The following is a 69,561-nucleotide window of genomic DNA, read 5'->3' on the forward strand; positions in this document are numbered from 1 at the left end:
GAGGGAGAGAGGCAGGAAGGAAGGAGGGGAGAGAGAAAGGGAGAAAGGAAAATGAAGAGAGCAAGCAAGCAAGCGAGAAAAAGAAAGCGATCAAGCAAGGGTGACAGGGGAAAAAAGAAAGAGAGAAAGAGAAAGAGAGAGAGAGAGAAAGCGAGACAGAGATACAGAAAGGAAAGAAGCAAAGAAGAAAGAAAGGAGAAAGAGAAAAAGGCAAAGAAAGGGAGAAAGAAAGAGACAAAGAGACAAATAAAGGGGGAAAGAGAAAGAAAGAGAAAGAAAGAAAGAGAGAGAAAGAGAGAAAGATAAACAGAGAAAGAAAGCAATAAGGAGAGAAAGAGAGCAAGAAGGAAAGATAAAGAATGAAAGAGAAAAAAGAGACAGACAGGAAAGAAAGAAGGAAAGAAGGAAGGAAGGAAAGAAGGAAAGAAAGAGAGAAAGAAAGAAAGAGAAAGGAAAAGAAAAAGAAAAAGGAAAGTGAGCTTGCTCTGGCTTGGCAATGCCACCAGTGGCCTCGGTCCGGCTGAGACCAGCGAATGCCCTTGGCTGTGCACTTGTGCACCGCGGCTCTGCGTCCGGAGCGGCGAGCGATCTGTGCGGGGGCTCCGGCCTGGCGAGCGGCGGCAGGGCAGCGGCACAGCCCCGCACCTACGTCCCGCGGCAGGCGACGCCACCGGCCTCGAGCGGGTCAGTCCGTGCCAACCCCACCTGCCCCAACCCACCTCCTGTACCCCAGTAAATACTCTAGAAAAATGAATATACAATTAAAAGCCATTGCCTTTGGAATGTATAGGCTATTTTTAATTTTTAATATAGAAAACCATTCACGGTCATGTACCTACTTTAGCGCTGATCCGCAGGGAGCATTTTGTCTGTTTTCTGTGGCTGTCCTCACGTATTCAGCCTGCACTTCGGGGAAGCGGTTCCCCCAGCACAAGGAGCCGCTTTCTGCTTCGTCCACCTTGCGAACTGGCATTTGCAACCCTGCACTGTATTCATCGGGAGCTGCCCTTTTTTCTAGGTCTTTTCACAAATTGTGAGTGCTTCAAGCAGGAGCTACATTTTCTCTTTTGTGTTAAATACTGGATCTTTTTTTAACTTCTTTCACTACAGTGTTTTATTCATTTTTTTAAAATGAGTATTAGAAGCAACTCAGACACCTTGAATGGAATAATTGCATTTACTAGGGATGTCGGTGGCCCTGTCCACTTCCCGCTAAAAAGAGAGATTTTCCACTGACAGCTGTACGAGCTGCATTAGGCTGCTCTTGCTAATGCTACAGGCTGCAGTATTTCTGAATAGAAGAGACCCTGGAAAAGTAATTTAGAGCAAACAGGACTTTCACACCCAGAGAAGTAAGCTGGTAGAAAAGACCTCACCAATTAGCAAACTCCTCTTTTAAGAGCCTATGGCAAAGTGTCCACATTCCTACAAAGCCGTCTCGGGCCCTCTTTTTTGGAAGGCAAGCCCATGTAGCTTTCTTGCACGGAGGCTGGAGAGAGGCGTAGGTGGTCTGATCAGACGTGAGCCCCCCGTGGCTGTTAATGCATTAATTGTCACAGCACCGTTGCTACCTTATTCACTTAATAATAATTAATAATTCGCTTCCTTAAATAAAAGGAAGAAGAGTGTCCGGCAGAGTGGAGCCCCAAGTCCCACAAGCTGCAGCGGGGTGATTTGGGGGGACCCAAAGCCTCGCGGCCGGAGAGGCTCCGACCATGGACACGAGGGTGTCCCAAAGGAGGGCCGGGCTGGGCTCCCCGAGATGGGTCCGCGCGCCGACCGCGGAGCCCGGGAAGGAGCTCGGCGTCTCACAAGCCTCCGCTTCCTCGGCTGGGAGCGCAAAGAGCAGCTCCGAATTAAAGAGCGGCTGCACATTGCTCACCAAAGGCCCAATCCCGACCTCCCCACGGAGATATCAGAGTCGCTGGGAGTTTTCCGTGAGTAGGAAGTAGAGGAATGAGCTTCAAACGCTTAGGCCCTACTCTGCATGGGTGGTCTATTATGCCTGGATGGATTCCCACTGGCTCTGGCAGCACTCGGAGGTAGGGAAAAGGCTCTTCCGAAATGCACCCCATTGCAGGACTGGGGCTCTGAGCACTTTCTTTGAACGCTTGCTAGGGATTTCGGTGGAAAGGTGAAGCCCAGGCGCATTGCAGCTGTTGCAAAGCATTTAGCCCCATGCATTGGTATTAATCCGAGTCTGAAAAACAGCGAGGGAAAGACTCCCATTCAGGGAAGAGCATCCGGATTTGTGGTGCCTCTTGCCCGGCAGAGCAGCAGCCGCCTCCGACTGCGGGTGCGTGTCGGGGGCATCCGAGCCAGGCAGATTAGGAACCAGATCCATCGGCCGTTTCCCCCCTTCCCCAGCACGCTTTAAAATAACCCTTCCGCGTCGCTGTTCCCATGACCCCGCTATTCCCCTCCACGCGGGAACGTCCGGATTCTCAGCGCCCTCCGGCTCCTCCGGGCGGTTGTTGAACACATTAATTCTATAAATAATAAATCATGCGCATTAATCACTTGCTGGGCTATTAAACGCAAGCGAGAAGTGCTGGGAGATCTGGAACCCCCCGCAAAGGCGGGATATTCACAACCGGCCAATTTTAAACGGAAAAATAATTGATTTGGGAGTTTATTTTGTGAAAAGCATCCCCCCCACACCAGACACGAGACGCGAAGCGAGACCACGGCATTTTGGTAAAATTGGGCTACGCTGCGTTCTCGTTTTTGGGGGCAGAGGCTGGTGATGATTCCCGCTTCGGAAGCAGCGGTCCCTTGGCGTGTTTGGTTTGAGGAGGGAGGGCGATGCCGCTCGAGGTTTCGGGGCCGGCGAGCCCAGGCCGGAGGACACGACACAGGGCCTCGCTGCAAACATTGCCAGCAGCTGCCCACCAAGAGAGACACTCGAGAAAGGGAAAGGCAGCCAAGCAAAGCTCGCTGGGAAAGTCACGGGAGGGTGTTTATTTAAATGAAACGTTTCGCTAAGAGTCATAATTCCGATTGGGGCAGGATTCAACCCCCACACACACGCCCCCCCCCCCCCACGCTTTGACTTTGGCGCTTTTTGCCCCCTGCACGCCGCCGTAGCCGCGCGCCAGGAAGGGGCGGGGCCCGGCGGGGTGGCTCCTCCCCCCCGCCCCCCGGGTTGCGTGCAGCGCCCGCATGGAGGGGGCCGTGCGGGTGCGCGCGGGTGAGCGGCGGGGGCGCGCGGCGGGGGCGTGGCCGTTGGGGGCGCGGCCGTTGGGGGTGGCCGTTGGGCTGAGGCGGGGGGGCGAGGCGTCGCCCGGCGGCCCGTGGCGGCTGCGCTCCCCCCTCCGGCGCCGCGAGCTCTTATCCCACCCCCCCACCCGCAGGTGCCTCCAAATGGGACATCCGGGAGCAGGTGTGGGACTACCTGGAGGCCAGCGGCCTGGCGGCCTTCCCGCGGCCCGTGCACCGCCGCATCCCCAACTTCGAGGTACGGCGACCCGCGGCCGGCCTGTCCCCGCCCGCGGTGGAGCCGCCGAGCACCCGCAGTGCTCCCTGCGCGGTGAGGGAGGGGCGGCGGGGGGGCAGAGACCCTGCAGGCACCGCCCGCCCCCCAGCAGCGGGGGACCCCCTTCCCGGTGAGGCAGGACACGCAGATACCCGCTCCAGGGAGGCGGCAGGCACGCGCTGCGTTTCAGTCACAGCAAAACACCTCGTGAGGGAAGTAAATATATTTATGGATGAGGAAACTGAGGTGTTTGGAATCAAGTCTGCCCGTCCAAGGCCTTCAGCAGGTCTGTTGGGAGGGAGAACTGAGCTCGCCCGTGTTCCAGCACTTGGCCTAGGAGCTATAATGGGCGGCTCAGTTGTGAATGGTGGTGAAATTATTGCTGGGCTGTGCTGGGAGAGCACATCCTCCTGCTCCAGCTGCCTTATGCTCTTAGCTGGTGAGTGGGAGGAAGAAATAGGAAGGCTTTCAAATACTCAGTTCCTCCGGCCAGGGCTTCACTGTCTGCCTGTTTTGATCCAAGTGCACAGCCGTGTATCTGCCATGTGTTGAAGAAGTGATGACCATGATAGCATTGTGGGGATGCGTGCTGGGTGTTTTAGCCCATGAGCAGCATTAGGAGGTTGACTCTGCTTTTGCCCAAGGGGCTGGCAGAAACACTGCCTTGGTATCATGAGGCGAGCAGTGGCCTTGAGGCAGAAAAAGTGCTGAAATAAAGTCTCAGGCTCCTTTCATCTCCCCCCTTAAGCAAAAGGATATCAGAGTTGAAAGTGCTAAGCAGGGGCAATATGTGTTCTCCTAAGCTTTTTCACCTTACTTGGTTAAGTAGTGAATCTTCTGAGATCTGTTTAGTCTCTAGAAAGAGAGAGCTTTGTCCAGAAGGTGGCTCATCTGAAAGAGTCTCTGGCTGTGACTTGTGTTTAGAGGAATCTATCTGCATTCATTGACTAAAAAGAGAAACTGGCCTCCAGCTGGGAGTTAGGTACAAGTGAGGCAGAAGTTAGGCAGTGTGAATGTACTCCCCCCTCCTTTTTCTGAGGCCTGCAAGATATTAGTCAAGCCCAGCAGCAGTTAGTGATATGTGAGAGTTTCCCATAGAAAATATCACGGAATGAGCAATAGGTCCCTCACACTTAACACCTGGAGAAATCAGCCTCTCTGCTTGATGAGAGAGTACAAATTTCCCATCTTTGGTCTAAACTCCTTGCTGATGTGCTGATATCTTATGAAAACAGGGTGCTTCCCATGCTGCAACAAGGCTTCTGGGTTTACAGGAATTCAAAGCTGCCAATACTGTAAAAATAAACCCTGATGCTCCCCAGAAGAATGCTCGCTTTCTAACCCTGGAAGTAAGTGAATGTATTCTCGTCTCTCTTAATTCCTTTCTTCATGCAGGGGTCTCACCAGGCTTGTTGCTCTATTAAAGGGCTCGATGTGTTCAGCAGAGCAAATGAGATTAAAGTGGATCCTGACAAACCCCTAGAAGGTGTTCGGCTAGCTGCGCTGCAGGTAATGAGCACCTTGGCACCCCTGAGGAGGAGCAGAGCAATAGTGCAGTTCACAGCATCTTTTGCTCAACACCTGGCATCTCTCCTATGGGAGTTTTACTAGTGCTAAGCCTCGTGAGACTGCTTATGTAAGGATGTCTTTGCCTTTTTGGCAAATGGTAAAGGTGTACTTAGGGTTTTTGTGAATAGATATGTTCATGTGGAGCAACAGCTGTTTCACTGCCTTTGTGTTCTTGTTCCCTGAAATGTATATGGTAGCCCTGCTTCATACTGTCTTATTTATCACTGAATGAACGTATGACAGACTTAGAGCAGTGAGCGTTCACTAGCTTGTTTTACGAATAACTTGTTTGCGCATCATACTCTTTAGACTAATAGGTATGTCTTGTCATCTGTTTCCTTTAAAACAAAAAACTGTGAAGTTTTACTGTACTGGGAGGATTCATCTACAAGCACTGTACAAACAGCGTTAACTACTCTATAGCAAATAAAGTAGTTGACCACATGGAGACCTATGGGACAATAAACTTTTCTTTTCCTGGTATATTTAGTGTAAGATGAGTCCACTCATTGTAATGTAATAACTTCTTTTCTTATACAGGCAAGGAAGACACTGTTGGTTCCAACACCACGTTTGAGAACTGGGCTGTTTAATAAGATTGTTCCACCTTCAGGTGCAACTAAGGAGATTCTGCGGATATGTGCTACATCTCAAGTAGGAATAAAAAATGGGGGAGGTCTGAATTAGTATGTGGAAGAGTGTTAAATTAGTGTGGTCTAAGTAGAAGTTGAAATATGAAATATCGTTCTACTAGTATGTTATTCCCATTTTGTGTACACATCCACTACAAATAAATTTTTTGTTAGTGCTTAAATCATCACACAATTTATTTTTTCACTATTATTTTATTTATTAGTATGATGGTATCTATATTTAGTGAATGTTTTTTGGAACGTTATGAGCAACTTTTATAGGTGACCTAAATCTCTAAGCTTCTAGTAAATATTACTTCTATTTTCTTCTGCAGTTTTGAGCTGGTGATTTCTAGAAGGAAAAATATTTTAGCATGTATAGTTTTTGCCTGATCTGACAGATAAAATATTAGATGTACCATATAGGATTCTAAAAGAACTGAATCTTTCCTAAGTGTAAAAAAATATTAATTCTGTCATTTGTTTCAGTTGAGGTGCAACAGTGCTGCTTGTGCACCTAACAGTTTTCTTTTGAAATGTGGTATGTTGCTGCCCTCTGGTGTTAAAGTGTCATACTGTAGAGCTGAACCCATTTGGCAAAGAATTCTGCATTATTTTATGTGCATCTTGTATTTGATATAAGAATATAACTGTACAAAATGAATAGGCCACCTATATAGGTTTTATTCTTTACTTTATCTCCAGCTAAAAGCAGTAAGGTTCCTACAGTAATCCTGTATTCAGTAGAGGATTGTAAATGGATGGTAATTGTTAGTGAGTTTCTTTGTTAGAAGTTCTATTAAAGTCATTAAGTAATTAAGCTTTTCAGGGTTGAAGAGCACTTTTGAAAGAGACCTTTGTTTTGACCTGCTTCAGGCCTCATATCTCTTCTGTGATCTTGCCAGCATGTGCCTGTTTTCCCCCCAAGCAGGCATACTAATGAATAAAAGCTATTGGCAATTTGTATTTACAAAGCGCTGTACAAACAATCCTTACCACATTGCTGTGAAGTGGGTAGTGAGTATCATTACTGATAAAGTGAGTCAGCCACAAATTATTGGTCTCTCTGTTTTTGTGCTCTAAACTGAAAATATTTGGCTTTTTGTTGTGAAGATTAGTTTAGGACAACGTTGAGTTGGTGTGAGGATGATTTCCATCACCTGTACACCTGTATTAAGAGTCGTACAATAAATCCCCAAAATTTTTTTTAAGTTCTAAAACCCTGAAGTTTGGAAGCTGAAGTGAAACAGTTTCGTTTCTGCACTTTTCTACAGAATTTGTGTAGAAAGTATTCTTTAAAGAGGAATCTGAAAGGGAAGAAGAGCGGGGGGTTGGGAAAGGAAGATGGGGTTGGGTAAGGTTTTTCTTTCCACTTGTCAGGAACAGTGTGTTTTTCTATTCAATAGTGTATTAGGCGGCTTTGGCAAAGATAGCTTAGCTTGGCAGTGGCACGTCCTGAATGACAGTCACTCCTCAAATTGTTGGGGAACAAGTAGGCAGGTTTGGAAGATGCATTTAAGATGTGTGGAGAAACTGATAGTGTGGTGGATACAACATAAAATGGCAGTTCAGATTGTGTTCCTGGTTGTGCTTCAGCAAAGCATTTTGTGTACTTGTGTAACTTCAGACAAGCAGCTTAACATCTTTGTGCTGTAGTTGTCTGTGACTAAACTGAGCTTCGTGGTTTGTATGTGAGAATTAATTTAAGAATTTGCAGCACTCTCAAGTTCCTCAGGGGGAGGAATCTACCTATTATGACTATCACCAAATTGGTAGCAGTGTTGGGGTAAAAAGTTTTGCTTGCCATCATTTTCAAAAATAGATGCCCAATCTAGGGTTTTGAAATCTGAGCTTACAGCCTTAGCTAATCTTGCTCACAAAAGTGCCCACCTCCCATAGCGCTCTCTGAAGTGTGCCAAAATTTGCATAACTGTAGTAGAAAATGTATTCTGGGATTCCCTAGGGGATAACTTTTCAGAAATGTATGATTTGACTATATGTGGAAGAAACACCTTGAAACTTGGGGAGCTACTTGGATTTATTAGAATATTCTTGATTTCTGCCTCACTGGTTGGAAGATTCAGCACTCTGCAGTCCTAAAATTATGTCTTTATTGCAGGGTGTGAAAGACTACAGTGTGCCTATAGGTCTTGATGGGAAAGCACGAGTGGACTTGGTGGTTGTAGGATCAGTGGCTGTTTCTGAAAAAGGTACGATAAAGTCTTGTAAGCTTTTTAGAAGGAAGGTGCTAAGTTGTGATTCATAAATTTTAGTAGGTTACATGTTCCTTTTGGCAGGCCTGAACATTTCTTTGGAACTGGATTGTTGTCTTGAGTTCAGTCTCTTCTGTGTGATAAGTTATTGATCTCAGTCCAGCCAGGAAGCATCAGTCCCTGCTTCACAACAGTGCCACTGAGATGTGGCGGGCAGACAGCAGTGTGGTTTAGAGCCTGCAGGCCAGTGTTCTGGCCTTCTATATAACTTTTCAGGCAAGCACAGTATGAATAGGGAGGGCTCCTTGTTCAGAGGATCTCCTCTGTTAGAGAAGGGAAGTGTGAAAGGATGGATGTTGAAGCTGCTGATTTGCTACCTTTTTGGGAAAAAATTTGCATTTTCTAGTATTTTGTAGACCAGCTGGTGGTAGGATATTTTTCTGTCAACTTTATCCATTGACTAGAAATAAAATCCTTTTCCTGTGTAACTCAGACTCCTTTTTGCCCATACGAAGTTAATGTATGTTTGATGTGAGTAGATGGTTCTAATTAAGGCTGGTAAATAGGCTTCCATTTTAACCAAATTGGATCAGATTTTGCTTTCCTCACAAATTTGTCCTGAGTTGCAGGCTCCTGGGATCCTTCAGGTGTTCACTGAAACTGATGCTCTTTTTTAATTTCAGTGCTAATCCTAAGGAAAGCTGCATTCAGTGAAGAGAAGCCGATCTGAAATTCTCCTAAGTTACCACTTTGCACTTGGATAATCTGTTGCAGACTGTTTAATTTAGTCATGCTTTTGACAGCAACCATCCTTTCCACTCTGCTGTTCTGTGTTTACTATCACTGTTCGCTTTTGTTTTAGGCTGGAGAATTGGAAAAGGGGAAGGTTATGCAGACATGGAGTATGCAATGATGGTGTCAATGGGTGCAGTCCAGAAGGATACACCTGTAATTACTATTGTGCATGACTGCCAGGTAAGTTAAAACATTCACTCAAGAGTTTTAAAGAGTCAGAATTGTGTGCTACTCAGCGGTCCATCTGAAGAAGAAACTTCGTTGATTTTTGGCATAGGATCTTTACTTCGTGTCCACTGTCTGTGAGAGATTTTGATACATTGCAAGGCACCAGGAATGATGCACAATCTTAGCGAATTTGTTTTTAATTACTTACTATATTTCTTATTCCTTGTAGGTTGTTGACATAGCAGAAGAGCTTCTTGATGACCATGATTTAACAGTAGATTATATACTCACTCCAACAAGAACTATCAAGACTAACTGCCAACGATTGAAACCACAGGGAATAATATGGCATAAGGCAAGTTACTCTGCTAAAGGTGGCTTATTGGTACCAAAGTTCTGTTGATAAGTTCCCAATTTTTTCTTCAATAATTCGCTAGGGAAATTACAAATAAAAATATTTTTCTACTTGAAAAAGGAACAAATATGTTTGGCAGATGAAACTGAAAAACAAGATTTTATATTCAGCTGTTCGTAACTGGTAGTAGTGAAGAGGAGAAGTATGTTTTTTGAAGCTGAGGTTGCTGTATCAAATGGATTATAAGGTGAGAGTCGCAGAAAACATCGTCCGTGGATTTTTAAGATAGACGTAGTTTCTTGTAGTCATTTGCGATATAACAGTCTATGGAAGCTGAGCAGTTGTCTCACCTTATGTCTTATTCCTGAATGCTGATTAAAATTGGTTCTCTTCATTTTTTTGGAGGCAGTGCCATAGAGAGAACTTTATGGCATTAGACAGTGTGGAATGGGGGAATATGTGCTGCTCCATTTCTGTAAGAAAAGCATGACCTGGTAGCTGGTACATTGCTGTAACCAGAGTGAATGTATGGGATTGACTTTCAAATGATGCATTATTTGTGGCTGGAGCTTGTTTTCAGGTGGAGGCATAGTGACTTGGTACATTGATTAATCACTTCATTTTAGTCATTTAATCACTGTTTTATGGGGGGGGGGGTTCAAAGCTTGTCAGAAATCAAAGCAGTTTAACAAATGGCTTCACAAAGGCGCTTAGTAAATGCTTTCATGGAAATTCATGCTGGGAAAACTTCTCCTTTGTCATTAGATTTTCATTCCTAAAAATCATCCAGTTAAGGAGACTGGGTAACAGTTATGAACACTAAATGAGGAATAGTTTACTGTTGTCTTGCAGAAACCACGAGGGAAATATTAGTGAATACTTCTAGGGAAATCAGGAGTTGTTTGGCAAGTGCTTAACAAACAGTAAAAAGAGTTAAATTTGTTAAGGTAATGTATCTACAACAAACAATTCTAGCCAGTACTATTTTTGTTCCGTTGGTGGGAGAGTATTTTACCCTGACTGTGGTTGAGGATTTGAGGTTAAAAATATAAAAATAAAATCTCTGCCTGTACTAGTGCATTTTTTCCATTGGATTATTTTTGAATCTTTTTTTTTTTTTAGACTATTATTGAAAGTAATTGTTTTGAACGCTTACCCCTTGTGCCCCATGCATCTTGCCAACATACTTTTGATCACTCTCAGTCTTAGTGTCAGAATTCAGTCTCAGTGAGTGGCCTTGCTAATGCTTTTTTCCCCTTCTGCATCCCTTTGCTAGCTATGTTTTTCAAGGGTCTGAGGAACACAGTCTCTTGCAGGGTCCTTTAATCTTTGTGTACCTTGTGCCACTCTTGAAAAGTCAGTCAGTCCCCAAGCAATGTATTACATTCACTGTTACCTTTGCATTTCTGTTCTTTTCAGAGAAAAATTCAAGATCAGTGTTATGATATATGCTTCATAAGCTTGTGAAGTATCTGTCACAACTCTTTTATGCTTGTATTTAAAGCTCGAGGAAAAGTTTAGTTGAGTCATATCTTAAGCTTGAGACACTGATTTTTAGACATTTGCATGTCATAATGAAGCTTTTTTTCTGTAGTGATCTCTACATTTGTGGGCGTTGTCTGAAAAATACAGTTCTCACTGAATTTCCTACAGTTCTTAGCAAGACCAGAGCATGTTACATGACTGAGCATTTAAATGTTTGAATGTTGATTAAGCATCTGAAAATTAGAGGATCCAGCTTTTGGCTGTTCTCCAGGGCTTGATGCGATTAGGTAGGAACACTGGAGAACTACTACTCAAAGCAGGGATGATCATTATGTTTCCATTGTTTTGGAGCAAGAACCATCTTGTATAGAAGAAGAAGAAAGAACTTGCATTATTCTTTCACAGGGAACTGAGCAACTTGTTTTGTTTGTGGTTGTGAAAGTAGCTGTGATCAACTACTGCACAGAGTATCTTGAAGGTGGGAGGTCTAGTTAATAGTCAAGGTGTTAAAATGCAGGATTTGATTCTTGCTATTTAAGTGTTTGTCTATAGGCTTTTCATGCCTGTTTCTACATCCCTTTTTCCTTCAAATCCTGGCTTTGCTATTGCATTCCTGTTCCTCTGAGCAAAATTAAATGAACCAAGAGGCAGAGAGTAAATAAGTACCCCACTTCTGAATAGGGTGTTTTGTCAACAGAAAGTATCTTAACTGTGTTGTTAAGGTGTGTGATGTGTAAAATACATTGCAGATAAGTTCATCCGTGAAGAACATGACAGTGGTTTAAGGGCTTAAATTAAAGAAGCTTGCAAACATGGGATTACTGCTAAGCATTGTTCTAAGGGATGTACTTTCTGTGAAACTGTTAGGACAAATAGCCATCTATACGTGTTCTGTTTTCAGCTCACAAGAGATCAAAAGATACTTATGCAGTAAAATAAATGTACATCTTCAGGCTAAATTTCTGTGCTCAAAGAGGCGCTGTATTTTCTTGGAGTATTTTTGTTTGTTATGTAGGAAGGAAGCAGAGAGTCAGATATGGAGATAAGTGTAAATAGGTCTTATTCTGACAGTGACTGATTTACAGCTCTTGGCATAACTGGTATGATTTGCCTTCAGTTGTTTCCTTTCAGGTGCCCCCAGTGCAGAATTTCCAGCTGAGTTGTTTCTTGCTGTCAAAGTAGTATGTTTCTTTCCAAACAGGAAGATGTGAATTGCATGCTGTCATTTTTATCACAAAAAAGGTGATTCCAAGGAAAGCTGACTTCCAAGTAATATAGCTATTTTATCAGAAATACAATATTACTGATGTCAAAAAAGCGTTATCAAAGTGAGTGCTAGACGCTCTAGAAACACTTCTAAATATGAAGGTAGTACTGGTATGTTTGAGGGGAGAAGTTTCCTGCATCTGAGTTCAGGGTTTCAAAAATCAGTAAGTGCTCTTGGAGGAGAGCAAAAGCTGCTAAGAACTGAGCATGCTGGAAAAATTGGCTAATTTATCTGGATGCCAGCGGAGAATTATTTGGCTTTGTCTCTCTTGAAAATCTAACCCATTGTTTCTGGGAACTCTAAATTCATGAAGTGACTTACTTTCTCATTTAGTATTTTGTATGGGTAGCTGTGATCTTTATCTGTGACACTGTCTATTATGTTTGTCACAATTATGAAGTTATTTTGTGCTGTGCTTATTTTAAATTGAAACTATACAGACCAATTAAAATATTTGGGGTCATGAAGAGGGAAATGAGAGTAGCTGATGGAAAAATAACTAGAATCTAGCAAGCATTTCCTTGTGTGTGTGTGTGTGTGTGTGTGTGTGTGTGTGTGTGGTTTTTTTTTTTTCTTTTGAATTATTCTTTTGCTGAGGATTAATAGAAGCAGGAGAAGACTTTTCCCAAAATGAAATGAATCGGGAGGGAATCCCTGGGTGTAATGCTGAAAGAGGTTAGTACCTGATGGTGGAAACAATATCTGACAACCAGCAGCTTTTGATCCAGGTCTGTGCTAGGATATTTGGAAAATAAAATAATGTTTCAGGGCTCAAAAAATTCACACACCCAAGCTGGCAAAACCTCTAGTAGGGACGTGGCTTGGCCATAAGAAAATTACTGTCAGTTTAGCCAAGGCTTTTTTTGGAGGGATGGCATGAGCAGGGAGTGCTTCCATGCATGGTTAAACGTCTGAACACCTTTGCAAATCTGACCCTTGCTACAGAGCCCATGGAGGCAGTTTTTGCTGATGGATTCCAAATGTGGGTTGCATAAGTTGCTTTCTCCTGAGGGACACCAGCAGACTTCATGGGCTGCCAACTCCCAGAAATATGCCCTTGGATTGTGTGCACATATTTGGACATCTTGTGCAAATGAATGATAAAATGTGAGACTGCACTGGCCTGTCCTAGCTGTCTTGGCTTTGTCTGTGCCACCACTTTAAGCGCCTGTGAACTCGGTGCTTGTTGAAACAAGCAGCTGATTAAGGAGACAGCACAAGAAGTGTCTGTTCTGGAGGCCTTTTAAGGACCGTGGGGTCAGATGTCCTCCAGGGTGGGCAAGGATGCGTCGTTCAAACTCTTTCAGCTTACTAACCTCAGGACTTGAAAGGGCTGCTGGATCTGCTCTGCTAGAGATTGTTAGGTCTCATTCTCAACCCTCTGCAGGGCAGCAGTGTCTGTCTCCATCCTGAACCACATTTCCCTGTATTCATTTGGGCACACAGATCAATAGCTTTGTGAAGCAGAATTTCATAGCACATCTAGCGTGCTGTCCATTCTATAGCTGTCCTTCCTGCATCTGCCGTACATCAAAACTGCACCGCCTTTGCTGCCAGGGAAATCAAAGTGGTGTTTGGCTTGGCCTGCACTGTATCAGGGGTCAGCATTACTCATTCTGTCAGAGGACAAACACATCTTTCATTTTCCTCAGAAAAATATTGAAAATGGCTATGTTCACTGTTCTGGAATAACAGAGGTTGAAGAGAGCTCTTGATATTCCAGCAGAGATGCTGCTGAAGTCGATCTGCCTCTACGTGATTTTGGGACCAAATCAGGTGTCATAAGAGTGGATGCTCAGGGTTAAGTGCTGGGAGATTTGTATTGGCAGTCAGCAACCCAGACTTTGTTTTCTTCAGGTTTCTGTCAGAAAGGGGCCACATTTCCCTTCACAGCTCCTTTCCCATAGCTTGGTAATTGTGTGCCAGAAGAATTCATCTACCCTGCTGTCCTCTTTCCCCAAGGCTCTCCCAGCTATGGCAGGGAGTGGGCAGGATTGTAAAGTGATTGATTGCCTTTGGTGGAGTTATTTTTAACCTGAATCACTTCAGTTACTGAGTTTATAGCACAGATCCGCAAGTACTTTTGTATTGGCCAACCCCAGACGGCTGAAATATGGAACTGGACTGGTAATTGATGGTCAAAGCATAACAGGAAACTTCTTTAGCTGGCTTCACTGCCAAAGCCAATCATTTAACTACATCCCAGCACTCAATACAAAGTTTACAAACATCAATAAGTGGTTTGGCCCTAACTTTGGGGGCGGGGGGGGAGCAAGGGGAGAAGCCTCAGCCACTGGGGCTGCCCAGGTCTGCATAATGGGATCCAGAAGACTTGCGGTAGAACCCAAGTCCCCTGGATCCTGGCTTAGCTTTAATCACTAGACAAGGCTAGCGAGGAGTGACCAGCCAGCACAAGACCAAGAAACGTGCAGCTTGTTTGAAAGAGAGGAGGAATATCTTTGGACTCTCTCCACATGGAAATAAACCATTGCAATTCTCTACAGTGCACAAGACAAAAGAAACTTTTTACATGATTGTAATTAGCAACACATTGTACTACCACAGAAGAGTTCTTTTGTTTGGTATTTTGCAACTGAGCAGAGCAAACTTTTTCTCCTCCTGTGCCACCCGCTGCCCCCTTTGCCCTTTTGTCTCCTACCCCCTGCACCCCAAAAAAGGTGGTGAATTGATTTGTTGATTTGGTACTCTGAAATTCCAAACTGTTTCTGCCTGTCCTTGACATAAAAGTTAGGGGGAAAAGATAAAATAGAGAACGGTTTGAAAGCTTTGACCCAGCTGAAAGATTGTCCGAGACCCCAGTGAAAATAGCCATTAAGGCAAATCTTGTCTCTTTTCCTGTCAGAAAGATGCCTGTTGACAGTGTCAGAACTTGTCTTGTGTATATATATATATGTGTGTGTGTGTGTGTGTGTGTGTGTGTGTGTATATAAAATATTTTTACAGAATGTTTTCCATTACCAACAAATCTGAGTGCCAGAACAATTGCCTTTGTTTCTTTGATACTGTACTTACTAGTATCTCTACATAGGGATGAATTTAAGGTAATGATAAGTTCACCTTGTGATCTTGTTTAATGATCAGAACTTCAGCTTTGATAGAAAACTAGTTCATAGGCCTTATGGATACACATATACTATTGTACCTGCATCTTCCTGAGTTTGCAGGGAGTCTGGAACAGTAGCTCCAAGAGCTCTGTTTGTTTTAATGCCAGAAACTGCTGGTCACTTCAGTGAGAGGAGAGGCCATGTTGAAGCTGGCCAGCTGAAATCTCCGTTAGATGCAGAGCATGCTGGCCCCTGGCCTGCCTACATCATCTCCTCAGTTTGGCCTTGAAGGACTGGAGTTTGGCCTCTCAGTACTCATCTCATTGATTCTTGTAATCTACCAAGTGATGAGGGCTTGCCCTTGGTAGCGTTGATCTTTCTAAATAAACACGCAGTCTATTTGTCAGGAACTAAGTTTAATTTTGGGATGAAAGGAACGGTACATACACTTGGTAATAGGCTGAGGTTGTGTTTTGGATCCAGGAGTGATTAGCTGCATGAGAATAGAAAAATGTTTTTCTTGTTTGGTTTAATTAGCATAGAGCTCTACATTTCACATAGAAATTTGACAGAGGACAATAAATGTTCCTAATTGTTGGCCAGTAAAAACAAAGTAAGATGGCTTCGGCCACTGGTTTGATGTTGTATCACCCAGGGAAGGGGAGTTTACTGTCAAATGCAGCAGCCTGAATTCTTGGCTGAGAAAAACAAATCAGTCCAAGAGTCCATAGAGCAATAACTCTTCAAAATTTGAAAATGGCATATACCTTTCAGAACACTGAGGCTCCCAGAGTCCCAGAGGAATTCCTTGCCTCTCTGTACTGGCTGCCAGATCAGGCCAGTGTTGTATAGAAATTCTTCTCAATCATAAAGCTTGCTTGTTTAAAGGGTCTGATCCCAAGCACGTTGACTCTGGATCTGCAGTGTGGCAGAATAGTGGCAGACTCTGCCCATGCTGGTTAGCTCTATTCATTGTTTGATCTTACATTCATAAGGTGGAGCTAGGCCGGACTTGATGTAAGTGTATATTTTTACTTAGTTTCAGCCTGAAATAAAGCTGACTTGTTTGCTCCTCGGGAGAGGAGTCCTGGGAACCTTTAAGAAACTTCTCTTGACTGGCTTTCCTCTTACCTCAATCTAACATTCCCTGCACCCTCTTTTCCATTTTACTCCAGTCACTTTCAGAAGTGGGCTCCTTTCCCTGAAGATCATTAAATTTTAGACACTGTATGTGCAGCTAGATCCAAACTCACCCTGACTGTAATTGTAAAATGAGGAATTCAGGGGGTCTGAGAAGAGAGAGATCTGAGCTGAGAGATCTGCAAACATATTCTAGCCAGTGTATCAGGGTATGCTTGTGCAGTCCAGTACAGCCTGCCGAGAGTTGTGGCTTGTGAGTTTGGGTGCAGTATCCTCTTAGAGTGGCTTGCTCGCACTGAGTGGTCTACTAGCTTGGTCTCTGCTAGCGTGGGCATCTCTTCCCTGTGTTCTGTTTTGCTCCCTAAATTTAAGAATTGGGTCTTGTCTTGATGAATGTTCTGCTTGTCCAGCAGCCAAGTATGGATTATTCCTCCTTCCAGCTGCAGTCTGCAAGCCAAGAGTTAGACCACATTAGCTCGGGAACCGTTGAGTTTCCTGCCAGTCACTGAGTGCAGCCTGGGGCATCTCATGCCTGAGATTGATAGGGTTCAGCTGTTGAGAGGAAGAGCCCTTCCAGAAAAGCTGCTTATGAACCGGGGCTGGTGGAGGGGTAGGGCGTTCGCAGTTTTGAACTATAGTGTCAGGGCACTCTTCTGCTCCGTGATCCTACACAGCAGACTGATGTGGCCTCTGATGAGCAGCTGCGGGTGGTGTATGAGGTCAAATGGCAAGAAGGGAGGCTGCAGTGATGTGCTACAACCAGGGAATGTGCCTCCAGCTGGGCCCACACTCGTAGGAGCCCTGCTAGAAGGCACACTCCCCAGCTGCAGACTAACCCCGTGGTCCCTCCCCATTGTATGACCCAGCCTACGGGATATCCTGTTTTGAGGGAACAGAAACCAAGGAGGTCTGCAGAAAGAAAGTGCCTGATGGTTTGATGAATTGTAGGCATGTAAGATTTTGCCAGAGCAGGAGCGCAGACCCTCAGTCAAAGCAAATATTAGTGGATAACAACAAGAGTGCAAATCTGAATGCACCCTGATAAATAAATGTCAAAATCTAATAGCTCCGAGTTTGGTTTTGATTTTCCTGCTGGATCTACATTGTGCAGTTTGCATAAAGAGTAAATAATGTTTATTTATTGTGCTACAGTGTATATTTAAGGAGCAACTTCAGAATAAGGCCAGCAATTAGTAACATTTTGAATGCTCTGGCACTCGGAATGGCAACTATATAATAAGGTTCCCCTATTTCTGTGGTACAAAGTTGCCCTGTGGGTCTTTTCCTTTTTCTGGAAGGAGAGAAAACTCAAAATTTTTTTTTTATTTTATTTTTTTAGGTCAGCTATGAGATGCTGGGAAAAATCCCCATCCTAAAGAGTCTTCGATACAGGGAGAAGCAGGCAGGCAAAGATGTTACCCTCAAAGATGAACATCCAGACTTGGCAAATGCCGACAAATCAGCAGCGTTAAATGAGAAGGCAATGGCTGAAAACACAAGACTGCAGGCTGCAACAGGCTCGGCTCAAATAGGACAACAATATGTTGAAAGAGATTCTTTAAGTCCCAGATTAGAGGGATCTGGCATGCTTACTACTGTGTATGTGGGGAATATACCTCCTAGTACAAGAGTGAGTGAGCTGAAATATGCTTTAAGGGAATTCCATGCAACTCCTTTACGACTGAATTGGCAAGGAGCACAGCACAGGGCTTTTCTCGATTACAAGGATAAAGCAGCCGCGGAGAGTGCTGTATCCTCTTTGAAAGGCTTGAGCCTCGGGGGCAATACTTTGCGAGTTGAGCTGGCCAAGAATCAGAGAAACAAAGGGCAAGTAGAAATCAATAGTCAGAAATGAATATGAATAGGGGAAAAAAATAGGCAAGTTTTCATTGTTTTGCGAGAAGCCAGCCTAAGTTTTCAAGGATATTAGTACATCCTCTGATTTCTGCAGGCTGAACAATGAAATGCAAAGCCAACTTTTCGAACAAATGAGGCATAGATATAACAGCTGACTTGCCTGCCCGGTTCCTGCAGTTGCGTGTGCAAAGTGTATTTACAAAGATGGATGACAGAGGGGCCACGTCTCTAAACGGTTATCCACAAAGTAACCACACTTTGTGCTTTCGTCTTCCGTTGGCATTGGGTTGCTTTGCCATTCCGTGTGTTCATTTGTTAAGCCTGGATCAAAAACATGCCCTTTGGCAGCTGTGTGCACCACATGTAGTGGCACCTACAGAGTGCATGTACACATTTGTACCTGTGAGTTTAAAAGTCAGCAGCTGAAAATGTGTTTCCAGGATTACAGTTTTGCTTGCTAGGAAATGGGTTTTGCCTTTTAGAAGTTTTCAACATTTTTTCTTAACATAAAAATGAGGTGGGAGATTCCCATTTTTGTGCTCTTGAAGCATTTTGAAACATTGTTTCTACATAGCTCAACCACTGAGTCCTGGTAATAGCTATTAACATCAGGTATAAAAGAGTGTAGCCCTTTCTCAGGATTCTTACCTTAATTCAACCCTCTCTAAACCTGTACATCTTATTTCAGTCTGGGAGATGAAAGCAAATACCAATTTTATTCCCTACCTTTCCCCAAAACACTTTAGGTGCATTTTTCATGGATACACAGAATTATAAGCTAGATACTTTTCCTGATTGTTGTTTTATAATTTGGTGCAACTTCATTGCCTTGGTGAAATTACATTAATATAAAGTTGTTGTAGCAGAGATGAAAAGCAGACAGACCATGGTCAAAACTAGTCAGGTACTGGGTTGTTTGAAAAGTTGCTGCAGAGAGTAGCAAAGCTTATTCTTGTTGTGCCTTTGTGACCACCAGTGTGGTCTTTCTGCACCCACAAAATCAGAGAGTGGTGAGTGTTAGAGAGTAGCACCAGAAAGCTTTCTTTATAGGGAAGCGCTAGCTTGAACAGTAAGACTTGTGCACACATGATTATTCACTTACAGAATAAAGCAGAATCATGATTCATTTTGTATGGCTTTTATTATATTTTTTTTTCTTCAGTTCCCTATTCCTGAAAAACAAGTTGAATTTTGGCTGAACCATCCTTTCTAAACAGAAGCACTTTTGCCATTGATGCTGGGCACATAGTCAAAATAAGCATCTAAATGGATTTTTTTTTTTTTAAAGTATGAGTTGGAAACATTTTTTTTAGTCAGAGGGTACTGTTAAGTATATTTTAAGCACGTTAGTATGCCTCAAGGGTCAGACATTTCGTACAGTATTAAATAAAATGTTCTCAGCATTATCATGTGCTCTGGGCACAGCGGCTCAAGGAAAGCATTGCTTCAACTTCTTGTAAGGTCAACAAAGGAGAGCCTTCTCAAGAAATACTGCTACGTTTTCAAATGCTCTCTTTTCTTCCAGCTCAAAATTATTTCCAGTATCACTTAGTCTGAATTTAAACATAAGCACTGCAGAGTCTTCTGTCTTGTTTCAGCAGCTGTGCACTTCAAGGGTAAGAGTTGGGTTATGTTACCACTTGAACAGACTCATTACATCATAAGCTTAAAAAGTGGAGAAAGGAAAAGAAAAAATAATCAGACATCACCCCTTCTCCCACCAAATGACTGCAAATGAAGTAATGTGATCATCTGATATTCTCTTTGACTCTTATAGTACTGCTTGCTTTGGTGAAGATGCCCAAGTGTGACCTTAGCAGTTAAAAAGTAGTTATTCTGCCAATGAAAACTTCCATCATCTCAAACTTCCCCTGTTGTATTACAGATTGAACCAGCCTGCTCTGGTCAAATTTGCAGGAATTCCTTACACTGCCTTATTTCCTTTCTTAATGCCTGAAGTTTCAATACAGATAAGAATAACTGCTGTTGACCACTGGGGAGAAGAATGGCTGAGGCAGAACTAGTCAGAAGAAATTTATAAGTGAGAAGTGCTTTGCATTTATGTGTTAACATGCATTTGAATGTATTTTAGTATTTTTTTTTCATGTTAATCCTGGTACTGTAGCAAGTCTATTTTTTGATTGCCACAAACCACAACACACTGTTTAAGATCAGCTGACCTCAAAAAGCAATGAAACAGAGGAATTAATTCTGGCCTTCTTTGCCTTCTGCTAATGTAAGGTTATCATGCACCATGACTGTTACATCTCTTTACTTTGCTCTCAGTGTCACATGCAGTAGGTGGCCAATTCTGTTTGGACAAACTTGTCTAGATCTAGCTTCTCTTTGATGCTTTTTCTCTTTGCAGTTCTGGTTCCATGTTCAGCCCATAACATGAGTGGTGCTACATCAGTGTCCAAGTAGATTAATCTCTGCATTTCTCTTCCAGCCTGTCACTTTTTTTCACCTTGTGTGTTGGAAAGCCAGATTTCACAGTAATATCTTGTTACTTCCCAATAGGTAAATAACAGTCCAAATCAAGCTGCTGGAAAGATACTAACTAGACAAAGATATGCAAGTATGGTTAGGTACTTCAAAAAAACAGAAAATAATTCCCACAAACTCAAGTTAACAGACTATTCATTAGCATTTTGCATGGACTGGAAAGATGACGCTGATGCTATGATATTGTCTTTCCAACTTAAGCCAGTCATTTTTGATTCAGGTTATTAATAAATGTAACATCCTTTGGGCCTTGCCATCTTGAAGTCATTAAAGTGTGTTCTTAATTCAAGATAGCAGCTGTTCCAGGTCAGTTTGGCAGCCTGTTGCAAACCCATCTGTGTCAGCAGCTAATCAGTAGCAAGTGAGGCACAGGTACAAGTTTATTTCTGTGATCTCTGCTTCAAGAGCAGCAATCTTCAGGAATTAGTACAGGCAGCTGTTGAAGATAAAGCCTGAAGCTGCAGAAAGTTCTCCAGGGTTCAGAGCCTTTGCATAAAGTTAGGAATGAGAAGTTGTGAAGTTACATGAAGACAAAACAGTAGTCCTTAGAAATCAGAAGGTTAGACAGCCCTGCAATCCTTACTTTGACCTACTCATTTTTGTCAGTCTGCTTTAGTTTCATTAGGTTTTTCTCTTAGCAAATATGACTCAAGAACATACCCTCTCCCTTTTAAAGATGACAAACCATAAAGAATATGCCACATGTGGATTGCTATAGACTCAGAGAGTGAAAACAAGAAGTGATTTTTTTAGGAACCGAAGTATTTTCATCTTGCAACAAAGCCGGTCTATAAGCTTACCTGTGAGGAAGATGGTATACTTCATGCTTTCTGAAATACATCACGTATTAACACATTTAGTGGGATTTGGGCCCTGCACACTTGAAAGTCAATGAGATTTTTGTCTTGGACAGCAAGGGAAGCCGTGGCAAGGGTGAGGCCCTTACTGCTTCTTCTGAAGTTGCTCATCTTTAGCTAAAAGACATTTCAATGCAAGATGCTAAATTGTTATTTAATTAGGTAATGCAAGACTGCCTGAGGCACACTACTACTTGACTTTCTGGCTTTGTTAGCTGTGTGATGTGGATTTTTTTTCTTGTGGCCTGACCAAATTCCTACTTGGGGGAGACAGCAGATTTAAAAAACAAAAAAAGTGAATGGGGCAGTTTGCATCTCTTAAATCTATTGTTTCAGACTCTGCACACTCAGGAAGATGTCAGTTACATACGAGTCAGTTATAGCTTTTCTCTGAATCCGCACAACTGAAATGTAATACTTAGTGAATCCTTAGGCTCTGGTCTCATGATGAAACTCTAGGAACTGAAGCCTGCTGCATTTTACTCTGGCCCTGACTAAGACTACACAATATATTTTACCAACAACCAAACTAGAAAGTTCACACACTGAAGAATTTACAGTCTAAATTAACAGGCTTTATAGATGAGAACCTTTACTGTAGTGATAATTCTTCATTTTGTGCCAGTTGTATTTGTCATTCTGCAGCTAGAGCCTAGGTTGAACTTAGCTAGAGACGCATGGATCCAGTTTGTGCCCCATCTCCAGCAGATACTGGCCATGCTTCACCTGTTTATTGTTGTGACTGAAGCACTAGCCTAGGACTTCAGAGGCCTCAGTGTTTCAAGGCAGCCTTCTACTTGGCTTCCTGTGACCACTTATGCCTAGAGCAATGGGGAGAAAATATCTTTAAGCACTTAGTCCCCAGTCTCTTTCTGTAAGGATAGTGGGACATCCTTGCTTTTCAAGACTCTCATGATAAAAGCATCCAAGATGATGAAGTAGGGCCTAGACACTGCAGAGAAGCTTAAAGCACTTGTGATATGGTAATCTGCATTTAGTAGGAAAGGCAGTGATCCCTAACAGACTTGATTTTAGTTCACTTGCAGCAAGAGAAGAGCCTGTGTTTCACTGCTGTGTGATGAGAAGTTCAGCGGTACAATAGGAAATACTTTTCTGAGCCAATTTTGTTTAGAAGCAATTAAAAATGAGGTCTTTCTATTCTCTGTGCAGCCTGATGTCCTAGCTTGTCATGTGGTTTGATGTATTCTTTCCAGCTCCTTTCATGGCACAAACAAGTTAAGATGTTCTTATTGCATGTCCCTCTTTTTGAGGGTTCAATGGGGAAAGATGCTGAACAGCTCCTGAGGCTGGTCAGCTTGGCTTTGAAGGCAGCTGAGAGGGTACAGAGCGTGGCCACCCCAGGTGTTAGGTTATATATATATATGTGTTTCCTAGAATCATTCTGCCCCTCTGCTCACCCTCTTCTTATCCCCATTTGGGGGAGATGCTAGGAGAAAACATAGTACCAAATGAATCCATTAGGTTTTAGGATGTAGTCACTTTGGAGTGGATTTTCTTTTGTTGAATGGTACTAGCCACAGCGTGGTGTGTGGCACAGAACAGTGAGGCAACATTGTAATCTGCTAACAATAAAAACGAAGTGGCTAACTGCCACTCAGCACTGAAAACTATACAATCATTAGGGTTTTCCTTCAGACAGCTATGTCCATGCATTTCCTGGAATAAGGACAAGGCCACACAGCTTCAATACACCAAAAAAACCCAGCAGCAAGTAAACAAGCCATGTTGCTGGATAGTCTTCTCTGAGTGACAAGAGTCAGAGATTTTTTGTTTCCATGGAGAGGGAGGAAAAAAATCTCAATATTGGGGTGGAAAGATAGTAAAGCCTGATCCTGTTCACAAAGGCAGGTCTCCATCCAGCCCTCCAGTGCTTCCATTCACGTCATTCCCCAATCCCCTCCCAGAAAGCAGTCTTTGAGGGCAGAGGATTTAGCTTATTATCATTGGAGACTAGTAAAATATCTGTGAAAAGGCATGAGTAAGTATTGGCTTAAAGTCCTGTTGTTTTTTTATTTCATCGTCTTCTAGTGCTCCAAAGGGAGAAACAAATGTTTTTAGGAGAGTGTTTCCATTAAAAAAAAAATCTAGCATTGGCACTGCATTTTTCCCTATGACTGCAGCAAGGGCAGAGGAGAGGGAGGAAAGGCATGTGCTGTGAACGCTCTCATCCCAGTTCCCAAGAAGGAACAGCCCCACATAGCAGTTCTGGCTGTGGAGGAAACATCTGCGACTGTGGCCATATTTGTCAGGCAAACATACGCAACAGCCTACTTCGCATAGGGGTATGAATGCTTTTATTTCCTCGTTGCCATCTATAAAATGTAATCTCTCTACAAGAAGAGTGCACCATTTCCCATGTTTTCATGTGCAATGTCCGCAATGTCTGCTATAAACATCATGAAATGTTTGCCGGCCCCGCCACTGACATAGGTATAGAAGTCACTCCTTTTCATCTTTCAAAGCGCTGCAGAAATGTTTAGGGTCATGTATCCTGCCATTGTTCTGGGCTGGGCATCCCACTGAAGTCGCTGGGAGAAATGATCTCAGGATATGGACCTATCTAGTCAATCTTTACAGTGGCCCTGGTGACAACCACAGTTTACAGATGTGGAGATGGCTACTGATAGACTAAATGCACCTGGCAATTTCCAGCGCTTTGCACACCAGCCGGGGAGAAGGGGCTAGAAGTGCCCTTTGGACTTTTCTATGTGACAAGTACCTGGTCTCCCAGCTGGGCATCTCGTTGCTCCTCAGTGGAGTGCGGCAGCGTCGCTGTCATCCCGTGACCCTCTGCCTCCGAATGCCTGCCAAAGGCGGCCAGCCTGACCTGCAGTGGTGGGAGCCACTGTGCCGTACTGTGGCTGGGCAGCGTACGAGCGAATGGACCCTCATGCTCCAGAAGAGCCGTCTGGTCAAGTGACCCAGCTGCAAGTCTCTCCTCAGTCCAAGGAGATAAATCACAGCTCTCTTACCCTGTGAGAAGAGACACAAGATGTGAAACTGGGCTGCTTTTCCAGAGAGATGCCCCCTCCAGAGGCCTAGCAAATCACATAAAAGGGTGTCACAGCCCACCCACCCCATGCAAGAACACATGGGGCTGAACCAGGGTTTTTTTTTTTTTTTTTCATGTAGGAATAAGGTGAACATAGAGGTATTAGATGGGAGGGAAGGGAAGGGAAGGGAAGGGAAGGTAACATCATGAAATGCTCCCTCTACATTTCAAGGCATTAGTGTAGCCATTGCTGTCACTCCCCAGTAATTTTGAGTGGTCTGTTAGAATGAAGCTCATCTTTCAGATAAGATTAATGCTTGTTATTTTTCCAAAGGGAAATCATGTTTTCAAAATGTTTCCAGGCACTTGCACTGCTTAGACTCCAAATTGCGGTGTTTCCATTTCTCTGAAGTAAATGATTACTCTGGTAGTTGATCTGCAGGTCTTTTCTTTACCATCTTTCAGGAACGCGACTGCTGTAGCAATTCCTTCTCCAAGTCAACTCCTGGTACTGTAAGTCACTGCAAAGCTTTCCAGGCTCTGACATATTGCTTTCCCAGGTGTGTTTGCTTATTTTTTCAGTAATTAGCCTGAAGTTGAGCTGAGCCTCAGAGTTGCAGTTTCTGTACCATTCTGGTACTTTCAACTGGTTTAAATAAAGAAATGACTATGTTCAGGCTCATATATTTATGCCAATGTAAGAACTATTGAAGTGAGATGGGACTGCCAGTGTCCCAGCATCTCATTCCAAGATCAAGCAGAGATGACTGGGGTTTTTTGCTGACACCTATGCCTTGACAGTGAATTTCGACCTGTGGCCCTCAGGCTTCTTGGGATCACTCAGAGAATCTGTAAGAAGTGTCCAAGAAGAGGAGGTTCATATTTACCATGCAGCAATCTACCTCAGTGAAATTTCCCAAAGGAGCTGCATTGCCCTTGGAAACATTTAGCTTATTTTAAGATTGGAGTTAATAAAGTTATCAGTATTTTGATAGGTCAGCATGTCCTGTGATAATGGGGAACTGGTCTCAAGAACTTTCTATAAGCCTAAATAACTAGGTCTCCACCGCAGAAGATCAGTAATGATAAACTTTATTCCTTCTGTTATCATTAATATTATGATTTTAATTTCTGATGGAGCAGGATGAATTACTGGCAATAAAAAGTTAATTAAAAAACAACCGAGCTGCATGCCTTTCCTCACTCCTTAAGCCAATCTGATAATTGTTTTTATGAATAACATCAGCTCATCATTTCAGAGCTGCTGTTAGCACTCTAGGCATCTCCCGCTCATCAGGCCTTTCTCTTTCAGCCAGCCAGCTCACATGCTCGCCTGCGTCATGTATTATGTCCCTGAGGATGGCAAAGACTTCTTGTCACAGGTGTGTAAATACTGTTCACAGTCAAATGCAAGCCTGCAAGAGCACCCTAAACACTTTCTCTTCCTGCTGAAATTGTTGTCATGCAGCAGCTAATCTTATAAATGGGCATGGAAAGTGAACAAGTGTTTGGGCATTGTCTCCCAAAAGCATTTCAGGGACAGAGCAACCAAAATATCCTTTCAAAAGCGACAAGAACCGTAGCTTAGATCCCCGAAGGTACATAGGTACAAAGTATATATTTCCCAGGCTTCTTGGATTCCAGGGAGAAGTGAGGAATCTAATTATTTTGATGGATTTGAGCTTTTATCAGCTAGCAGTAGAGACCAAACTCAGAATTTAGGCTTTCCAAATAGCCATTTAAGATTACAGGTGTCTGTTTCCAGCAGTAAGGTCTCCAAGGTAGCTAGTTTTCTGCTAGTCTGGGTAACCACCTCCATCTGAGGGCATCATGTGCTAAGTATCTATTTCATAACCAGATTTTGCAGTATCCCACAATAAGTACCCCCAGATGCCCCACCTGCGCAGTATATGCACAGAGCATAGAACAAGGCTGATCTAGGAGCATCCTATAAGGTAGACCCATCCGGTATTTCAATGCTAGATTTGAAGATGGGCCAAAGGAGCGAAGAGGAAAAAAAAAAAAAAAAAAAAAAAAAAAAAAAAAAAAGCTTTTAAAACCCATCCCAGCATGACAAACACTATCTGCTGGAAAAAACGGCAGGAAACGGCTCAGCTTTAAAAACACGCTGAACTAAATAATAATAATAGTAGCAATAGTAATAGTAGTAGTAATAACAATAATAGTAATAATAAATGGCCTTCGGGGCGGGGAGCGGCCGCGGGCAGCAGGTGGCGCTGCCGCCACGGGAACGGCGCGGCCCGGCCCCGGCCCGGCTCGGGGCTCGCCCGGGTCCCCCCCGCGCCCGGGGCCGGAGCGACCCCCGTCCAGGCCGGGCAGGGAAGGTGCGGGAGGAGCCGCGGGGTCTCCCCCCGCTCAGGCCCCCTGCACCCCACCCGTTCGCAGAGCTTCCCCCCTTCGGAAGCCAGCGCCGGGCTCCAGCGGCGCCAGCTCGAGCTGCTCCCCGTGCGGACCCCCCCCCCCCCCCCGCCGTGCCCCCGTCGATCAAACCCCGTGCGGACACAAGGGCAAGGTGGAGAAGCAGGCGGGAGAGCTGCAGCTGCAGGGTGGCCCTGCGGGGCCGGGAGGAAACGCCGGGAGCCTGGGGACGAGCTAGAGGGAACCGCGGGGGGAGACGGCCAGGCTGCCGAGGTGCCCGGCCGCCAAAGCGTTTTGCTGCAGCTCTGTATCGCTCTGGCAGGCCGAAGGCTGTGCACAGCGCGCCTGGGGGCCTCTGGTGCCCTGAGCATGGCTGCATCCCAAACCGAGTGCAGGCGGGTGCACTAGGCCCTGCGTCTCCCTACAGATTCCTCCGGGTTTTCAATAAGGCTGTTGCTCCGCTAAAATTTCAGCACAAAAGCCCTGTAGAAAACCCACAGACCTCTACAGGGCACCTACAATGGGAGACTCCTTCCCGCAGGAGAAGTGCCCAAAACGGAGATAACTATGCTGCTAGATCATCTATCGATCAGCAAGCGGGCAACCAGGAGCAGAGGGTAGATCACTGACACCGAGTGTGGCTACGTCAGCTGGCCGTGGTTAGATTTCGGCAAGGGGGAGGCTGTTGCATGAGCAAATGCAGGGTTTTGGAGCAAACCTATTTCCTTGCCTCTTGCAAGAGTCCAACCGACCACATAGACGTACAAGCGGAGCTTGTACAAAGGAACCGGCTGTGACGGCCGCTTGCTTTTTGCCATCGCAGGGGACAACGGGTCCAAGGCAAAAGCAGGTCTGTCCTGTGCAGAGCAAGGGCTCGGAGCTGGGGCAGGAGCCTGCAGGGTTTCGTCCTGTCCTCCCTGATGTAGGTGTCTGAGATGGAGATCTGTCTGTTTAGACTGCGCTCACTGGCTTGAGGAATACGTGGCGTCCACGGTATGTGGCGGTTCTGTTTTTCCAGGTTTGGCAGCGCGGAGAAGGAGAAGCCAAAGGGAGGGAGAAAAATGAACCACGCAAACCTTTGTTGGGGAGCAGATATCAAGGCTCTCTCAGGCGAGACCTGAGGCTTGCAGGGTGCCTGCCTTCCCTTTCCGAGCCCCCTTGGAGCCCAAACTGTCAAACGATCAGTTGTGCATGCAAACAAGCAGGTCCAAACTGAGTCTAAGGGCTGAAAACGAATCTTAGCAGTGATAGTGAGATTGCAAGGAAGGAAGAGCCACTTGGCAGAGACTGAACTCCTAACCTCCGGACCTCTATCTCCGCCACACCTAGCACAGATATGCGCTTCAGGAGCAAAAGCTCAGGCCTTAGCTTGCACATTAAAAAGATGGTAACAGCATGGCTCACCTCCAGCAGGACTAGTCAAGAGCTGAGGCGATGGAGAGAACGATGAATCCACAAAACCATAGGAACAAGGACACCAGGAAATCCCCAATAAACGCTGTAGCTTAGTTGCCTTTGGCCTGCGCAGGTCTACTCTTAAAAAAAAAAAAATCCCTCTAAGGAAGTCCTTCCCTACCTACCCTAATTAGAAGAATAATTAGAAAGCTTTTCTTTTTTGGTTATCACCTGGCCTTGCTTCTAATTAAGCTGATTACACACATCTGCGCTAATTAGTGCGCAGTATCCTAGTTTTCCTATTAACTCTATACAAAGATAGAAACACACAGGCAAATAAGCAGATTAATTCATATGCATCTATTTTTATGTATGTGCATGTATTTATAGCATGAGCGTTGGTGCAGGCATATTGGTCTAAGGACGTCACGAAAGCCAAGATCTGCAGGGTATGGTAGTATATTTTATTAGACCAAACAAAACCAAACTTTGTAGCGAACAGTCGATTTGGCAGAGGAGCTGCGCGTCCCCCGCTGCCCGCTCCTCCTGCCCGTTGCGGTGTTTGCGTTACTTATTTCTTCTTCCCGACCCCAGCGGCGCTGGATGGTTCCCGAGCTGCGCCAGCCCCCCGTTACCTGCTGGCAGTTTTTCCCGACTTTTTCCCGACGCGGGACCCGAGGAAGGTTTCGATGTCCCCGCCCGGCCCGGGGCAGCGGGCTCGGCCCCGGCAGCCGAGCTGCCTTTTCCCCCTCTTCGGCGTCTTTTTTCCGCGGCGCCGGGTTTGAACCCGGCGGTTTCGCCCCGGCGTAGGGTGCGGGACACGGGCTGACTTTAAAAACATATCTACAGAGCTCGGCTGGGGTGGAGAAGGAGCGAGAAGGAGCCGAGGGCTGTTTCTCTGCAGCGACACGCGCTGCCTCCAAGCAGAAGACAGGCCGGGCTGTCAAAAATCGCCTTTCGCTTTCTCCTTGGGGGAAAAAAAAAATCGCCTCCGATTTTCCTCCCTCCTCCGCCTCGTTATTATCCCTGGAAATATTCCTGCACGGGCATCGCCGGGGACGAGGGACCTGCTGGAAGCCGCAGCCAGGAACAAAAGAGGCCCCCGCGGGCCGGCACCCGGGTGGGAAACGGTTGCGCCAAATGCGCGGAGATTTCCAGCGCTGACAGCGGAGCAGCGACGGGGCCGGGGCCTCCCGGGGCCTCCCGGCTCCTCCGCACACGCCCGGCAGCCGCGCAAGCAGCGCGCCGCGGAGCCGCCCCGGCCGGGCCGCGGACTCCTCGGATATATAATTACGCGTTTAACACCGCATGCTCGTTTATTTGCTGCTCATACAGTCGTGAAGCCCATGTACAAATAACATACATGTTTTATTTTGGTTCGATTTTTTTTTCCTTAGGGACAAACGTACACAAAAGGGCTGGGCCAAAAAAAAAAATAATTACAATTTTATACAGTGCAGAAAGAAATTAAAATAGGTGTCATCAAACTGTACAAAGAGGGCCAAAAAAAAAGAGGGGAGACGGAGGGGAATAATCCTTCATTATATATATATTTCTATAAAAACATATGGAGGATTGTCTTTACACAGAGACCATGATCGATTTAAAATTTACAAAGGTTAACTAAAAAAAAAAAATCTATATGGCAAATATTGCCAACAGAGATCCACCGCTTTAATACTGATCAACTGAGACTACTCGTGTCTCGATTATTAGCAACAACAAAAAAAATGAAGAATAAATAACAGAAGGAGCATGGCTGTCTCTTTTCAAAGTGCCTTATTCTCTCTGCATAGGGTCTGATCCTGCAGTCTTTATGCAGGCAAAAAAATAATAATAGCTAAAAAAAAAATCCCTCTGAGAGATTTTTTGCCGGCTGCGTGTTTGCCAGCAAAAAAAATAAAAATAAAAAAAAGTTTTTCTCGGAAGCAGGGGCTCGGACTGAGACGGGCTGAAGCGTTTGGGGGAAGGGGCCGGGCGCGACCCCGCTCCGCGCCGCTGGACCCGGGATGGGCCGAGCCGGCCGCCCCGAGGGCCCGGCCGAGGCTGGAGCTCGCTGCGGCTCTGCCCCTACCAAGCGGCGTCGCTGAACGCTTTGCTTACACGAATCCATTACCAACTTAAAAAAAAAATAATTCGGAACCTCATTCGTTAAAGTCTTAACCCCAAATTGCAGCCGGGGATCTCGGGGAGGCGGCGGCAGAGGTCTGGGGGCTGCTTCGGTTCTCCCTGCCCCGGTTCGCCAGCCCGTCGCACCCCGACCGCAGAGCAGAAGAAGGCAGAGACCGTCCTTGATCAAAGACACGTGTTGGGAGCGGGGGCCGGCGCAGCCCCGCGGCCCGCACGCGGCTCTCCGCGGCCGCGCACCGCCGTCCCGGGCGTCCGGCTGCTCCCCGCGGCGGCGGCGCCCGGGCAGCGCGAGGCCGGAGAGAGCCCGCTCCGCGGAGCGGCTCCCGGGGGCGGCCCGGGGGGGCTCGGCGCCCGGGTCAGGCCTCGGGGGCCCCAGGAGGCGGCTTTTCCGCCCCGTATCACATAACGCACGGCTTGATGTCCTGGTATGTCACTTGTTGGTGGTAATAGGAGCCGCTGCCCGCCGAATGCATGGAGGAGGAGGCCATGGCGTTGAAAGAGAAGACGAATTCCTTTCTGTCGCACATGCTTGGAGACTGCGAGTGATACCGCGGGATGCCTGCGGGACGGGGGAAAAGATCGTCAGCCATCGTCATTATATTTAGCAAAGGAGGTCGAGCAGGGGGACAAGGCCGCGGCGGGCGAGGGAGCCCCTCCGCCGCCCGCACAGCCCCGCCGCTCGGCGCGGAATTGTTTCGCTTTTTGTTGGTTTTTTTTTTGTGTGTGTTGTTTTTTCCCACGCGCGCCAGTCGCCGGGCCCGCCCGTGGCTCCGCGGGCGCGGACAGGTGCCGCGGAGGAAATCCCCGCGGCCCCGAGGGCTGGCTGCGCGCGGGCGGGACGGCGCGGCGCTTTCCTGCCCGGCCCAAGGACGCTGCGAGCGGACGGGCTTTCCCGCTCGGCGCCCTCGGCGCCCCGAGGCCACGGTGCGGGGCGGCGCGACGGGGGCAGACGCCGGGCGCAGAGCGCCGAGGCGGAAAGGCCGCCGAAAGCAAAACCGTTTCGGCAGCGACCTCGGGACACAGCAGCCCCCGAGGAAGCGCGGGGGACCCGGGATCCCCGCGCAGGGCTCGGCGCAAGCCGCGGATCTCCCGCACCCGCGGCGGGGCTCCCCAGCGCGACCTCGCCGTGAGGTTGGGGTGTCGCCCGGGAGCGTTTCAGCCCTCTTCCCTGCACAGTATTTTCGGTTTACACCCAGGCCGGGCGCTGCTCCGCGGCCCCGTCCCCAGCGCGGCCGGGAGCCCCGAGGTTGGGGAGAAACCCGCGGCCCGAGCCGCCCCACCGGGCCGCGGCCGCAGAGCATACGCGGAGCAGGCGGAGAGGCTCCCGCCGAGCCCCCCCGGGCCGCAACACGGACACCAGCTCCGCAGCAAGCCCGGCCCGGCCTGCTGCCAGCCCGGCCGCGGCCTCAGGGCCGTCCAGGCCCTGCGAGCGCCGCGTCCCTCCCTAGGCCTCTGTCCCGGGCCCCTCCGAGCCCAGCTCGCTCGTCCGCACTCCTAACCCGGCCCGTGGGCAGCGCCGGGGCTGCGGGGCCTGGCCTGGGCCTGGCCCGGGGCCGCGGAGCCGCCGCCCGGGCCCGAGGGCAGCTGCTCGCAGAGGGCCGGGGCCGAGCGGGGCCGCCCCGGCCGGGAAACCGGCGCCTTTGCTCCCCGGGACCGCGGGATCCCCCCGGCGCCGGGCGGCCCGGCGGGGTGGCAGGCGGGGAGCCGCGCTGCGCTGCCCCTTTCCGCCCCCCTTTCCGCCCGCGCAGCTCTGAAAATCCTTCCGATTTTCTCCCGGCCCCGTGGGCAGCCCGGCCCGGCCTTCCCTCCCCGCAGCCCCGGCCCGGGGGGTCCCGGCCCCGCCGCAGCGCCCCGCGCCCAGCCGGCCCCGACGGCGCGCACGGAGCAGCGCGGGGGCAGCCGCCTCCCGCCGCGGGTGCAGCGGGGGCCCCCCGGTTCCCCCCCCCCCCCAGCCCGCCGTGGCCGCCCGGCGCCGGCGCCTCACCTTGGAGCTCGGCGGCGTTGTGGCTGTTCTGGTGCAGGTAGGGCTGCTCGAGGGAGTGCGCGGAGAGGCCGGAGGGGAGCGCGTTGGCGGCGGGGTTGCAGGGCGACAGCGGCTGCTGCTTGATGTAGGAGGCGCCGCTGTTGAGGGCGGCCGAGGCGGAGGGCGCCCACGCCGAGGCCGAGCCCGAGTAAACCGAGTGCGGCTCCATGACGCCGCCGCCGGCGAGCAGCGGCGAGGCGGGCACGGAGCTCTCGTGGTGCGGGTAGTCGCCCGCCGCGGAGCCGGCGCAGCTGCCCATGTAGGAGTGGCCGCCGTTGGCGGGCAGGTGGGGCACGGAGTGTCCCGGCAGGCCCATGCCGTCCACGTTGCCGGCCAAGTGCCCGTTCATCATGCCCAAGCCGCCCTCGAGGGAGAGGCTGTTGGGGGGGCAGGAGAGGCCGCCGGCGGAGCCCTGGAAGCTGTAGCTCTCGGGGAGGTGGTTGAAGCTGAGCCCGTTCATCATGCTGTACATGGGCTTCAGCGCCTGGCATTTCCTCCTGAAGCCGCGCGGCCGGCGGCGGAACGAGCCCTCCTCGAACATGAACTCGCTGGCCGGGTCGATGGTCCAGTAGTGGCCCTTGCCCGGGCGGCCCAGCCCCTTGGGCAGCTTGATGAAGCACTCGTTGAGCGAGAGGTTGTGGCGCACGGAGTTTTTCCAGCCCTGGTAGGAGCCGCGGAAGAAGGGGAAGCGGCTCTGCAAGAACTGGTAGATCTCGCTGAGCGTGAGCCGCTTGGAGGGCGAGCTCTGGATGGCCATGACGATGAGGGCGATGTAGGAGTAGGGCGGCTTCTCCGGCCGCCGGATCCCCGCGTTGGTCTTCTTCGCCTTGGGGCCGCCGCCGCCCGCGGCGCCGCCGCTGCCCGGGGCGCTGCCGGCCGCCCCGGCGGGCGCCGCGGAGGCGGCGTCCATGGCCGAGCTCTGCGGCTGCTTCTCGGCCACGGAGGACATGGGGCCGTAGCTGCTCTGCGCCGGAGGAGGAGGGGGCTGAGAGGACAGAGCCTGCTGCGCTTCTGCAGTCATCTAGGGCCAGCTCCGCGGCGGCCAGCCCCGGCCCTCCTCCGCCACCCTCCCCCACGCGCCCCCCCAAACGGCCACGCTGCTGGGGGCTCCCCGCGCCTCCCCCCCTCCTCCGCCCAGCCGCCGGCCGGGCTCGCTTCCCCCGGCGGGCTTCCCCCCTCCGCGGTAAACAAATGGCAGCGACCCCCCCCTCCTCCTCCCACTTTATCCCTAAATCCAAGCCCCGCCGCAAAAGGCGAGCGAGAGGCGGAGGGCCGGGGGGGCTGCGCCCGGCTGCTGCCGCCGAGGAGCCGCCGCCGCCGCCGCGCTGCGCGTCCCGCCGCCCCCCCTAGCTGGGCCGCCGCTGCCGGTGCTGCGGGGAGCTGCTTCCCATCGCGGTGGCTCCCGGCTCTGCCCCCAGCCCCGCCGCTCGCCTTGTACTTTATCTCTCGCAGCGGCCGCTGCCGCTCCTTGACAGACGTAAGCGCCGAGAGGAGTTCCCCGCCCCGACCGGTCCCCCCCGCCCTCCCGGGCGGCCCCCTCCGCCGCCCTGCCCGGCCCCCCTCCGCTCCCGCTCCCGCTCCCCGCTGCCCGGCGGCTTTTAAAGAGCCCTTGTCACGCCGCCCTGCCTGGCCGGGGGCCGCGCTGCGCCTCCCTGCCCGCCGCCCACGGCGGCAGCGCCCACGCGTGACCGCGGCGGCGCGTGGGCCGCCCCCCCCCCCCGCGCGCGCTCTGCCCCGCTCCCGCTTCAGCGCCGCTCGGCTCCGAAAAGCACGGGGAGGGCGGGGAGGGCCCCACGCGGGCCGGGGACGGCGGAGGAAGGGCCTGCGGGGCGGGCGGCGGCGGCGGCGGCCTCCGCGCCGCGCGGAGCTTCACCCACTTCAAGGCCCTCGTCGTGCGCGCTTTTAAGCTCGGCGGGCCCGGGCAGGATGTTTATACTGCGCAATGTAAACACGGGCTCGGGGGTGCTTTAATAAAAAGAAATCGGCGAAAACTCCTGCTGCCTCTCGAAATGCCCTTTTCTGCCTCCGCTGCCTCCGCGGGCTCTGGCCCCCTCGCCTGCTCTTAGGCTTCTCCGGGGCTGGGTTTTTTTTTGGGGGGGGGGTATATAAATCTGTGCTGAACGGTTGCAGTTGAATGGCAGGAGCGCGATGCTCGGCTCCGTCGGTGCCACGGGCACACGCACACCCGAGGGGTGGGGGGAAGGAGAAGAGGGAGGCACAGTCATCTGACCCCCTTTCCTCCCCCCTTCCCCCCCCCCCAAAAAAATCCCTTTTGAGCATCTTGCCATCAGGAGAGCTGTCACTCACTCGTCAAGGTAAGTCGCTTTCAACCTTTGTCACCGTCTCGCGGATCGCGGGTGGAAACTTGTCCCCCAGGGCGACGCGGGGGGGGGGGGGGGTGTCGGGGCCGTCCTGGCTGTCGCGGCCTCTCGCTAGGTGCCGAGCAGATGTGCTGGCCGCCGCCGCGCTTGCTTTCAAGACCGCGGAAAGGAAGAGAGAGGGGGAGAGGAAAAAAAGAAGAAAAAATCCCCCCCCTCCCAAGTGCAGGCCGCAGCAGAGCGCTGCGGGTCTGCCCCGCTGCAGCCTGCACAGCCCGTGCCTCGGGAGGGGGGACCCCCGGCTCAGCACCCCCCCGAAACCCCCCGTCTTCCCAGCTTCGCTTTTAACGTTTTTTATGATAATTTAATACCTTTTAAAAGAGAGATAGATACCGATCGGGTTTCCAAACTCCCTCCGCGTTATTCGCAAGCAGTTGTCAGGAGCCTCCAGGGCGCCTGTCACATCTGTGACACAACCAAGAGGGATTTAACATCAGGGTCTTTTCTCCTTTCCTCCCCCTGCCCATCCGTCCCCCCCCTCCTCCGCAAAAGAAGTCGTTTTGCAAAAGCACCAGCCCGCCGGCTGCCTGAGCGAGGGGAGCGGCGGGGGCTCGGGGACGGCCACGGGGAGCCCCCCGCCCCCGGCCGGGCAAACCCCGGGGCCTGGGGGGCGGCAGCACCGGGGGGGGGGGGTTCTGGTGCTTTTTCCCTCTAGAAAGCGGGGAAAACGCTGCTGCGGGTGCGCTCGTCCGGCCGCGCCGGCGCTGCTCCTCGCCACCGCTTTTTTGCTTTATATCTCTGAGCGAGTGACTTCCCCCGATGTCCCCAAAAAAACGCAAGGGGAAGGAACTGACTCCAGCCTCGGGACAAAACAAACAAAAAAACCCCAGCTCGTGTAAAACCCGCGTTTAAAACGGTCACCACCGGCAACATTTCCACTAGGAAATACATATCTCCGTCTCCGTGGGAGCAAGCCGTTAACTCCGACCAAAATCTCTCCGTGGAAACGAAACGATTTCCCTTCCGCAAAACCAGTCCCCGCACAAGCGCTTCCCCCCCCCCCCCCCCGCAGGATCTTTTCGCAGCGTGAAGATTTGGTTTCCGACGTATTTCTTATAGCCAGCGAACATTAAAATGGAAATATAGTGCCCCGGGTTTTTATAGGCCTCGCTGTGGGAATAGCGCAAATGTTAGAGCATTTTATACGGTAAACTGAGCCCCCGAGGTTGGTAAATAGCAGCTTCGGGGAGGAAAAGCCGGGCCGTATTTTCGCCGATGTAAAAGCGGGATGTTGAGCGGGGACGGCAGGGACTGTGCCGGGGCTGGGGGAGAGGAATAAAGGAGAGGAAAACACGTCGGAGAGGGGTCCTTAGCGACGCTTTATCGCTTATGAACCTCCGCGCAGCTCTCGGAAATACTTTCAGATTCAAAACCTGCTTTTGGAGGAAATGAGGATGGGAAGGTTTCTGGGCTGAAGATCCCGGCTGGGGCCGCGCAGATGAACGTGACTCGCTTTCGCTGTTTTTTGCTGTCGTTTTTGTTGCTTTAATCAGGCCCGCCCCCAGCCCTCAGCAGAGGAGAGCGAGCAGGCAAAAAAAAAAAGGATCATCTGGAGCAATTAGTCCCTTTAATCCCGGCACCGTTTGGGGGCTCGTTTTGCCGGCCCGGCCCCGCAGGGATTATTCCCGGCACCTACCCCCGGCCCCGCTTCGCTTCCCGAGCGGATCCTTCCCCAAACCCCGTCCCCTCCGCGCCTTCCCTCCCCCTCCACGAAACGCCGCCGTGTTTTGTGTAAAAATAGACAAATCCGAGCTTTCTTCCTTTTCCTGCGCCGAAGGTATTTTTACTAGCTAATTGCTTAAGTGAAGTCAACTTTGCGAGCAGGCCGCGTGTAACCCGAGCATGGAAATGTATATAGGTGGTATTGTTATAGGCGGGCTGGGTGCTGCTCGGCGGAGGGGCCCGGGTGTGTGCGCGCCCGGACCACCCAGGGCGAGGGGAGTGACCGGCGCATGTCCCTCTCCCCTGCCCTGCTTCGCATTAACACCGCTCCCCGGCACCAGCCCTTTCCCCCGGCTGCGTTTTTCTCTTTTTTTCCTTTTTTTTTCTTTTTTTTCCTTTTTTTTCAGGCGAGGCCATCCCCGTGGCCCCAAACCCGCTGCAAATTGCTGCCTAAACGTTTACTTAAGGGCGAGCGGGTGCGTTCGGCCAAGTGGCTGCAGGGAGAGGGGAAAGGCGCTGGTCTGGGGAGGATGGACACGCTCAGGCCCGGACTAACCTGCCCAGGACGGTGCGAGCTGCCCCACGGAGGGGGCTGCGCACCCCCCGCAGCGGCCCAAAGCGCCGGCGGGGCCCGGCTGCAGCGGGGCTGGCAACGGGAGGGGTTCTTCCCCCGGGATGAGCGCTGCAGCGGGGGGGAGCTGGGGCCAGATCCCTCAAAAAATATACATATACACCCCTAAGGATTGAGCAAAGTGCCCCCCTTGGCCGGATCTCCGCTGCCCTGGGATGCACGGCCTGAGTGCGGGATGCCCCCCCCCCCCCCCCCCAAGCCGTGCGGGCGGAGCGGGGTCCAGCGCACAGCGATGTTTTGGCTCCAGCCCGAGGGTCGCGGCTGCAGACCCTGCACTCAAGGACCCAGCGGGACCTGGAGGGGTTTTCGGGAAGGGACAGCTCGAAATCGGGAGCGGCGCAGAGCAGAACTGCCGCAGCGTCCGGCCCGGCTGCGCAGAGGCGCACGCTGTCCGCCAGCCGCCGTGTGCGAGGCAGAAGTTCAGGCTTTGGTCAGAAAAGAAAAAAAGAAGCAGCTTACACTTTTTTTCCCCTTTGTCTCTCTCTTTTCCCCCTTCTGCCCGGCCCGAGACTGCCCCCCCACCCCAAGCCCACATTTTCCATGACGTCCTTCAGTGAAATATTGCAGCACAGGAATTTACAGCCCTCTTCAGCGCAGGATTTTTTAGGAGTTTTCTGGCAGCACCGAGTCCCCGTAATACAAATCGGTTCCAGCGATAATAAGCTCGGAGCGCTACCACTTAGACACAATCGCTTCCCACAGAGATCTTTAAAATATCTCCGGGTATTTATATCCCTGCTTAGGGCCGGATAGCTAGACTGCTTTCCCGGAGGGATGCTTTTTGGCTGGCTGGGACTCAGACCCGGGTACCAGGGCACCAGACAGCTGGCGAGAGAAACCGCAGGTCTGAGCTGAGCTCGCTGGAGCGACCGGGTGGCCAGTGATGCTCCCAGCCATCCCCGGTATAATGTATGTAATATATAGGTGCAAATCCAGGTGTAAATCCAAGCTGGCACTGCCGGACGCCTGCTGCTTTCCCGGGCACGCGGTTTCCCTGCGGGATCCTCTAGTGACTTGGCTGGGAGCAGAGTCGGGCCCGGGAGGTAGATGCGGGCTCAGCGCAGGTCCTGCAGCCGGGAGGGGGGAGGAGAGCTAGGGGCACCCCGAAAGAAACGGGACAACCCCCCAAACGAAGCAGGGACCCTCGGAGAAGCAGCTTGCCGCTCCCGGCTCCTTTGCAGAGCAGCGTGGCACAGAGACGAAAAATAACCCGTGTTGCCTTTTCCAGCTTTTCTAGCCCTAAGCGCCGGCGGGTAAAACAGGGACCTCGGTGCCTGGGAAACGTCTCGATCCCGCTCAGCTCCTGGGGCAGGGAACGGCCTCCCCCCGCCGAGCCCCGGGGCGAGGAGCCGGCGGCGGCCGGCGGGAGAGTCCCCGCTCGCGGGGCGCCGCCGGGGCTTCCCCGCTCCGCTCCCAGCCTCCCTGAACACGAGTCGTTGTTCTCCCCTTTTCTTCCAAGCCCTAAACAAAAATCCCGTCTCTGTCGCCTCTTTCCGAAACGACGGGAGTCGCGTTGCGGGACCTGCGCAAAGGTGCTGCAGACGGGGGCATTTTCCGGCGTTTCGAACAAAATACATCTGCGCGGAGAGGTGCGAGAAATTCAAACGGAATAACGCAAATTAAAGAGCGAAGGGATTTTTCTTGTATGGATACTGAAAAAACACGGGGACGATATATTGCCAAGCTAAATATCAGCCAAGCGGGTGGCTTCATCTCCCCCTGAGCACCGCGGAGAGGTGCAGAAAACAAACCCAACGGGGAAGGGGACGGAGCTGGCCTGGCGCTGCCCCCGCTCTCCCTGGGGGCTCAGTCCCCAGTGATCGGGGCTGCCCGCACCGATGGGGGGGTAGCCCGAGCCCCCGGGGCCGGAGGGCGAGGACACGGGGCTTCTTGGGAGGAAACCCCGCATGGAGCAGGCCCGGGGGGCTGGGGAGACCCGCGGGGAGCTGCGCGCAGGGAGGAATAAGCGCGTTATTGTGAAAGACCCCCCGCCCCGGCCGAGACCCCCGGAGTCTGCCCAGGGACGGCTGCACCTTTCTCCTTGGAAAGGCGCTTTGGAGAAAACAGCCCCGGTATCGCCTTCCCTTTGCGCCCAGGCGCTGCGCATCCTTCCCAGCCCGGCGGCAGCATCACCTGGCCGCGGAGAAAACGCGGGTGCCGAGAGCCAGGCGCTTCCCAGGGGAAGTGTCCCTGGGGTCTCCTGCCTGCAAAGCCCTGCTGCTGAGCCCTGCCTGCAGACCACGCACCTCGGGCTGAGACCCACCGCGGTTCCTGCCGGGGGAAGGGTCGGGGCGCCCGGGCCGGGCTGGAGCCCGGGGCGCAGGGGGCTTTGCCGACCCCCCCCCCCCCCCCACCGTGCGGAGCGGCGGAGCTGGGAAGGATGCGGGAATAGCGGCGGTTTCCAGCCAAGGATGCTCGGCAGAGCAGCCCCTCGCTGCCTCTCCCGGTGCCCCCCTGGGAGCAGCCGCGGCGGGCAGGGGGGCGGCGTGCGGGGGGGTCCCGCAGCCAGGCCCGGTCTCTGCACGGGGGACTCGTGCCCTGCCCAGGCGGCAAAAGCGGCTGTGGCTGGAGGCAGCCCCGGGCATCCCTCCGGGCTGCCGAGAAAAACCAGCACCCTGAGCCATTTCACCGGCTGCGCGGACAGAGCGGCTGGGCTGGATCCCAGCCCCGCAGCCCCGCAGCCCCGCAGCAAAGGGGCAGCACATGGGGGGCAGCAGGGGAACCCGCTCCCCCCCCCCGGCGCGGTGGGAAAGGCCACGGCAGCAGCGGCAGGCGCCGCCGGGCTTGGCCCCTGCTAGTCCCGCTGCGACTCGCTCTGCCCCGGACCGGGCTTAGCGAGGCCGGGCTGCACAGCTAACTCGTGTGTCAGCGGGGAACCCTCCTTATTTTTATTTTTAAACCTTGTTTCTATAATAAATCTCGCATCTAAACTCCGTGCCACCCCAACCCAAAGGGGGAGTTTCAGAACTCGTATTCATAAACAACGCGAAAAATCCCCTCTGTAAACAACGGCAGCTCCCTGCTCGCGTCTCCCCTCTTTACAGAGGAGTGGAGAGGGTTTTCCTTGGAAGCTCTCCTGGCAGAAACTATTTTCCAGCTTTTTTTTTCTTTAATAAATGAATTTCCAGTTAATGATACATCGCTTAATTGCCAGACCCCGGGAGCTCTCTAATGGCACCAGCGAGCTCCGGAGCTGCACTGCGGGGTGTTGCAGACTCGTGCCCTGCCTTGCTCTGCAGTTACCAGGGCAGAGAGCTAAAAGACACTAAAAATTGGTTAATCGTCTTTCCCGCATCTTTAGAAAAACGGAAGAGCGCGTCGTAAAACGATCCGCTTTGGGCGACTGGCGCCTGGCTAAATATTATGAGCGACTTTTTGGCTTTAAAACTGTTCTGCACGGAACGATGTGCTTAGTTGGTATTCCGAGGAAAGGTGTTCGGTGGATGTATGAAATCCCCAATCCAAGGTGGAAAGGATTTACAGAAAATTGATTATTATCCCCTAGAGTTTCACCGTTTCTGTAACAAAGCAGTTGCCTTTTGTGTGTGTGTGTGTGTGAGAGAGAGAGAATAAAGCCATTAGGAGAAACGGGTATATCCATCTTCTCGTTTCTTGTCTGTGTTTCTTAGGGAAGGGGGTGTGGGTGTGTGAAACCTGGGGAGGAATGGAGAAGAGATCTGGAAAAAAATCGGCGCAGAACATAGTAAAATTCGAATAACGAAGCCAGAAATTATTTTGCTTTTCCTTTTTTCAACATCACTCTTTGAATTGTAAAATGTCTCAGAGTGTCTTAGCAAAACACCCTTAGTTCCGCGCTCTTCGTCTCCCTGAGATTCCAGTCCTTAGATATGTCTACAGAAATCATTTTGCATCTAACCCGTTAAAACCGGTGGGTGGAAGAGCTGCTGCCTTTCCCCCGAGGTGCGGGGAGCAAGCCGCTTTCGCCAGCGGGATTTGGGGGTCACCTGCGGGGAAGGTGCTGCCCGGCGGGACGCGCTGCCCTGGCACCGTTTCTCCCGCGGGATCCCTCGCTCCGCTTCGGAAACGGATCTAACGCGGGTGTTTAATCCCAAGCACCGCGGGGGCTTTCGGCGGGCGGAGAGGACTTTAACCCGGCCGCGGGGCTTCGCCGTGCCCCGCCGCGGCGGCGCGGAGCCCTGCGGGCCGGGGGGGCCCTGCCCCCGGCGCAGCCCCCGCGGAGGGTCCGGGCGCGCCGCGCTGGGGTGACACCGCTCTGACCGCCGCAAACGCAGCGGGCGCTGGCGCCGCCGGGAAGGGGCATTTTCTTTGCCCCGGCAAAGGACGGGGGAGCTGAAGGGGCCCGGGGCGGGTTTGCACCCCGCCGCCACCGCAGCTCGGGAGAGCAGCCGCCCGCCTGGCCCCTGGGAGAGCTGCATCCTCCCTAGCGCAAGTGTCTGGGTCCGCGGGCAGAGGGAAACACGAGTGCTTCCAAATACTGGAGACGGGCAAATAGACAGATACACACTCCTGGGGGAGGGAGAAAGCAAGAGAGAGAGAAAGAGAGAAAGTAAGAGAGAGAGAAAGAAAGGGAAAGAAAGGGAAAGAAAGAGAAAGAAAGAGAGAAAGAGAGATAAAGAAAGAGAGAGAAAGAGAAAAAGAGAAAGAGAGAGAGAGGGAAAGAATGAAGAAAATAAAGAAAGAAAGAAAAAAGAAAAAAGAAAGAAAAAAGAAAAAAGAAAGAAATTAAGAATGAAAGAAAGAACGAAAGAAAAAGAGAAATAAAGGAAAGGAAAGAGACAGAGAAAGAAAGAGGGAAAGAGAGGGAGAAAGGAAAGGAAAGAAAGAAGAAAAGAAAGAAGAAAAGAAAGAGAGAAAGGAAGAGAAAAGAGAGAGAAGGAGAGAACAGAAGAGAGGAGAAAAAAAGAAAAAAATGAAAGAAAGAGAGAGAATGAAGTAAAAAAATTCCTGCAAACGAAAAATGGCAAATAGACGAGATAAGCTTTCCCTGCAAGACTGGGGTGAATCGGGAGACAGACGGAGGAAAAAGCTCCCAAAGGCACCAACAGACCGCCAGCAGCGACCGCCCGCCTCTGCGCGGGGGCTGCCGGCCGCTGCCTTTACCTGCCCCGCAGCCGCGGCGGCTCCCGGGGGCAGCGCGTTCCGAAACGCCCCGAGCACCGCGCAACAGGGGCAAGAAAGGATAAAATCCCGGGCTTAGGCTGGGGGGGGGGGGGATTTGTTTTTGTGTTTATCCCATTTTTAATCTTTTTTTTTCCCCGAAGAGCGAAATTGGCGGTGCGTGCGCCGCTGCCCCTCCGCGTTTGCGCGGGTGCGGAGCGCCCCGCGGGCAGGGCACGAGCGAGCGCCGCGGTCAACCGGGGCGTCCGCGCCTTTTACGCGCGGCTCCTGCCCCCGCGCCGCCGCTCCGCGCCCGCTGAGCCCCGTAACGTCCCCGCTGCGCGCGGCGGCACCGTCTGCTCGTTGACTTCACCGGCTTAGTAGGTGGCCGTGTATATTTTTGTTGAAGTAGTGTTTATGTTAATGAAAAAGGCTGAGATTACAAACAGACCACTGGATGCCCGCGACGCTGCTGCCGGATTGGTCTGAGCTGTGTACTTTAAACCTAATCAGTTGCTGCGAGCAAATATGATTTTTTGGTATTTTTAGCAGAAACACATTTTGCGCGCGTCGGGGAGCCCGTGCCGCCCCCCCCCCCCGACCCCGGCTTTTGCTTCGCTGCGAGCTCTGCAGCGGCTTTGCCATCGCTGCCCAGGGAGATGCAGCCCGCCAAGGGGACTGCGGCGGGCGAAGCGGTGGCATCCAAACCAGCTCTCAAAAACTAACCACAAAAAACAACGAAAACGAGCCCTCCTGCTTGGGCTCCGGCCACGAAGGCTCCGAGCCCGCTTCTGGAGCCCGGCCGGGGAAGCTGGGGCTCAGCTCGTCTCCCCCCCCCGCCTCACCCCGCAGATGCATTTCAGTGTCCCTGTGGCAAACGTGTGTTTGATAACCTTGCTTGTAGCAGGGGAACCGGAGACCCTGTGGGCATGGATTTTGCTCAGGGTTTTTTTTCCCGTCGGGTGGATTTAGGCAGTACTTGAAATTTGCTCCAACACGCCGGTAATTCACCCATTCACGAGGGTAAAAAACATAATTCCAGACCCTTTAAATGCTTCCTGAGCGGGAATCAATTCTGCGACCTTCACGCAAAATTTAAAAATCCATCTTTTTGAGGGGGGAAGACGGCAGCGATTGTCTGCCTATTTTTCCTTTGATCTCAGAGTCTGCGTTTGGGATCATTTTGATTCTGCTTTTCTTATCAGAAAAACTCTCCAAAATCATTCCGGGCAGCCCCCACGTCCCCTGCCCAATTGCTCCCTTCCCTCTCTGCGTGCTTCGACTGTCGCTGCTTACAGGTACAAACCGTATTTTTACAGACTTCGCCACCCAGTCGATAACTTTGCAGCTTGGAGAAATCCACCTTTGAGCCCAGCTGAAACGGGAGCGCCGGGACTTGTCCCCGCGGGCGGACGTGCGCGCAGCGCTTGGCGTTGCGCTGCTTTCCAACACTTTCCTTTTGTGGGCAAAAGCTCTCGGCGGAGGAGCCTCCCCGGCAGAGCCCCGCAGACCCGCAGCGTTTGTGCATGCAGATATTTTACTACTCTTATGGTTCCCCATTGACTAAAGTTCAAAGAAAAAACGAAGCGTAAATATGTCTCCGTTTGAAGGGGATGTTAACAAAAATTAGGGAGAGGGAAACATTAGCAGGGAGAGGATGAGGGGACGAACAGCAAGAAAACCCCGAGCAAACCTTCCCCCTGCCATCGCGGTGCCGCACGAGAGCTGCAGGGGGGATTTTCGCCCCGCTCTCGGTGGCAGCGGAGCCCCCGAAATCAGCTTTTCTCCCTTGGGATATCAGTCGGGGATTGAGCCATTTCCAGGGGGAAATGGGAGATTCCCAGCGCGGTGCTGCCCGGCGGCCGCGGGCGGGGGGTTCTTTCTTCTCCCCTCGCACCTGGGGTTAGCCTTTCCCCTTTTCCCCTTTTTTTCCCCCCGGAAAACGGCGTTTTCACCCAGCAGCACCGCGCTGCCCGGCGGAGGGGTTGGCGGGGCGAGGAAGCCGGCAGAGCCTGGAAGAAAACGGCCCCAACCCAGCCCGTGCTGCGGGGACAGGTAGGCCGGGCGGGGCGGGGGCGGGGGCGCGGGCCCCGGCGCTGCGCTCCGCACCGCTCCGCACCGCTCCGCACCGCACCGCGGAGCCGGGCCGGGGCTGCCCGCTGCCCGCCCCCGCCCCGCACCCCCCGCAGCCCCACACCCGACCGCACCGCTCGCTTGCAGCGCTAATGACGCCGCGTACCAGCTCCGCGGTGCGAGGCAAAAGCAGATGAAAGTGGTGTCACATTAATGTCAGCTAACAACTCGAGCCCACACAGCCTTGATTGCGCTTATTAATCTTGCCAATTTGTCTGTCAGCACTCGGCTAATCCCTAAATAGCCTTCAACAGGTGCTTTATGCTTCCGCCACATCCCTGCTCCCCCCGCCGCCGGGGCAGCCACCCACCGCTCCCCCAGGAGCCCCTCGGCTGCCCCGGGGACGCTGCCCCCCCCCCCCCGGGTGCTCCCCTTCCCCTCGCAGGGCTGGGGGCAGCGAGGCCGCTGCGATATTGTTTAGTCTGGCCAAAGCGGGGCCGGAGCTCCGGGTTTCCCCAAAGGCCAGGGAGACCCCGGAGAAACCGGGGGTGGCGGGGGGGGGGGGATTAGCGGGGGGCACCTCGGGGTGGGGATGGGGAAACAAACCCTCCGGGTGGGTTTAGTCCCGTGTCACTGTCAGCAAACACGGTCGTGCAGGACCCTCTGCCTCGGCGGCCGCGCAGCAGCGAGTCGCGCTGCTTTTATCTGTCGTGGGTCTGGTGGTTTTATTGAGGGGGGAAAAAGACTAAAACAAAAGGTCCGAACTGAAGCTGCAGTGGAGAAGCCACATTACACCCTGAGCAATTATATGCTGCTATTAAGCTCAGGGTTAAATATTTTCTTTACTACACTATCAGAAAATCCACTGGCTTATTATAGTGTATGTTTAGCTATAACCACTTGAGTATTGAATGGAAGATAAAAATTATTGTGTTACAAGGCTCAATCTTTGTAACACTGTTATTTAGCACACTAGTCTTAAACACAGGTTTTGTATGCAGGCACTCCTATTAACTACTCAAGCCGAGACCAGACTGCTTTCCGCTTTCTGCATTAAAAAACCGTTTTAGTTCTGCTCGGCAACTCCGCTTCGTTAAACAGTTCACGCAGAGCTCTGAAGCCCTTGGCGTTGCATCGGTCTCCTTCCGCAGGTCACCTGGGAGATGTTCTGCTTCGGGGACGAGCTGCCAAACCCGCGCTTGGTGGAGCAGGCTCCTATTTTAAAACCCAGGTTGGCTCAGGCTATTTCCAACACTGTGCTCAGGGCAGCAACAAGGAAGAGCTTTCAGAGGCATCTTCAGCCCTTCCCGTAAGAGCCTGGTCCAAACTGGTCCGAGTCACCAAGGGAAATATTCCCACTAATTGAGCTCAGGGCTCAATTCATCATTAACCCTTGGGTGCTTCAGATCAGATCCTAAAAGCTCTCCAAAAATACAGCTCACAACTGCAAGCTGTTTCACTCCATCCCGACCTGGATTTATTATCAGGAGACAGATAGATCTTTTTTCTTTCTTTCTTTCTCCCCAAGCCATTTATTTCATCCAATAAGACTATCCATCACGGTACGCTGGAACCGACCTACGAGCCGAGGATATTCTTAGATACGCAGCATGTCAGGAAACGGCTAGCAGCCCCGCATGATGCAAATATTTGGATGACCGAGAGGTAGGAAGGATTGTCCAAATGTTTACTAAAGGCTGTTGATAGCCTAAGGATTTATAACTGGTGTATAATGTCTGCCCCCACACAGCTCCTCTAGCAGGTGCATCCAGTTTCAACATGACACATGGTATGTGTGTATGTGTGCGCTCTGGGAAAGGGGATGAAGGAGAAAGACTGCTTCGCAGGTCTCACTCCCTTTCCCCAACTCTGATGAAGCTGCTTACCGGTTTTGAGCCTCGGGAAAGGCAAGAAAGGAGCCCAGGACCAACTCCAATGATGCAGAGCCCTGGTAGCAATTCAAACCATCGCTAACTTTTAAAAACAAAACCCAAGAAATGAATATGTTTAATTAGAATTTCCTAAGTGAAACCAATGCTCCGAGTTATTTAGGCCCATCAAAATATTCCCTGTCACACTCCCTTAGTGTTGTGGTGGAGGAAATTCATGACATTGTTTTAGTTATTGTTCTTGGCATTTCACTTCCTTATTTCCACCACCGGGATTTGATCTCCTCTGTCTTGCTGAGCTCTACAATAAGCCCTAATTGCTGCTACAAGCCTATCAAAAGTGCTAACAGATCGGTTTTAACCATTTCTGGTGTTCTGATAGCTACAACTTTCCAAGAGTGATGCACACAGCTGGAAATAACCCCCCATCTCTTGCCGAGTAGCGCCTCTGCCTTCCCTTTCCTCCCAGCTCTCGGAAGGAGCGTGTTGCTCTGCGCAGTGCAGGCAGCAGATCTCTGTCCAGCCAGCGGCTGCGTTAGCAGCAGGAGATGACCCCCCAAAAGAGGAATGTACACCCTAGACAGACCAGGCTGACTGACTAGAGAGGGAAATATAGCCAAGGAAAGATTTAGCACCTTGCCCAAGGCCATGTAGCAGTTCAGTGGCAGAGAGAAAATGAACTCTGGTGCCTTGATACAGTGACTACTGTCCAGCTGCTGCTGCCCCAGGAGTCATTCGCAGGATCCAGAGAGGCATTGGAGGGCTCCAGCCCAACCTCCTGCTCCAAGCAGGTCTGTCACCACCACGAGATCAAGTCGGCCAAGGCTTTGTTTAGCTTGAGTCTTGAAAACCTCCGAGGATAGGGAGTCCAGCAATCACGAATATTGACAGTCCTTATCGCAGCAGCTGCAGAGCTGTCAGTGCCCTTGCGTCCATCTAACCCGGAGTCTCAAAGTGTTGGCGATGCAGCGGGCTTTTTGGCTAAAAGCATTCCTCACTACCACGTTTTTGAGACTCTTTAGCCTACAAAACGGGAGAAATCAGCAGAAAATTGAGTCACTGAAGTCTGGTAATTGCCTTCCCCTAGTCTATTCTGAAGTTTTGAGTCTGCTAGAAACATGAACGCGTGCCTCTAGTGCGCTGCAGAATTTCAGACAACGTGCTTTTCTTAGTAACATGCTTTTCTTAGTAACGAACAGCAATTGTATCTGCCGCAGAAAAGCCTTTAATTCATTACAGCCCTGGACTAGTAGAGTTTACTGACTGCTCAGATGGGCGAATACAATGGCCCTATTGTTTTGCCAAGGGAAGATTTCTTAGTTGCATGCTGTTGCATAAACTGTATGTTTTCTATTTGTTACCTGACTCATTTCAATGCATTTCCTTAGATAGGTTTAAGACTGTTTGTCCTCCTTGTGCTGAAGCAATGAAAGAAACTATCAGTGGCTGTGGACCAGATTATTAATATTACCTCTTTTGGCTTGTTTAAAAAATAAGGAGAGAACTTCGTGTTCTTCTCAGGAGCAGAGATTGCGTAACAAAATATATGGGAAAAAAAAGTAAGTACTCAAATTCCAAAGTCATCTGTTATGCTCGATGAAGGTTTATTATATATTAAAAGAATTCAGTCCCGGTTTTGATGTCACATTCTCGGTATGACCTTAAATGTGGAGTCATAACTCAGACTAATCTGGACTCATTTCTCCTTGAACCTATTTCTCAGCAATCACCCAGCAGAGCTGGAAAAGCGTTTCCTTGGCGATGCTCTTGAGCCATAGACTGGTTCCAAGCTAGAGGGATGCAGGGAAAACCAGTTGCATCCGTTTAAGTGTCTGGTTGCTAGCTCCAAATTCTCACTGGGGCTGGTGGCACCTGGACTGGGCATCTCAAGGACCTACATCGCAGGTGTGGAGACTGGAGGTGGAACATTAACTGGGGCAGCTGTTTTACTGCAAGAATGACTATTTCTGCAAATGTGTGCACCACTCACATCTCTGTTATAACGAATGTGGTCAAATTGCACACAGCCCAAAGCCTTCTTCACAGTTCGGCCAGCCATGCCTATGTACTGATACCTCTAACATTTCCTAGGTGTGAGCCTCAGTGTTACATTCTCCAGATTTGCACTCCAGCAGGGATGTGGTACGGGGCTGGGATCTTCTCCCTGAAAGTCTCCCTCCAGGGAGACTGGCAGAGAGGTCGGGAGTCACTGTGGCAGGCGCCCTCCTTTCCTGGGATCCCAGGGCCGGCCCTGCGGATGCAGTGTGGTGGCAGTGCTAAAGATTAGGGAAACTGAAAAACGCAAGCATGCCAGGCTGGTGGGGAGCTACACACCATCCCCTCACCAGGCTGCCCAGAGAAATTCTTCCTGGAGAGATCATACAGGCTCTGGCTGTGTTATCTTCCTGCGCTTCCCGGCCTCTGGGTTGGGAATACATGCTCTCTTTTCCAGTCAGCTGTTTTGGGATGTGTTATGCTGTTTAAAATACTGTTGCTACGGTTATGGACCAGCCAACAAGCATGAGTGGCCCGGACCCAGCTCACTGCTGACCATCTCCTTCTGCCACTGCCTAACCAGGTGCAGGGTCCAAAATTAGGGAAAATGCCTACTCTGAGACGTGTGTAGCTCATGTGGTTGTACCACCCTAGGAGCAAGATTAGAAAACTACTAGAAAGGCTGGATTTAAGGCTTTCCAGCCCAGAGCTCAATCCACTTTTGAACTCCTGATCCTTGCCAGGCCCTGAACAGGGACGCTCAGCAGCTCACGCGAGTTCTTCTAACTTGGACGCACTGCAGCTCTTTGTCTCATCTTTGCTACTGAAGTCCAACCAAGGGGAGGCTGCAAACACAGTAGGATTCAGCCCAGGGCTGACTGAAGTAGAAATAAATTAGCTCAGTCTCTGCTACATTTCAGTGCATTTGGGCTTGGAGGCTGTGAGCGATTTCTTGCGGTCCAGACCAGCAGGGCAGTTTTGGCAATACATAATCAGTTGTTTTTCTAAAGCGAACCATTGTTGACAGATCGAAAGATTTTTATTCCGTAGGATTTCTCCCGGCTAAACTGTCAGGGAACTTATAGGTCACATTGCAACTCAGATTCCTTGGAGTAAATCACAGTGTGGGGCTCCTTTATCTTAACCAGAGACTCTATACAGGAATGTTGCACTGTCCAGCTCCCAGGCCACCCACCCCTGATCCCAGACTTCAGCATCTGCTCCAGGCCCAAGCTCTGACCCCTATGAGACATGCTTTTGCAAGGTCAGGAGGTTGGGTGGTAAAGGGGGAATGGGGGATAGCAGAGGCTGGTTCTGCAAAGAGATTTCAGGGGGATGTTTACACTGGCCATTAAGTGCAGACTTGAGCCTGTTTTTCTCTCCAGATTTGCCTCCCATCTGCGTTGTTTGCATGAAAGCATGCATCAGGCACAGCCTCAGTCCCAGCTTTAGAGTTTTCTTGAAGAGGGTGGCCCATGCATGCTCTGCACCCTCGGTCCTTGGTCAGGCAACTTGGGCCAAATGGACCAAGGTAGGATCTGATGAGGCAGCCAGCCCTGCAAGGCAGCTGTCTGATCTGGGGCTCTTTCTAAGGAAAATGAGGATGCTTTTAGCATGAGCTACGACTAAAACATTGTGGTGTAGCCAAAGGCAGGTAGACCATAACCAGAGAAGCCCTATGAGACACCACATAGAGGAAGGGGAGAAACAGATCTGTCAGATGGAAGTAAATGGATGCCCATCCAAAATGGATGGAGATACAAGTCTAAGTATTGCTTTCACCCAGAACAGTGCATTTCTTTCAATATCATGCTGTGGTGATTCAAGCCCTTCGAGTTTGTCAGCAGAAAGGATTATAGAAAATACTCTTGCACTGAATGAATGGGCAAGATCCATTTCATACACATGGACAAACCATTCTTCTCTGGTGGAAACTGTGTCCTTTGGGATCAAATCAAAAATGATTTCATCTGAACTTTTTCTGTGGAATTTTTGTTTGCATTTTCCTGGAAGGACCAAACAACCATCTTCATCCAAGAAATAGCTGCAGAAGAGTCACTGAATATGGTCTGACTGTCCACCAGTAACAAGGCAGATCTCTTCTATGTGTATCACACTACTTTCCCACGAGACACTTTAATAGAGAGAGAAAAAAGAACATTCCAAGGAAGATTTGGGGGGTTTTTTAATTGCAAAACCGAAAATGGTTTATTTTTTTTTTTCACAACCATTTGTGTAAAATTCCTTCCTTGATGAAGGGGAAGATGTTATTTGCTTTTTCTATAAGGGCTGATCAAAGAGGAGATGAAGATGGTTGAAGAGGAGATGACAAAGGAGATAAGACGTCAATCCATTGCCCAGTGAAATAAGTATTGATTTCACCGAGCAATATACAGGGTTGTATGGTGATTTTTTTTTTCCCTCACTACTCATTAAAACATGCTACCCCCCAAATTTCTACTTAGCCTTCTGAGTGAGTGACTAATTTTCAGAACTGAATTACTAAGTCTTAAATTAGGGAACTCAGCCATGTCAATCACTCAGCCCCAGGTACTTGAGGGTATTTAAATCACTCTGATGGGAACTGAAGACTGGATCTAAAAAGAGACTTGGTGACCTCGGTACAAAGCAATACAACACGTGACTCACGGGTGCGAGCTCCCTGCAGCGGGTCGGGGCTCCTCCCCTGCATGGGGACCGCGCCGGAGAGCGGGACAGTGGCACCTTCAGGGCTGCACCTCCCCGGGGCCCAGGCACCATCCTCCAGGCTCTTCCTTCCCACAAGGGCTGCACTTGGTGGCAATCCTGTCCCTGTTGCACTGAATAGCCTCCCAGCTAAACCACTTGCCGTAGTGCCAGAGCCTGAATTCAAGTCTCTTCCCAGTCTTTGCTTTCCTCCATGACAGCGCCTGGGAGCCTCCATCCCTCCCTGTGCAGCTGTTCAGCTTTGCGAGGGAAAGGCTCCCAGATGTGCTAGGGAGGGAGTGGACAGAGTCCTGAATTCCAGTCTGTGCTGTGTGGACTCTTTGTATATTTTATTTTAAGGAGAAAATATGTACAGAGACCTTGGAGGAAGGCTGGGGAACCAGACACGTCCATGCGAGCACGCTAACCACTGGTCTAGGAGGTCCTGCAAGTTATCTGCCCTCAGCTTTCCTCTGGCCGCAAGATTAACTGGCAGCTAAGGGGCCTTCCAGGATCAGAGGCAGCTGAAGTCCATTCGTGTCACACAACAAGTCCTCAGACCCTCCTCTGGAGAAGGCTCGAGGCATCCAGGCCCTTTGAGAAACTGGGCCTGACCCAAAAGTCAGGGAGCACAGCAACACCTAAGCACCCATGTTTGATACTTTTGACTCATAAAATTGGGGCCACATCAGATCAATAAATATTTACACGCTCATAAGCATGTTATGGAGCTGATTTCACTGCATTTTAAGTGCATTTTGCCATGGTACTTGGTAGCTACTTGCTTGTTGCGTGAGACAATACATTTATGAAGTGTTGGCCTTCATTTAGTTACTAACCTCATTGATGTAGAATATAAAAATGGTATGAAACTAATTGTTTCCATGGAAACAGGAATCCAGCAAATGATTTCATATCACAACTTGGCAAAAGAAAAAGAAGAAACTTCTGTAATTGTTCCCATTAACCAAATGCAAAGGACTCATGCTCAATCTCTACTACACTCTGTTTCACTTCTGCTGTGAATTAGGGGAGGAAAAGTTAGCACAGAACCACATAAAAAGCACTGAAACAAGCTGCACTTTACTGAGCATTTGTAGTTCTGCCACCAAAACAATTTTCCTTCTGCTTTACAGGTTTCTGGCCAGCAGCACAGGCTCTCACAGCCCCCCGTTCACCGGGAGACATCATGCACAGAGGCTTTAACTGTGCAAGAGCTGTGCGTGCAGGCAGAAGAAAGACATGCCCTACCACGCTGCAGGACTGAGCAGGACAGGCTGGAGACAGGACAACCCTCACTTCATCAGTGAGTGCTTAGAAAGTGAACTTCAAAAGCAAACTTAGAAATTCGGCTTAGAAACACAAATTTTCACTTTGAGTGAGTGGCCAGGGCAGCCCTCCCTGGCCCCAGGTGACAGAGATGGGCCATAGTGCAAATCAGCTGGCGTGCAGAAGGGGAAGGGAACCAGCCCACACCTCATCTTTACTCAGGTTTTCCCCTGTTTTGTCTGTAGGGCATGCTGAGGACTGGAGCACAAGCTCAGCTTGCTTTAGACAACACCCCAGTACAGCTGTACTGGAGGAACTGAAGGTTTCCCAGTTCTTCGGGCCCTGTAGCTCCCACCTGCCCAAGATTTCCTCACCCCACTGAGCCCAGTGAGAAGCAGTAGGTCCTAGCAAGTTGCTTTATGGTTCAGATGTCATGGACCATCACGTGCAAGATCAACCTGGCTAAATTTTAGTAAGTCTAGTGCATCTGCAATGCCCCAGGGCACCCTGCCTGTGCACCTGTATGGAAGTGCTCACCTCTCGTGCACCCTCCTACCTCGCAGGATGGAGACCTGGCTGCCCACCTCCACCATCAGCCTGTCCCCCCATTGGTGTGGGGCTCTGCCCCCTAACCCTGCCCCTCATGCACAGTGATACAAGGAACCAGCAGCACCAAGGATGGATCTGCTCCTGGGACGATGCCACCCAACCCCGCCGGCCTCTCTGGAGGAACGAGGAGACACTACCTGCCACCTCACCAACCTGCTCCGTCCCGGGAACGGTCGCAGAATGTGTTTCCCACTGGGCTAATTATTGCTAATTGTGCCACTTTGCTATCTCACCAGCCTCACCCTGCATAGGGCTGATAGGGATATCAGTGAGATAAGGAGCATGCAGATAGCCCAGGTAACTGGTCAATGCTGTCGAACTGGTGGGGTGAACTGCTCTCTGGAGGGGTTTTATCTCTTGCCGCTGACTGTCAAGAGCTCCTGAGGCACCAACCTCCTAAGGACGATACTGCTGTACCAAGGCTAGGCAGAGTGGAGCTGGTCATGCTCCTTGGAGCCCTTTAGAAGAGTATTAGCGATTTTGGTGACTTGGTATTTGCAAGCAATAAAGAAATAAGCTGGCATTCATTTCAGAGTAATTCTTTGAAATTTGCTTAACATGCAGTTTATTCTTTTGAGTTGTTTTTTGTTGTTGCTAATTTAGCACTATGGAAATGAAGGTTTCACCCTTTCTCCCTTCTTCCCCCCCACAGAGAAATAAATTCTGTTTTTTCATCAAACCCTGTATCTCTCAGATCTTTTGCCCCTACATTGGTCTGAGCAATAGGTAGAAATTATTACCACCTGTTTATAAAGGAGGAAACTTGAGCCAAGAGCCATTGTCATTCATTTTCAGAAAATTACTCATAATTGAACACTTGAAAATTTCACACTCAACTCAGAGAAGTCTTATACAGGAAGCACATTGTCTCCTACAGCCTTGTATAGCTTCTACCTGCACGTACACAACAGCACATCACACCGAAGGTGGAACAGGTTGGTGCCTGCCGTGCCACACCAGTGCTGAAGACCTACGCACTGCCTTTCGCTTAGGCATCTCAGTGCCGGTTGTAAGAGCTGAGAGAGCACCACAGTCGCATTACGATGACTCAACTGCGGCAAATGTGTTTCACAGCTTGTGTTTCATGGCTATTGGTGTCAAAGGCAGAGCAACTCATACACCTGAGAAACCGTTTTGGTCCTCTCGTTTGAGTCTTGGAATATTTTCCATGTCAAGTATCTTCACTTATGAGAGCAAAGTAGGAGACTTGGAGAAGCAGACAGACAGACAGACCACTTCTTCCTCAAGGTACCTCGATCATCTGCTGTTCCTTTATCCTGCAGAGTCCGGTCCGCTTTCAGTTTGGTTTCAGTTACCAAAATTTCTCAGCCTGTTGCAGTAAAGTTCATAACAAAGTCTGTGGCCGGCTCTTTCTTTGATAATTCCTTTCCCCCCATTTGTTTATCTCAAGCACTGAGCTTTGTTCCAGGCCCAAAACCAAAAGCCTTCCTACCCTGTTCTCTTCTTGACTTGTTGCAGATGTAACGAAATAAATCTTTAGAAAGAACAAACCTTCACTTCCTCTCTCCCGTCTGATTCAGTCACAAATCCCAGGAAAGAAAAATAAATCACAATGTGAGCTCACCCAGTCCTGGAGGATACCACTTCTACTTCTGTAGGCCACCGTTCAAATTGGACGTGTCCATCCCTCAGAGAGGTCAGCTAACACGGCAACTTAATCAACAGCATCAGCCCAGGGTATCACATAAAACGAGCCACACAAAACAAAGCCACATGCATTTCTGTGAGCCAGAAGCTCGTCTTCTCAGCCCTTCCAAATACTCCACATCTTTTTTTCCCCGTATGGTCTCACAGGGAGACGAAGTTCAGATAAACACGAAATCCTTGTTTTGAACACAGCCAAAGTCAAGGGTGGACAAAGTGTGTTGTGGTTGGGATGAACAGAGGTTGACATGATGGTCAGTGCTGGCTGTGAGCACACGACCGAGCTGTTGGTGCCTTCCCAGAGGTTGTTTCTCAAGCAGCAAAGGGCAGGATACAAAGCTGGCTTTTCCTCACAGCCTGGCAGGTTGCTCTGTCCCTCTGGTCTCTTCCCTGCCACCAGAGTCACCCAACATCTTTTAAACTGTCATCAGAAAAATCAGCTGAAGGGTGCATCCCTCTTTCTAAATTGCCCATAGGAAAAAATTTGAAAAGTCCTTCCAAATAGTGCTCCTAAGAGGATGTCTCCATGGGAAAGCTGCGATGCTCTTCCATCAACCATTGAAGGAAGGCTCAAATTATCACTGAACGCGACCAAATTACGGTGGCTTAACAAATGGCTGTTTTCAGCCAATCTGCCAGAAGTCCCATGTACATTCACCTAGCCTGTCCGAGCTGTGAGGTAAAACACCTCTGCTTAAACCCCTTTCCACTTCACTACGCATGGCCTCGGCGAGGAACTGACAGTTGGTCACCATGTCCCAGCCATGGGGATTGCATCCTCCAAGCGAAGGGGGACACAATTTCTTAAAACAAGATTACCGACATTTGGCTGACCGTGTCTTCAGTTGACATGGGTCTAAGTTAGATCCAGACCAGGCTTTAAGCTGGAAAATATTGATACTGTGGAAAAGGGATCACCTGGGTTTACACCAGGCAGCATCTGGCCCCTTTGTTTCCTATTCCTTCAAGAATAGTCAGGGGAGGATGTGCAGAGCCGCAAATTGCACCGAAAGAAGACATTTGGGTTACACTTTTAGTCCCAGACCTTCACTGCGGAGAGATGAACTAAGGCTTTTTTTTTTTTTTAACAAGACATCTTTGCACATTTGAAGCAACTCGTACAGTTAACATTGAAGAAAGTGTAATTAGACACTTTGAGAACTGGAAGAAATTAACTCCGACCACAGACCGTTACTCAGACTATTATTTAATAATACTTCCCAAATGTGCAAAGTACTTAGTTTTAGAATAACAGGAAAGAAGTATAACTCCTTATTGAGGGCTAAGGCTTTGGCCCAGGGAACGCGCACGAAGAAGGCAAAAGCCAGGCTCCGGAGCTGGAAGACGAATGCCACCTCTTTGCCACCTGATGGGTGCCAGGGCGTCCACCAGGGACAAACCCCGCTTGGCCCTGGCTCGGGCCGTGAAGGGTTCGATTCACGGCCTGAAAGCCTCCGACCCTTGAATGGCTGGAACACAGTCAACGCGCGCAACAGGCCCGAGGTGCAAAGAGCTGGATGAGAGAAGATCTCCTTCAGTTTCCAACATGCCGAGGAAACCGCTAAGAAATTGCTGTTTTCCTTCTTCTACAGCACCAGGCAGAGCTGTTGACTCACCCGTAGCTACGGAGGCCTGGCTAGAAAGAGATTATTGTGATTTCTGTCTGTTTCTCTCCTTACTACAAAAGGCCCCATTCATCGGGGTTAATTTTGACGGGAGAGCAAGGGGTATCAGTAGCATGAACTGTATCTGAATGTTTCAACCACATTTCAGCAAGCCACGCTTGTTGGCCGGTTCAGCCCCCTGAAATAGATCTCTTTCGTTTTAATTTTTTAGTGGATCATTTCTCTGATTCTAAACAGAGGTATCTTTTCTGGCCGTGGCAAGTTTAAAAAGTACTGACGAAGCAGGGAAGGCCATTTTCATAGCAAAAACAAGAGGCCATTCAAAAAGCATGAAAAAAGTTGTTCTCGAGGCAGATATATACATTTCTTCTGCTGGAATCAACATAACTATATTCATCTACCTAAATGCATGCACATATATGAAATAAGGCTGTGTCCAGAACACTGAACCTCTGCCTTATTTCAAAAGGCTGACCAAAACGATTTTTTTTCTTTTTTTAATGCATATGTGATGCCTGATTTGCCTAGCCGCTAGTCATTGCGGAGCACAACTGGGACTGTCTGTGTGTGGGAAGAGCTACAATGTAATTGCTTTCAGCAGAATATCACTGTAGTCTATAATTAAAATATACAAGGTTGCCAGATTGAAAATTTTTAAGTGATTTCATCTGTATTTGGGTGATTATGTCTGTCTGAGCTGCTCATTTAAAACGATACTTCTATTTTCAGTGCACAAAATGGTTCCTGGGCAGAAGAAAAAAAATATCCAATAACTTTGTCCTGCCCTTCTTGCAATCTCCAGGAAAGCATCTAGGGAAGCGTGAAGAGGCAGTGCTCAGACCTCACAAGTGTGTCACAGCACTGGGGAAACCCTCAGCAAAAGCTGCTTGGGAATCGCCATCTCAGAGAAGGAGCGGAAAGTGTCGAGAAAGAAAAAAAGGAAGGAAAAAAAAAAAAGACTAACAGAAAAATCTGGCACCTCCTAAATCAGAGTGACAATTTCAGCACAGTGTTTATGCATGGCAGTAAAAATAAATCGTCTGAGACTGATTGTACCCACACGCCACTCACCAGGCATCAGGGATGTCCCCCGGTATCAGAAACGAGACACAAGGAAACACATGACAAAGGCAATCATCGTCAGCGTGGCAGAAGCAGCAACAGGGCTGCTTTCCTTCCAGTTTTAATAACTGAAAGCAGCAAGAGGGAGGAGGGATGTGTCACTGCTCCCCACCACACCAACGTGCCCACACAGAGAGGGAAGAGTGGCTTTTGAGGAGTCCCAGCGAGGCACACGGGCGAATAAGCAAAGCAGTTTCAGGGTATCTTCAAGCCTTGACCAAATAAGCCTGTCTATTCACAAAGAATCCTCTTCCCTTTCTTGGGGGAAAAGTCTCTATCTGGCAGCGTGGATCTGCTCCTCAGCCAGGCTGTGACCTGGGGGTCCATGACCCCATCTCTGGTCCTCTCCTAAAGCCCTCACGGTCTCCTCTAGCTCAGGCCAGACCTGCCAGAGCCTAAGACAAAAGCAGAGGGACCTCAGCTGTGTCCTCGCAGTGCTAGGAGTACGGTTGGAGAGTATCCTTACCCCATGTTGAGCAGAATGCATGTCTGCCCCAAAAGTACAGCTCAGAAAAGTGTCCCAGCTGGCACAGATGAGAAAGCCCTTTTCTCATCCCGATCGTAGCACCCCCAAAGCCTTTCTCTCATTTATGGTCTTTCCACAAGGTCTGGGTGCTCAAAGATGTTCTGAGATGCTCATGGAGCATCCTGAGTTACGCATGAGCTGGGCTAGTCCCTGCGGGAGACTTTACATCCCCACAAGAGCTGCTGTACCTTGACAGGATTGGGCCCTCCACAGACCTTCCCTGCAGCAAGTTCCTCTTCTTTGATCTTTAGGAAAGGTCTCTGCCACCAGACTGCTCCTTGCAGTGGCACAGCCCCTGGAGGAATGACTAATTTTGGTGGAATTAACCTACCCAGAAAGCTTTTAATTCTGAAGTGATCCTTTGCTCAGGGCTGTTGTGGCATCGGTTGCTTTGTGCCTTGCTGCAGTTTCCCTGCAGGAGGGAGCAAATGAGCCTGTCCCTTGTTTAGACTTGCGTATGGTGACATAACGGCAGGGTGGAGGGGATCAAAAACCTCAGCACGGTAACGTATGGGGCAGTATATAATTGTCTCCAGCAGAAGGAGAGTCTCCGCGCTCACCTTAGCCGGTCACTTCGCCCGGCGGTACAGCCGGGGCCGGCGCAGGCTGCATTGGCAGGGGCTGGGGTTACTCCGGGGCCGGGTTGTAGCAGGGATAAAGAGGCAGAGGAGATCCCTCCAAGGCTCCCACCACCTATTGTCCCCACCCCTGTCCATCTGCGCAGCTGGAGACCTCTGGGGGCAAGTGACACCAGGGTTTGTCCATGAATGGTCTGGGGGAAGGGGAAGGAGCACAGGGAGGGCAATATAGACACAGACTTACCTCACCAGGGCTCTTAAAGAAAAGCAAGAGAGCAACCCTTTGAAGGACAATTTGGAGCGAGAGAGGAGAGCACAAATGTTCTGATTGCAACATGTGCCAGCTTTCAGGACATCTTGATGACACAGGTATGTCCAGAGTAAATTCTGTGCATATTCCAGTCGCTCACAGGTTTTGACTTTGAATATGACTTGAATTCGTGTCATGGCAACTTGCACAGAAAATTGAGTAGTTCTGCAAGGTGAGAAGAACAGCACCTGCATGCTGGAGGTTTATTTGCTCCCCGGGAAGGTGCTTTGTCAGCTGGAGCTTTTCTTGTAGTTGGGGTGAGTGCACACAGCCTCCGTGATGCAAATGTCCCAGGGTCAGCGCTGAGACGAATCTGACACAGTGGCCCAGATCTTCCAGATGTGTAAAATGTCATGACCCCATGCCTTTCAGCAGAGCAACAATCCAGCTAAAGATGTGCTTGATTATCTTCCAGAGATGCCAAGGCAGCTATGCCTCGGCATACACAAACTGTCAGGTAGCATCCTCTTCCTCTCTCAGAGGAGGGCTGCATAGTCACTAGCAGCAAAAGGTAGGTCTGGCATGCAGCATTCTTAATCAAAATAATCACTATAAGAAGGCAAAGATGATAGCATTGCTGTTATAATTGTAATGAGTCACAAATGCTATTTTGATGGTTCCCTTTGAAAGAAGTACACAAAATTCAACCGATTTAATTAAAGATCTCCCAGGCTTTGTAATCAGCATGGCCACAAATGAAGGCCAGCCTACTTTCATGTGGCAGACTACAGAAGTAGTTTTCCCATTAAAATAATAATAAAAAAGAAGCAAAAACAACATTTTTAAGAGTTTGTTTGTAATAATACGAGGACATGACATAAAGGACCTGTATCCCCTGTGTGAGCAAATGACATTTGATTAGCTGGGATAAAGCACCAAAGGTTTTGGGTTTTTTATGGTTTATGAATATATGTGTTACATTGCACAAGTCTGCTTAACTCTGCGTACGTCTCCAAGGAGTCCTAGTGCAAATTTGTTTGGAAACAGGAAAAGGAAGCAACTCACAAGGGATCAAGATCTTGACAGCTAGAAACACAAGTCTCCTACATGGTCCTGTCCTCCATCATACAACGTGATCGGTCATGTGTGGCAGTAGCCAGGGCTGGAGATAAGTGAGATGTGGGCAGGGCAGCTGTACAGAGTGCCCTGAGATGCAGTCTGGAGCTGGGTCACACCTGTGAACGCACAGAAGGATAGAAATTCCAGTTGATTATAGAAAGGGCTGAAGATATTCCAGGATGGATCCAGACAGAAAAGTAATAACAAAGCATCAGATCCACTAACTGAGACATGAATGAATCCCCAAGACCTTTCCCTCACCAGACTCAAGATGACATCTGCCCACACAAGGAGATTGTTGCATTTACCTAATTTAATTTCAGAAGCCCTTTCTGAGCATTTTCAGAACAACTGCCCAAAGCCCTGGATGCAGAAGCAGCCTTTGAGGCTGCTGAGATGTTTACATGAAAGAAGTAGGATGGGTCAATCAGCAAAGTGTTTTCTTTCTTGTCAAGCAAGCTTTGAGCATGGAGAAAGTGAGAACTTTAGCCCTAGGTGCACTTGGGGCTCTGACTACATCTCACATGGTATTGATTTGCTAGGAGGATCAGGAAACACCATGAGGCTCAAACTGGTACAAATAGCTACTGCTTCCTTTGCATCATACCATCACAGTAACTGTGAGGTGCAGTATCCCACATGCATCCAAGATTTGCTGCAAAACATCAGAGAAATGGCAAGAGGGCAGATTAATCCCGTTTACTCTGAAGAAGCCCATGATTAATACAACTTGGATGGTGTTGTAGGAAAGGGGATGGCTTAAAAAGATGGAAGGAAGTCTGTGGCTGTCCTTCGTTGATACTATATATGGTATTTGGTCAGTCCTGCTTTAGAAGCTGCAGCCAGAATTGCATTTTTATTGTATTTCTTTCTAAAGCAGAAAAAGGTCAAATAACTTCACTGCACACAAGGAGCCAGTGATGATGGATAGTGCTGCAGATGACAGCTGCTAAGTTATGAGCTCTGGTAGTGCTTGCTTGGGCAATCCAGGAGTCTACAGCCCCTGCCTGCCCTCTGCCAAGCCAGCAAGGGCATTAGATCATGTGGCCTGTCTGCTCCTGATCCACTGGGAGCCACGACTGATTTTAGCTTGTGTGGACAGGGAATTTTGTTGTTTTTGACTCATGGCCCTTTGCAACCAGAGCTGCAGTGTCTGAGGAGGGGAGAGCACCCAGCTCAGGGAACGCACGCTCGAAGCCCGGCAGCTCTTCACCTGCAGAATCAGTCAGCTCCTGCCCGGGATAGGGCTTCTCTGCATCTCCCTCTGCCCATACATTTCCCCTCACCATTGCTGGAGGAATGGGACTGCTCAGCACCTGGGCAGTACTTGTAAAGCCCTTTGGCAGCTCAAGATCAAGCTGGCCACACAAGAAAAGAGACTCTGGGTTATCATCCTTAGAAAATCACGGCAGCTTATTTCCAGGGTCTTTCTTCTGTTATTATTTATTCCTATCGCTAACAGTATTGTAACATGAGTAACCCAGGACCCTGGCAGTGTTAGGAGCTGTAGAGGCAGAGATAGATGCTATATCAGCTCACCAAAGAGGTTATTCATAGACCATAAGTAAAGCAAGTGAAGGCAGATGACCACAGAGGAGGAGCTTGTGGGATAACTGGGCTCAGTCAATCAGCAAGAAGTGAAGGAGGCTGCACCCACATTTGAGAAGTCACAGAGGATCACAGCTCCTTGCCTGTCCCATCCCATGACCAAGAAAGTCATAAGCTCGCCTCTATCCTCTGCCCCCTGAAATCTCAGAGCACCTTCCAGCTTGCCTCCAGATCAGACGCATTAACGGGATGGGGCTTCCACACCAGGACTGAGGTCCAGCCTCTGTCCCAGCTACAAACTGGCCATCCCGGCTTCTCAGGTTGGCTGATCTGTGCACCCATCTTCTTGGGGCTCAGATCTTGGAATCGGTCTGTCCTCTCTGCAACGGCCTCCACCTAGGCTCCAAAGCGTCCAGGGTCTGCGCTTTCTGCTCTCTACCCGAACCATCACTGACAACTAGTGCTGCTGCAAATGCAGGAACATCCCCCCTTCCTTCCACTCCCCTTTTACATCTGCTCTACATTTGCATCTCAGAAATTAGAGAACTTAGTTATGCGGAATTACATAGCTAGGGCTGGAGTATGGAACTGATTGGGTATTCAAGCTAAATAAGACGAGTTTAAAGATCTTTCCAGGAAATTGAGTGGAACACCCAAACTGACATTCGGTATTAAATATTATATTTGTGCAGTTGCTCTTTATAGCCCGTTGGCATTGAACATCTGGGAGCACGATTTATAACATGCAGAAACTGAATACCTGCTTAAAATTATGCTCATCAGAGCTCAGAAATTAAAATATTACTGTGTACCCTCTGAGCCAGTCCATTTGTAAAAGGCAGGGCTATTAAAATATGATTAGTTGAGCCATATCTGGTCTCAGAAATGTCATACACCATTACAGCTGAAAAGACTTTGATGCGATGCTATTGGCAGAGCCTGCTGCCTGATCAGCAGCAAGATGCCAAAGGAGGAACTTTGCAAAGACTTGCCCCAGCACCAGGAGGGAAATTAAAAGGAGCAGGGAGCCTCGGAGCTCGGATTGTGCAGGCTGGGGTGCCTCACCTGCCCCTGCCACAGCCCTGCTGCGATCCTGGCTCTCGGTCCCCAACACGTTCCTGCTTCCAAGAGCTCCGCGCGCTTCATGGGTGGTCGGGATTGCATTCCCCCTTCCCCCTCTTGCCGGAGAGTAAAATCCAAACAGCAACCACAAAAAACCTGCAGGACCGGGCTCAGGTTGGGGTAATTATCATCTTTTGCTTTTTGCATCACAATGATATATATATGTGTGTGTGTGTATATACATATATATATAAATCCTTTGCAATACACAATTGTCTCTCCTAACGAGGCAGATTGACCTAATCAGGTCGGCATTGCGCAGCGTTAATTACTGTAAACATTTTTGTGCTGAAATCTCTGCAAATTACCCCACCAGCAGGGCCGAGGCAAGGGGGCTTCTCTCTGGGGGCCTCTGCTGATCTGCGGCTGCAGGTGAAGCCCTCCAGGTCTGGGCTGCTCTCAGACCCGGCGATGCCCAAGGGCCTTCGAGGCCATCGCCTGCCTTGGAAAACCCGCAGCCAGGAGCCAGTCCGAGGTATCGAGCGGACGGTGCAATTACAACAGCAACAAAATCCCCCCGGGCCAGCCCTTGTTCTCCATAATTGAAGACATTTCCCATCGTTGGGTGGCTTTTCTTTTTTAAGTATGTACTAGAAGAGATATCCGAGAAGAGGCAGCTTTGGAACAACAACGCTGAGATACCGTTATGGGCTCCAAGGTCTTGGGGCCGAGGCTGGGCAAGATCCCAGCCGTCACCCCCCGGCCTCGCTGCCCTCCTCTCGCCTCACGCCGTGCCGAAATCCCGGCGAAAGCGGAGGCAGTGTCGCCCTCCCCAGCCCAGCGGGAGCTGCCTCTCCCCGGCTTTGTCAGGGCTTATTACTCCGTGTTTTCACACTTATCCCCAAGGTGTTGAACTCGCCCTGAAGGTTAATTAGTAATTTATTGCGCTGTCATCAGTTCGAGGTTACTAATGGCTTCAATTTAGCCCCAGGGTTTTCAGAGCTTTTTTTTCTTTCCTTTTTCCTCCCTTCCTTTTCTCCTGCCTGCTTTGGACGAGCTAGGATTTGCAGTGCATGGGAAAACGGGCAGGTCTGCTAGGAAAAGCCCCTGGAAATAAGGTCCAAAGGGGCAGCAGGAATCCCCCCTTCCCAGCGCAGTGCAGGGACTGGCGGGGATGGCTGAGGCCCTGGATCCCTGGCCCTGTTTGGCGGGTGAATCCGACTGCACTGCAAGAACCCCCTGCTTCCCGGGGACCTTGGGGCCCCTCTGCCGGCGGGGACGCCCGGGCAGAGCTCCCCGGCACTGGGTGCCCCAGCTCCATCCCCCCCGCTTCCCCGCCTGGCCTGCTGCAGCGCCTCTCGCAAAGCAGCCGCCCATCGATTTTTGGAAAATAACCACATTTCCTGTGTTTATACAGGCCGTTAGGTAAACTGGCGGTGGGAAGGGGGGAGCAACGGGATGCGAGCTGACGGTCGGGGCTGGCCGGGCCGGCTCCGCAGCCTGCATCCCGCTCGGGAAGGGACGGCGCGGGGCGGAAACGGTGCGCGAGCGGGGACGGGCTGTGCGGAGCAGCCGTGCGCGGGAAAAGGGGCCTGTCCCCTCGGCGCAGGGCTGTGCCCGGGCATTTCGGGGTGCTCGTGTGTCCTGGGAGCTCCCGGTGCACCCTCACCTCCCGTTCCGCCGGGCGTGCGAGGGAGAAGGGACACTGGGAGGTCTCAGGAAAAAGAGAAGAATTAGGTCAAATCAAGAATAAGGGGGAATTTCTTTCAACCTAAGGGCTGCAACAGATCTGCAGCATGCACGAGGGTGCAGACAGATGAGCAGGGCATGCAGGTAAGGCCGCGGCCGAGGAGACACCCGGCCACGATGCCGTGCATCCGGATGTGCTGCCGCTGGGGGACGAATCAGTCCAGGGAGAATGGTGCAAAGGTGCATTTCTAGGAGCCGTGTGACCTGAACAGCCGGAAGGGAAAAAGGTACAGCCACTTCTCTGGATTTTGATTAAAAAAATTAGAATAGGAATCTATATTTAGCTTTCGCCTTCAGACACAGCATGTGGATTCCTAGAGTAACATCTGCTATTCCCCTCCCCTGTTTAATTTATGGCCGTTAACTTTAGGGCTAAGGACAGTTTATGGAAAAAAACACCTGCTTTCTCCTACTCCCAGGGCAAGGATGGAATTTTCTCTGACTCTGCATCCTAAATAAAGCTCCGTTCCAGGCCCCGATGATTCATAGCACGGCTCACGCACACATGCCTTATGTTAGGAGGCCCTGTCAGAGGCTCGTGCCCCCTTCTCCGGGACCGAAGCGCAGGCTTTGCACCGAGCTCATTTATACACTTCACTATCCCTTCCGCAGAGCCAGGCTGAAACCTGAGCCCTGGGGCTGGGGTGCCCCGGCATGGTGGTAAAACCCACGCAACCGCTTGCGGAAAAGTGCTGGGATCACTGTCTACGCCAGGGTCATTTGGAGCGTGGCCAAAGCCACCCGGTGCTGGTCTGCATTTCTACTCCCATCTCTCCTCCAAATGCACCTTGCACATGTACCGAGCTCAGGCCCATCCTTGCTCCGCTTGCTAAGTAATGCGGTATCTCGGCCCTCCAACACAGATCCCTGGCTCTGCTTCTGTCATTATAAAAGATCGTCTTTCCATGACCGAGCTTTCAGTCATGGCCGCTTGTCAAAAAGAAAAAAAAAAAAATTTCAAAATGGAAATTGTTGGCAGGGAACTGATGATAAAACCTGGATGCTCTTCCAAGCTCATGTTTGAAAACTGATAGCCAGCGCTCATGCAGCACGCAAGGGCCCCCCACGTAGACACCCCTCGTCCCGAGCGCCGCGTTGCACCCGGTGCGGAGCCCGGGGAGGCTTTGCCCGCTCCGGACAGCCGTGCAGACACGCCGTGCGCCCGATGGCCATGCCGGAGACCACATTTGCTGGTTTCTATGCATTTTTACAGGGGGAGCAAAGCAAGGTGGTGGTGGGGAAGCATATGACTAATCTTGCAACCTTTCCTTTTAGTGTTTAAGAGAAACTAAGTCTGTTTACAATAAAAAGGAGCGATATTTTTCATCCTTCCAAATGGAACAAGGGTTATATAAACAAAATAACCTCAGACACAGCAAACACCTGTTGGAGGGAACTGGCTTTAAAAGACACGCAAAAACTATCTATCTATCTATCAAGACTTCTTGTTGACTAGTGGTCAAGTTCAAGTTGAAGTGCACAGCACTGATTTGCTGATCAGGGAAGGCTGTGATAAGCAAAAGCATTAGCAAATGCCCACGGTTTTTGCTCAGGAGGTCAGCAAAGGAAGAAGGAACTGCTTTCTGCCACTTGAAATAAGTTTAGGTCTGCACGTTGCTAGATAATTTCTCAACTGGATTGAAGCAGTTTTTCCTGTACTCCAGTATCTCACTTCCAAGAAGAAACCTCAAATCAGGAAGTTATGGAATAACCTGTCATAAGTCTCCATGTCTTCCTTATACCCTTTAGCTCAGGTTTCAGTTTTGCACCAAAACATGTAGGCTTTTATTTCTTCCAAACTTCTGAGGTTTTGATTTTTTCCCAAACTAATCAAATTGAATGCAAATATGTTCACATAATCCTACAGTCTGGGTTTGAAATCTTCAAGCTCTTTGGCTTTACCAGTGTCTTGTGGTGGTGAGTTCCATAGATTAATTATGCATTTGTTTAATACAAGGCTACATCATCTCTTTACTAATTTCTGGCCAAATGAAACTAAATCAGTTATGGAGATTTTTACAAAAGTTTTTATGTTTTTTACAAAAGCTTTTCAAGACCATCCAGCTCCTTGAGCAGAACTGTGCTAGGGAGGTGTTCTACCTGAGAGCCAGCCTCTGAATCAACGCAACGGAGTGGACTTTGGGAACCTGCTGTGAGAACATGCCAGGAGATACCACAGAGTTTTCAACCACTTCAGTGCTTAAAGCAGACACACAATCAGCACGGCAAGTGCACGCTCCCGTTTTTGTAGAGCAAAACTCATGGCTCTGCCAGTTTCATAGCAGGTTGTGCAGCGCCAGACAGACTCCATGCTCCAGCCACGAAGGGTCCAAATTTGACACAGGTCCCTGATGGGGACAAATCTCAGGACCTGCAGAATTCAGCAGATGCCTGTGCCAAAGTGGCTGAGACCTCTTGGCAGGACAGCCCGTCTTTTCCCTTCTTCATCCCCCCCAAAAAGCCTGGTATGGCCTGAGGCTTGCTGGAGGTTACAGCCCCAGGAGGTGGCTCTGGCAGGCAGCAGCTAGTGGTGTTGGAGGCCCTGGATGAGCAGCTCTACTGGAGCCGTGCCTCTGGATCAGGCCCTTGTCCTGGGGAGTCCACAGCTGGATATTTTGTTAGAGTTTGGCATTTGACCCATGAAGTCCAGAACACCTCAGCAGTAGGTGTGTGTGTGACGACTCTGTTGCATAGTCTGACTGGAATGAAAGAAATGAGCACAGGCTTCTCCAAAATAACACAGCAGGAAGGCAGGTAATTCTCCAGAAGCAGTTCCCCTTTCCCCCGAGCAGTGATATTCCCTACGAGCTGTGACAATAGGAATTTTCAAATTACCACTCACAGTTACGACAATTTCATCCTTCTTGTATTTTTTTCCCTTTTTTTTCCCTCCAAGAGCGAGGCAGAGGAATATTATCTGTCCCAGCACACCATGAGGCAGATTTCTCAGCTTGCATAAATCAGTGCAGCTCCACTGAAGTCATGGATGCCTGCCAGCTTACACCTATTCAGGAATCTGGTCCTGTGTTTTTATATCTCGTATTTCGACCAGCCTCCTTTAGTGAGGCTGAAGGAGGCTTCAGCAAAGTACAAACTACCTGTTTATCTGACATCTGATCCCAGTTGACAAACTGACATTGCAGGACCAGGTGTACTGGAAACATGGCTGATAACACAGAGGAAAACATTGTCTTCCGCTGTGTGTGTGCACGGTTGTATTTCTCCTGAAAGGTTTGCAAAAAAACATTTTTCCACCTGTAACTAGAGAGGCTGCCTCGCTCTGGCCTGTGCTCTGTAATGCACTCTGACAGGCCGTGTGTAATATCATTTCCCTGCTTTCAACCTCGTTCCAAGTTCGGAAATCCAGCAGGCTGGGTGGAGGACTGCTCTGCTGGAAGAGGGGGTGGGCTATTTGATTTTCAAGTTTTCATTTCATTGCCTGATTCTTTCAGAGGCATTTGGACTCTGAAAAGAGCAAATTTTGCCTCAAATTCAATACAGCGCACGCAAACTGAACAACACGATAAACCAGGTCAGCCTTTGACACTGTATGGATGTAAGACTTTGTGCTTGTGCAGTACAAAAGGAGAGAAGGAGTTGCTCTTGGTCCTAACCTAATAGAGACGTTGATACAGGTGGTTAATGCTCAGCATGATCTGAAGTCAAGGTGTGCCTCAGGCTTGCAAATCTCTGCAGTCACTTGGCACCCAGTTCACCATCTGCCCACAATAGCCTCTATACCATCTAATGTAAAAAATGCCCAAGCTTTTACTACGTACTTTGTACCTGTATTTTATGCATATTATCCAATTAAGAAAATACTGCTGATCTATTTCAGTCCAAAAGTTAGAGGCATTAAAGATCAGAAATGGCACACTAGGTTGATGCACGTTTCCTCTGTGAAACATCCTCTCTGTGACCAAGGGGAGAGACTGAAACATAGCGTTTCACCGTGGCACTAGTTACCCTACAGCATCAGGCCTTGGTCACAAATGTCTCTTTTTAATTTGTACCCGTGTCTCTTATCTACCAAAACAGCATAATCTAATGAGCAAATAAGAACCATAATTTGCTTTCCTAGCACTGCACCAAAGACACACTTTCTGCCCACTTCCTTATTTTTCCTGCTACTTTGGTTTGTCACTCCTTTCCCTGTAAAACTACTCATGTGCATTTTGGGGAAGGAGCCAGTAAGTCAAACTTCTTAACATTTTCTAACATGAAATCTAGCATTTCATCTTTAAATACTTATTCAGTTTGTTCCTTAATATAGTCTTAATATAGCTACTTTACAGTGTTCCAGTAACAGCTAGGCACCATCTCATAGTAGTGACTCATCTTCTTATCCAAGACTATACGTATTCATTACAAAAACACACAGTTGAGCACTCTCAAATATTTATCTCACCCCAAAATAGAGATAGGCCTAGTATCAGTAGATCTGAGCCCAGGTTCACATCCAAGTTCAGATCCCAAGTTCTCAGCTCACACCTCACTTCCTAGAAAGGTCAAATCTAAACAGCTCTGCTCTGAGGTCTTTGTACTGTTTCATGCACAGCAGTGGAAAAGTCGTCTCATTCAGTCTTGGGATTGCACTTGCTTGAATCAGCCAGAGCAATGACACAAGCTGAATCCAGCACAAGCTTTGTTGGTTCAAACCTGCAGGAGATCCTCAAGGGACAGGAACACGACTGGGAGCCCTACAGCCCAGCATCTCAGAAATTCCGCTTGCCAGAGGGAGTCCTGGGAGATGTGAACATGACTGCAAGCCCAGCTTTGAGTTTCTAGTGTCACATCGTAGGACTGACTTGCTATAGATCAGGTTGGAGCAAATTCTGATCCCACTCCCACTGATTTTGCAACATTGCAAAAAGCACAGACACTAGCCAAGCCATTCTTCTATAAACAAGAACAGAATCAAGTGCATGAAACTTGGACCTGGACAGAGGTGCTCAGATCCAACTTGCTGGCTTGAGCTTTCCTGTAACTAACGTCCAACTTGGGCAATGTGAACAATAGAGCAGAACTTGCATGACTTTCTCTCCCTTTCCCAGCCTGTCCAAGGAGCCATCATTGTCCCAGTCAAGAGCTTTCTAACACATATGCACCCGCTCAAGATCACCTTTGGCTGCTTCTTTTCCACCTTCTGGAATCCAGAATTATCTCTGCTGATTGCTTCCAATTATAACACATTCTTGATTTTTCGACTTTTCAGATAATATTGAAACTTCTTCCAAGCAACTCTGCTTTCTTGCCAGTACCCTTTCAAGCTGATGGGAGATGCATGTGTCTTGTATCTCACAAGACTGGCTTCTAACTCCAACCATTTGGGGACAGCAGAATCGTGCCAAAGTACTATGTACAATGCAAAGTTGGGCTAACGCAAAGAAGGCATTAAATTAATAGCAGTTCAAAATGCATCAGTACTTTCAGTTTGATTTATTCCTTAGCTGGTAGAAATCCAAACTGAAGGTACAGACTAAGAAAATAAAATAACAGCAATCACAGGCTGGAATAAGATAATATCTCCCCAAACCGTTTCACATAAGTGAGTGCTGGGCAGGTCAGCTGCCTTTGGATGGAGCTCCACAGAGGTAGGTGTCTTTCACTGCTTTCCATGGACTAATGGAGGAATCAGCCACCATATCGCAAATTCAAGCATTAAGCGCAGATGATCAGTCCTACAAAGGGCTTTGTAGAATCATAAGTCTGGGCTGGCCTTAA

At 49.7% G+C, this 69,561-nt stretch overlaps 2 protein-coding genes and 1 long non-coding RNA gene across 8 annotated transcripts; 2 read left to right on the forward strand and 1 right to left on the reverse strand.

Annotated features, from left to right (window-relative positions):
- The first annotated feature begins 3,095 nt into the window (after positions 1-3,095).
- On the forward strand, positions 3,096-20,289 carry MTHFSD (methenyltetrahydrofolate synthetase domain containing). Of its 2 annotated transcripts, none has more exons than XM_064519766.1 (8): positions 3,096-3,190; positions 3,354-3,457; positions 4,711-4,824; positions 5,585-5,698; positions 7,796-7,886; positions 8,752-8,864; positions 9,082-9,207; positions 17,504-20,289. In XM_064519766.1, exons 1-8 carry the CDS (start codon positions 3,163-3,165, stop codon positions 18,017-18,019), a joined length of 1,206 nt encoding a protein of 401 aa, XP_064375836.1. In that variant the 5' UTR covers positions 3,096-3,162; the 3' UTR covers positions 18,020-20,289. The 2 variants fall into 2 exon arrangements, with proteins under 2 accessions (XP_064375836.1, XP_064375834.1); XM_064519764.1 differs by lacking the exon at positions 4,711-4,824 and adding an exon at positions 4,871-4,984.
- A 9,230-nt stretch (positions 20,290-29,519) lies between these two features.
- Positions 29,520-33,828, reverse strand: FOXF1 (forkhead box F1). The gene is made up of 2 exons (XM_064519767.1): positions 32,285-33,828; positions 29,520-30,859 (listed from the first exon to the last, which is right to left on the reverse strand). The coding sequence occupies exons 1-2, from the start codon at positions 33,342-33,344 to the stop codon at positions 30,699-30,701; spliced, it is 1,221 nt and encodes a 406-aa protein (XP_064375837.1). The 5' UTR covers positions 33,345-33,828; the 3' UTR covers positions 29,520-30,698.
- Positions 33,829-34,138: 310 nt separating this feature from the next.
- Positions 34,139-53,272, forward strand: LOC112987846 (uncharacterized). Of its 5 annotated transcripts, none has more exons than XR_010391489.1 (6): positions 34,144-34,638; positions 44,036-44,128; positions 45,675-45,811; positions 47,424-47,594; positions 51,852-52,021; positions 52,230-53,272. It is a non-coding gene; the product is annotated as an uncharacterized LOC112987846 (long non-coding RNA). The 5 variants fall into 5 exon arrangements; XR_010391490.1 differs by having other exon boundaries at positions 34,146-34,638; positions 52,548-53,272; XR_010391487.1 differs by having other exon boundaries at positions 34,139-34,638; positions 44,033-44,128; positions 51,852-53,272.
- The last annotated feature ends 16,289 nt before the right edge of the window (positions 53,273-69,561 follow it).

This window comes from Dromaius novaehollandiae, chromosome 13, assembly GCF_036370855.1.
Source record: "Dromaius novaehollandiae isolate bDroNov1 chromosome 13, bDroNov1.hap1, whole genome shotgun sequence".
NCBI classification, from domain to species: Eukaryota; Metazoa; Chordata; class Aves; order Casuariiformes; family Dromaiidae; genus Dromaius; species Dromaius novaehollandiae.

Bases quoted from the DNA above. Each gene is read 5' to 3' on its own strand.
- MTHFSD (XM_064519766.1), top strand. From the start codon at position 3,163: ATGGAGGGGGCCGTGCGGGTGCGCGCGG. The intron at 3,191-3,353 runs GTGAGCGGCGGG...CCCCACCCGCAG, and splicing joins GGCCGTGCGGGTGCGCGCGG to GTGCCTCCAAATGGGACATC. The intron at 5,699-7,795 runs GTAGGAATAAAA...TCTTTATTGCAG, and splicing joins GGATATGTGCTACATCTCAA to GGTGTGAAAGACTACAGTGT.
- FOXF1 (XM_064519767.1), bottom strand. From the start codon at position 33,344: ATGACTGCAGAAGCGCAGCAGGCTCTGTCCTCTCAGCCCCCTCCTCCT. The intron at 30,860-32,284 runs GTGAGGCGCCGG...CCCGTCCCGCAG, and splicing joins CAACGCCGCCGAGCTCCAAG to GCATCCCGCGGTATCACTCG.